The sequence below is a fragment of the Cryptomeria japonica genome, chromosome 6 (assembly GCF_030272615.1).
Source record: "Cryptomeria japonica chromosome 6, Sugi_1.0, whole genome shotgun sequence".
Classification (NCBI taxonomy): Eukaryota; Viridiplantae; Streptophyta; class Pinopsida; order Cupressales; family Cupressaceae; genus Cryptomeria; species Cryptomeria japonica.
This window is the reverse complement of record NC_081410.1, coordinates 672,372,528-672,444,616: the sequence shown is the minus strand read 5'-3', so window position 1 is coordinate 672,444,616 and position 72,089 is coordinate 672,372,528. Positions and strand designations below refer to the sequence as shown.

The 72,089-nt window shown below is 35.0% G+C and overlaps 1 protein-coding gene across 1 annotated transcript; it reads left to right on the top strand.

Annotated features, from left to right (window-relative positions):
• Positions 1-19,901: 19,901 nt before the first annotated feature.
• Positions 19,902-41,119, top strand: LOC131080081 (G-type lectin S-receptor-like serine/threonine-protein kinase At2g19130). The gene is made up of 2 exons (XM_058018176.2): positions 19,902-20,024; positions 38,789-41,119. Exons 1-2 carry the CDS (start codon positions 19,902-19,904, stop codon positions 41,117-41,119), a joined length of 2,454 nt encoding a protein of 817 aa, XP_057874159.2.
• Positions 41,120-72,089: the final 30,970 nt, after the last annotated feature.

Here is a 72,089-nt window from a genome sequence, read left to right as displayed (position 1 = left end):
ATTTCTGATGAGGTCTACCTCTGCATGCTACCTTCCTCCTGAACACACCGTTGAAGAAGTCCTCTAGATCAGCACACCTAGACACTGCAGTAGATAAATGGTAAGGTTTGAGGAAATCCTAAAAACAATTCCAACCTCCCTTTGTTATTATGAATTGGTGGGCTATGGTAACTGTAGGGAAAATAGTCCCTTTACCTCTGCCTGTCAACTCTGCCTCTTGTAGGCCACCAATTTGCCTAAGGATCTCTGCTATTCCCACTTTGAGAGGGACCTGGTAGGGTAACAAAAATGGAGTACCCCTGAAACCAAAAACTCTGAAAAACTATGGAGACTGGATATAAATAAATGTCACCCCAATTATGAACAATCTTGATGTTCTCTGCGAATTCTTTTGGCCTTATGAATTCTAGAAGAACCTTGGGGACTCTTGGGTTATCAGAGCATAAGATAGTTCTTATTTTGGATGCAAAATATTTGTCAAACTTCAAAAAACTAGCATGCTCTCTGTCCCATGACAACACAGTACTCCATAATGGTACTGGCATTTTTTCTCCTTCCTTTTCCTTAACCAGGTCTAGTCCACTGGCAAAATAATCACCACCTTTGAAGAGAAAAAGGTGCATTAAGAGTGAATACCATCTGAAAGATCTGTCCACCTTTCCATTCTTTATTCCTATCAACCCTCCATGGATAGCATTGGCAATGAAAGAGGCATAATCAAAAGTGATAGAAAGAGAAGGATTCAAAATCTGGGCAATCATTAGCAAGTAATGATTTGGCATATTTGCTTCAACATCCTCTCCTAGAACTTGACAAAGTGCCCAATACATTCCTTTAGCCCTCAAGGTAAACATACTTAATGAAAAAGGCTCTTGTGTGTTGGGTCCTACAACTGCTAACCCTCCTATTTTCACAAAAAGTTCTTTAAGAGGCCCGTCCCTGAGATGACTTCTCTGTGCACTGTAAACTTGGGCTAATGATGTGAAATTTATGGGTTCTAGGAAGTTTGTGAACTCATTAAGCCCAAATGTTGTCCTTAATTCTTCAGCATTAATTTCCACAAGGGTTTTCCCATTTACATCCTGGATGCATCTTGTGACTGGATCATAATTCAATGCCATTTGGGTTAGCAGGTCTGTATCCATGAATACCCCTAGGACTACTAATTTCCCAACATCTAGTTCCCAACTACTGTTTTGAGGAGCAGGAGAATTTCTCATTCCAAATTCGACTTTAAACAACCCCAACCCAGACAGTCCAACCTATGGGTCTCTCAGCCAATTACCTTTGTCATACAATCCTTCTCCTATCTTCAGACGGGGAGCCCTGGGCACTAACTCTTTGGCCTTTGATGCCTGGTTAGTTGACAACGTCAACTGTTCTAAAAAATCATCACATACACTTCTTTCTAAATAATCAACCTTGCCGAAAAATTCCCTTTTAGGAGCCATTTGAAAATGCAAGAAAATGAATATCACCCTTAAACAATCCTACAACAAGAGAATTATCTTACTTAGAACACCACACAAGAATTGCTACAAAATATGAGAGAACCTGATGCTTTCTTGAAGGAATTTGCTCTGCGACTGAATCAACTTGCTCTGTATCTGAAAAAGATAACTCTGCGTCTCCTCTTCCGCAAAATCTTTTAAAAGATATCTTCACTTGGTAGTTAGGAAATCAAATATTTGTACTCAGGGCCTTAACTATAACATTGATTCTACATGCTTCGGCCATCCCTTCAAAATCAAATTCATACGAGAATTCGTATTTTTTTGCTCCAACGGGTCACAACATTCCTGCAAGTGTTTCACTTTTACCGTTTCGTTACTGACGGCTTTGGCTTTACTCTGTGTCCCGCTTTTCTATTGGCTACATAATACCACGTGGCACCCAACCATTGGCCTTGAAAATCCCTTCGCATTCCACTTGATACTAGCTGCGTGTCTTTCTTTATACTGCGGTGGGCCCACACCTTCTTCTTAGACCATGTCATCATCATGACACGTGGACGGCTCTCGTTAACTCTCGCTATTTTGTAGGCCTAAAGAGTGAGCATTTTACCCTTGCGAAATAGCATCGACCATCGGATCATCTCTGAAGTTGATCGGCATCTAATCCTTTGGAAAAGCTCTCAGGATGGGTGGGCCCGCTGACTCGTCATGAACACATGGCATCCTTGTCACTTTCGGAGCTGATTTGTCACTCTGTCATTTGCCAGAAGGAAACCATGGGGGCCCCACTTTTGTCTCAACAGGTCTATCTCCCACGTCATCATCATGACACGTGGACGGCTCTCATTAACTCTCGCTATTTCGCGGGCCTAAAGAGTGAGCATTTTACCCTTGCGAAATAGCGTCGACTATCGGATCATCTCTAAATTTGATTGGCATTTAATCCTTTGAAAAGGCTCTCAAGAATGGTGGGCCCATTGACTCATCATGAACACATGGCATCCTTGTCACTTTCGGAGTTGATTTGTCACTCTGTCATTTGCCAGAAGGAAACCACAGGGCTTCAATAAATTGTTAACAGATGTACCTGCCAGGTCATCTCCACCTGCGACCTGACTCATCTTTGGGGCCCACTTTGAACCTTTAATCCTGACCCACTGACTGTGGTGACTTGTGCCACGTGCTACCTTTTAATATGCCAGAAGAAAGCCATGGGGCTCCAACCACTCTTGACAGCTACACCCTTTACTTCCTCCATCATGACACATGGATGGTTCTCGTTCACTCTCGCTATTTCGCGGGCATAAAGATTGAGCATTTTACCCTTGCGAAATAGCACAAGCCATTGGATCATTCGCGAGATTTGCACTAGTTACTGGGTCTGACAACTTTAGAAGAAAAGCATACAAGGCATAAAATTTTCAAATAATCAACATAACTACCTAGGCAAATAACAAGGGGGGACACTTCCTATGACCCCATGACCCATAACTTAAGTGAATAAAGTAACAGAAGATTAGAAACCAGAGGGTTTAACACAAAAAAGATAGGATCTAAAAATCAAAAACCCTTAAACCCCTAGGTCTAGAACAAAGCTGAAGCACTTGGGAATACACCCTATTCGAAAAAATTCAATACACCATAGCCAATCATGGGAAAAGAAAAACCCAATTTTAAACAGTGATAACACACTCCTCTACACCTCCTTCAAAGGGTGCACCCTCCTCTGACCAACTTTTCTCTTCACGACCTCTGCAACTTGACCCTTCCTAGCTGGGCACTGTCCAGTCTCACCTAGGAGTGGGTCTTTGTATGGCCTCCTTGCATTATCAAGGGCCCTGCTTGCATTGAACTATAGTATAGGGTCTTTACTCTCATTTCCCATGGTTTCATCATGATTCCACAATGGGGAATGGAGTTATGATTCCATTTGCACAAACCAATCCAAAACTAGATAGTGAGAAGGCAATTTACAAACTATTTACAAACACACACAACCTGCAAATAAAAACCTAATATAATTGCTCACAATGAAAGTATTTACACCATAGAAGACACTCCACATAGTTTTACATGCAAATCAATCGATTAACTTGCTCAGTTGCTTCATGCAAACTGACTGGTAACCAACAAACAGTCACAATCAAGCTTTTCTTACTTGGGTCATACAATGTTTGACATCCAACCCATTAACTTAGGATTTGCAAATACTTATACTACCCTCTCCTCGATCTATGTGCCCATATTAGGGTTGTCCATGCCAAACCAATAATTTTGACCTCATGGTGGAAAAGTTGCTTGACAACTTTTAAAAGTTGTCATGCAACTTTTGAGTAACTTTCCCAATGTTGCTTTTCTAGACTCCTAGACCCATATTAGGCCAACCTAAGGACACCACCATGCTATGAAGGACCCCTAAACACCACCAACGCACACATACCCTCTATTTTCAAGAAAATCTCAATTTTGACTCATGACCCTAAGATCTCAACTAGGACCCTAACTAGGACCTATGAGCACATGGCTCTTTATTTTATATACAATGGCTTCAAAAGAAGCATAACACCAACAAAACAAAGGAGGAAGAGCTTGGAAGGGTTCTCTTGCACCAAAATACATTGCAGCAAAGATTAATTTCTTATAGATATATCTATTTATAGAGGTATTGTCACTTCCCTTATATTGATGACTTTGCTATTTCCAGACTTAGTTGTATCTTGGTTAAAAAGGCAACTAACCAAGGCCACAAACATTAGTTTGCGGGGACATGCATTCTCTGCCTCCTTAGGTTTGGGCATTTATTCCTCCGGTGAGATCTTATCGGTACTTATCTAATATCTATAATCAATAAAGAACCACTATATGAAAGATCATGGATAATCTGACAATCTCCGTTAGTGGCCTTGGGAAGGGTTTTCAAATCCATATTGGCAAAGTTTGGATTTTACAATTTATATGTCCCTTAGGCATATTATATGACGTCACCTTGCACCGGCTTTTTCCTTTCGAATGCTTGGGTGTTTAAGGCACTCTATTTTATGATGTCAGATCATTATGAATATGACAACCTTTCTCTTGAAGGTTTCTATAAGTGACCTATGAGGCGTTCACCTCATTCAGTTCTTGTCATTATCACAGCTATTCTCAGAATTAGCAAGAGCTTGAATTCAAATGGACACTTTAATAAAATTGTCTTGTAGTAAGAGGTAGATGGTAATTTCAAATTTGATCACACAGGACAGTCTAGTAGGGATTGTTAAATTCCCTCATGATCTGGTAATTGGTGTCATTTTAAAAAAATATTTAGTGATGATTATGTCAGGAATGAGGATAGAACTAGGGCTAACTCTGATATAGCATCCATGTTTTTAGCATTAGCCATATACTAGGAGAAAGATAGGGAGGTGGTTCAAGGTATCTACAAGAGCATTTTCAAATATTGCATTCTAGGTAATCTTGATAGAGTTTTGATTAATATATATGAAGACCTCACTATCCCCAAACCCAAGCATTATGATAGGCTAGTCTAGTGAGGTAAACCAGTTCCAAAATATTCTATACTAGATATTGAGGACTGGGATGGGTTTGAATTGAGGATGCCTATAATTAACAGGAATCTAAATTTCCTACTATGGTTGTTTCGCATCAAGAGACCAAATTGCCACTATTGGTTTGCTTAATACCTCACGGCGGAAGCAATTTATAAGTATGATGAAGTTCGTAACATAACCAATGCTTCCTTCTTAAATGATGAGGAGGATAATGCAAAGGCAGCTGGAAAAGGTAGGAGCACTTCCATGCGTGAGTGCAGGGCCGGCCGTAAAAGAAGGGCAGTAATTGTTCAACCTAGATTAAGAACATACATGTACATGGTCTAGAGATAAACATACATGTACATGGTATATATGTATGTACTCATTTAATAAACCCTTAGGACCACATATGACCCCTTATAAACCTAGAATTATGTTAAGATCCATGTATGGAGATTTGTAGACAGCCACTAACCCTATTCATCATGAGACACATGTATAACTCAAAAATTATTTTTTTTAATTTATTTAAGTTCAATTTAAAGGAAAAGATATTGATTTTAATTAATTAAATTTTTTTTTAAATTTCCAAGTTCAAGTTATTTATCTAAAAAAAATTGTACATTGTAGGTTGAGACACGATCACGACTGAGCTCTTCATCTCATAGATGTTCTAGAGTACATGTATATGGTGGAGATGTTAGAGATCAGGTACATGTTTATATCTAGACCATGTAAATGTATGTTCTTAATCTAGGTTTAATTATTAAATGCCTAAGGGGTATGTTGTATAAACCTAGATTAAGAACATACATGTACATGGTATATATGTATGTGGTCATTGATTAAAAGAAGGGTAGTAATTGGGTCCTAAGGGGTATGTTGTACACACTAGTATGTTATAAGGGGTCATATGTGGTCTTAAGAGGTCACCCATGTGTAACAACACATACGTGACCCCTTACGACCCCATATGAACCCTTAGGACACTATGTGATTCCATGTGGTCATATTGGGACCTAAGGGGTATGTTGTACATATTAGGATGTTATAAGGGGTCATAACTAATACATTTGGCCTCAAATTCTGATGAAGGTTTCTTTCCATCAGAATTCCAACGAACTCGAGCATTTTTCTAAAAAAAAATCAAATTTGATCACAATATGCCTTGTCCGTCAAAAACCTTCGTCAGAACCTTTTGAAGCTATTCGTATGCATAGAATTCTGTGATCGAGGTAGCACATGCCAATGAAATCCATCAGTAGAACTTACACTAGTGGTGAAGGGAACATTTGGTCTTGCCGATAGCCTCATCAGCTATTAGTAAGACATACACCAATACAGACCTGTTTTTCATCAGAATTCTGATGAACTTGGGTATTTTTGTTTAAAAAAAATCAAATTTGATCACAATATTCCTTGTCCATCAGAAACCTTTATCAAAACCATTTGAAGCTATTCATATGCATAGAAGCCTATGATCAGGGTAGCACATGCTGATGAAATCTATCAACGGGAATTACACTAGCGGCAAAGGGAACATTTGGTCTTGTCAATAGCTTGCCGATAGTTGATGAGGCTATCGGTAAGACATACATTGATATAGACTTAATGTATTAGAGGGAGTTACACCAATGAGAAAGTCATCGAGGAAGATCATTCACCTCGCCAAAACAACTTTCTAGTTATCTCGAGCTGAGTTTGTCTTGCCCGATCTTTTTTTGTCTGACAAACTCGGGCATTATTATTAAAAGAAAAAAAAAAAGGTGGGTTCACTTTAAAAGAAACCAAGCACAGATTGGGAGCATCGTCTGCCAAAGTTGAAGCTACTCTTGCCTCCCTCCCCCCCGGAGCGATCTCCATAACTGCACGCTCCTCAAGTAAGTTTTTTTTTGCAATCAAGGGCATGCACTTCTTTTCTTAAAGAATATTTATTTCATGCATAGTAGATTACATTTTCCAATTTATTTTTTATTTGTGTAAATGTGTCTTAGTTGTTTTTCATAATTTTGGTCCGTGTCCTAGAGATTGTCTTTGGATTCTTACAATATCCAATAGTCATTCATCCCCAACTGAAGACACTGGTGGAACTTGCAAAAATATTACAAAACCATGTAATTTATTGCTTGAAAACCCTAAACTCTAAGTCAATGTTAGTTGTAATTCACTTTGTCATAGATTTTGGTCATAGTCGCAAGCTGAATTTTTTGTGTTTTTAATAACAACCAGGTCCTGAAATTATCACATTAATAATCTCCTATTTATTTTATGTGTGTTCTCTTGTCAAAACATTACAAGGTTGTTGTCCACTACTCTCAAATGATTGAGTTTGGTGTTTTTCTCTTTATTCATTTTATTTATTGCATTCAAAATGATATGAAACTTGCTCTCTATCATGGTGATTATCAACTCATACTATTTATTTCACTAATGATGATAAAGCTTCTTTGACCTTTATGACGGTGAGGTCCTATCTATTTATTTTCAACTATTATTCACTATAAACTATCTTCTTTCTTGTATAATGACCTTTTATCACTATAGTCTTCTCATTGAATGAAAGGTGAATGGCTTTAAATATGTCATCTTTGATTATCTTCTATTATCATCCCTTTGAAAAATAGACTATCATTGTGAACCTTGCACCAATATTGAATGTCCTGTATTTGAGTGTCCATGGCTTCTCCTATGATTATATAATTGTTGTTGTTGATCTTCAATGAACATCATGTCATCTCTCAAGATCATGGGTTTATCAAACTGAACTTTGTTGATTACATGATCATGATGTTTGTCATGTATGTCAACTATCTATCTTCTTGTCTTTTTTTCATTTTTTATTGCCTCTAACTCTCTATTCTTTGTAACTCTTATTCTTATAGATATTGGTAAGATATCAGTATGTGTGATCTCTCTCAATACCCTCTTTTCCTTCATGATTGAACATCATTTTGGATTTCTTAAGTTCTTACTCTCTGCTATAACTATCATTTTTGCACGTGTATTCAATATTTGTTCACCATGTTCTCATACAATGATTATCCTTTCTTGAGAGCAAACTGTCCTTATCTTGAAAACACAAATGATGACTATCCTCTTTCATCAATGGTCATTCTTGAATATCTTGTTATAGCCCTTCAAGGTTGTGATTGCTAACTATTTTTTGCGATGGTAAAAATCATATCAACAAGCAAAGAGGGCATAAAATAGTTAGATCTAAGAATTTCCATCCCACCATACATTGTCCAAGTGGTTGTACAATGTAGTTGACCAAGACCATATAGTTTACACAAGGATAGAATCTAAAACCTAAAATTTCTAAGGCAAGACCTTTGAGCACAAAGAAAGGGGACATGCATATGCCATCCATTGACTCCTACAACACCAAAATGTAGCAAACTATTTTCTTGTTTATTTTTTTTGCCCTTTTACTATATAGGCTTCTTGTTTTCTTTAAACTTACAGGCTATGAATAGTCTCTAAAAATCCAAAAGCCAATCAATTTCTCAAACAACTCAATAATGTTAAAGCGTTTGATAAAAAAATTACATTTCAAGGAGTACATTGTATGTAATGAAGGAAAAATGCATAAGAACATACCATGTTGCAGGCACAATTGAAGGCATGATTCACCATGAATAGGCATGTACATATAAAAAAACATTTAAGCTCCTTTAGATATTAGTGTGTAGAGTTATTTGACGTTCCACAACTTATGTGTGTTATAGGACTTGAATCAACTATTATGTGTCAGAGGACACTTGTTTCAAATTTTCTACAACCATTTCAATGGGACCATTTCTTTCATCAGTTGAGGAGAAATAGTTAATGGGCTTGTCCATGTTTTTGTTGCAATTTGCATAGTAACTGGTAGAAAGAAAAGTATCACAAAAGAGTAGAGCAACAACAAATAGAGAAAAGATATACACAATCACCATAGATTTGATCTACTTCTTGGTTATTCTAAAACTATTTTAGACCTTTATTTTTCCTTCGCACAAATAAAATATAATGTCATCTGCTTTAAAGAAAAATTTTCTAAGGCAATAAAGTCATCTTCTTTCTATTCATCCATGCAATTCCTTTGTTTAGAATCAATTATAATATAAAAGAAAATTGCATGTGGATTGATGTTAATGTTGCTTCAAGATACATTTTCCTTAGTTTGCAAATATGAAATTAGTAACTAAAGTATGAATGATTGGAACTAAAACCTTTTGAAAAAATTTGCTCATTAAATGTTTGTGGATGTGAAAATTTTGTGAGAGAGATTCACCCTCTAGTTCATTAGTATTTGTCTTCCATTACCTAATTTCTACTTGTTTTCATTACTTTGATTATGAAAAGATTGATAACATAGAAGGATAACTTGCAGACTAAAACTTAATGCATCCCTGCATAAAAATTAAACCTTATGATTACCAATCGAGGGTAGGCACTAGTATAGGTATTGTACATACAGTACACGAGTAGAAGAGATCTACGCAACCAATCCTCTTAAAATGTCAGCCATTCATAAGCTCTTGTAAATCAGCATACACAATAACTATATGCTTTCTTTATAGCCATTAATATAAGGGTAGTTTGAATGATGTGCATAATTACACCCACAATACTAGGGCACTAGGAAGGCCCTTTTCTACATCGTGGTATTCTAACTACTTGTTACTTATTGAATTAAATGTAAAATGTTCCTTTTGCAAGCTAGGATGTTGTACAAAAAAGAAAATTCTAATTTATTAAATATAAAATCCAATTGATATCTATCCCATGCATTCATTGCATTAGAATTTGATATCATTGGGACAACATGGGATTTTCCATGGCCACTTGAAATCTCCAAAATAATTGTTTGGCTCAATAGTTTACTTGAGAAGAAAAAGAGCAAGTTGCTACCCAAACTAAGCACAACAAACTCTTCCAATGTCTCTTAATACTACTAATCCGAGATAACAAAGGTGAGCAAATTCTTAAAGATCAAAAGTGCAAAGGTCATTTCCATAGTAAAAGATCGGAACAACATATCAAGATCAAAATTACAAGTATGAGGATCACTTTCATAGCTATGAGATTTAATACAACTATTTGTAGGTCATCGATGCTATTACAATGTATACTTAACCCAGGAAGACAACAAAATAGTGAGCACAATCATGTCACTACTCATTAGTAATTGTTCTTGTGTTTATCTTCAACTATTAGAGAGGTATTTGGACATTCAAAATGTCATATCAATCACAAGATGGAAAATGAAAAGAGTTAAAGGTGCAAATACAGTAAGGTTGTAGTCACTTAGGAATCACATAAGATAGTCATATTAATATTGCATGGGCACTATCATGGAAAAGAATAGAAAGCTATAGCAAAGGACAAAGAAAAATGATTGTCCTAATAGTCAAGGAGTTCACAAGTCAATTGTAAAAGCATGCCACAGTCCAAAAGGGAATAAATGATTGTCCTAACAGTAAAAAAGATTCTTAGATGACCAAAAGACATGAGAGTGGACCAATGGTTGGATTATTTCATAGCATTCTCATAGTCAATTGGTGCAGGAGCACTTAGTTGGCCTTCAAGCCTCTATGAGGAAAAATATGAAAGTTTTATTTTTTAAAGTTTCAAATATGTAAATAAGGTCAAATATGACCATTTGTGTAGTAGGTGTAGCAAAGCATAACCTAGACTACTACATGGAAAGGGAAGCATATAGAAAACAATGCATCCAACGAACATGCAATTGCAGAAGAGAGTGACTAGAATGAACAATTAAAGAAGGTAGAGGGATGCCTACAACAATTTCCTTCTTCAACAAGAGTATGTGGTCCATTGTATAGTTCTTGATCCTCAACATATTCCTCAACTGCTCATTATGATCTACCCATGCAATTGAAGTGTATCATATCACTCCAACTATTTGCCTCCTTAAGTATTTTTTTAGATACCATGATGAGGGCAGTTTTGTTGATGCCATTTAGCATCTTCACTCAACATCTTTTGCTGGGAGGGAGGAAGAGTTGGTGGGAGAGGAAAAAAAATTTATGTTGAACATCTAATGATTGATAATCTATCTCAAAAGAACTTGTGAACACTATTACTCTACTTTAGACTTGCTTTGGGTGGGAATACTGGCTGCTACAAGGTTATTTTGCTTATCCTTCATCATACTATGACTTATTTTCTCATTGTGCTTCCTCATCATTAAAGCTTTCTCTATTTATTTTGCTTCTCTTGTTGATTTTCGTCATGGCCTTTGTCCTAACAAGATTTCAGACAAATCTTGAGCTACTATTATCATTCTACTATGACTTCTATAATAGTCCAAGAAAAGCCTGTAACTACTCCTTGGTCACTATGTATGAATGTAAATGCTCTGTCTTCATTAGGCACAAATATCATTGTTTTGTCCTCATGCAACCTTATTTCCAGATCACTTCTTTTTTTTAAATCTTTCATTGCACTTTTCTGAGATTTCAAATGACTGTATTTATTGGGTTTATGGTATCTTTTGCCTGACCTTTCACTTCCTATCATTGAACTACCCTATTAACAACCCCCATGTTCATTTGTTTCTCTAAGAATTCTCATTATACAGTGATTGTCTTTGCGATATGGATTAATGTTGTAGCATTTGATCTCTTTTGGTAATAGTATTGTTACTATTCTGACATAGTCTTTCATTTTTAGTGTTTTGTCTTCAGTAGAGACTATTCTTTTCTCCTATTTGATTGCTTGTATAGTATTTTGTGACTGATTCTCGATTGTGTTTGTGCCTTGAAACTGAAACCTTGAAGATGTTTGTTGAAGGTGTTGTACTTAAGTCTATCAACTCACTATAATAGAAGTCTCAAAATATGCAAGGTTGTTCCTTACTATTCCTTGGGTTCTTATAAATGCAACCTTTCCATTTCTTTGTGTGTGATCTTCAATAGGTGTTCTTGAGGTCTGAAATCATACTTCAAGATTCTCTTTTAATGGTGCATGCATAGTGTTTCTCTATCTTTATTGTTGTTTGATAGTGATTTTGTTCTTATCCTCTAACCAATCCTTCAATCTAGACATGTTATCTCTCTTGTTGCACTTTTGCCATCTGGATCATATACATGTAGCTTCTTTATTATTCAACAAATCATTTTGTAAAATCAAATCTTGTTGAAAGATGATCATATTTTATATTTATATTGAAGAGTTTTCCAAATAGTAAATTCATTATAACTTATAATCACCGATCTTCTTGGCAATGGTAGTCAAAAATATGAAATAAAACTTTAATTGTTTCACATGTAATTATGACCTAGACGTGCTTGTTTCTTCTGTTGCTTGTCAATATGAAATATATTCATTTTCAGCTAAATTAGTTACATTTTATTTCTTTTTACTTGTTTTCTACCATGTTTGTTTAAACTTAAAATATATATTTAGAACTTGCACCATTTATGAATAATTTTGCATCTCAGTAGATAATGACATGTACCATATATTTAATTGGATCATGAAAGTTTAATTGTTTTGTGCAAAATTATGACCTGGACCTACTCATTTCCCCTCTTTCTCAGCAATTACAAATTTTTCAGCTCAATTAGTTACGTCATTTTCCTTATTACTCACTATTTATTGAAAGTAAATACTTAGAATATGCTTCTTGTATCAACTAGCAGGTAATGACATATATGAAATATTATTATTCCATGTAGGATTTGTTTAAATTTAAGATCAAAAATTGGTTGATTGTTGTTAATCAAAAGTGTAATCAAAGGCTTGGGTTTACTTGTTTCCCTTTCCACTAGTTGAACAGGGAATCTACTTAAGCATCTTTCTTCAAAGCTAAAATAGGTGAAACAAAGAAGCTTATGTCACAGGATTAAACCATGACTACCCCCAGTACCAATGTTGCAAGCAATGGGACTAAGGATTCACACTCTCCTCATCCACCTTTGAATGAAACAATTCTTTCATCCATGTCTCGGAGGTCTGTTGTTGCACATCCTTGGCATGATCTTGAGATTGGTAAGGTTCGTCTACTTTTTGCTCATTTATATTTACATGAACATCTAATTAATACTCTAGCTAAGATATTTGTACATTAAGATGTTTGCATATACAGTCTTATTTTAGTAGCATTCAATTATAGGGTGAAGTTGGATGGTCTGGATAATGCCACAGTTGTGTATGCTAATGATAAATCAATGTTTGCCTGCTATAATTCGTATGTATGAATAAGTTGAAGGTTGGGAGTATTTACACTACATGTGTACCATTATTTTCTAATGGTAAACACTTTGGTTGCCAATAAACAAATTTATTGCAAATCTATATGGGATTCCTAGAATCTAACTCCCTTTTGTTATCCCTTGATTTCCAATAATTGTCTGGTTTAAAAAATATATGGGTGTTCTTTATCTTGTGGTATCTTCATGTATTCTTTTCAGACCAGGAAGGAAGTGCATTTTAATGTTGTTTCTCATGTACCTGTAAGACAGGAATTATTGGTAATTCATAGTTTTGCTTTGTTTTTATATTTGGATACATCATTTTAACCCCTTTATGTTGAACATCTAGATGTAGGACCTGGAGCTCTTGCAATTTTTAATTGTGTAAGTACATATTGCATTGTGTAACTTCATTCTTTCTTTCTTTACTCTTTGGAGTTGTATGTCTTTCCTATTAAAATTCTTTGGTAGATGTTATTCTTGAATAAATGATTGTCTAACTAAATCTACTTGAAAATATGCTCCACAAACATGTTGTTTTTGGTTGGAGAACCTTCCCACCATTCAATGTTTAAGTTGTTACTTGATCTTGGTGGTAGCCACAGTTATTTGCATACTTCTTGACCTATGAAATGATTCTTAGGATTAAATTAAACAACTAAACTTTAGCACCATACTTTCATTACAAATATTTATTAAGAAATTGATATTGATATTGATATTCAAAGGTTGATGTTTGGTCACTAGCTAAATGTTTTATGTTCTTTGATATTTAGGAGACTAAAATGTTTTCTTTGATATTCTAGGTTGTGAAAATTAGTAAGGGAAGTAAAGTGAAGTATGAACTCAACAAAAAGAATGGTCTGATCAAGGTAAGCTTGTGTGCTTTGTGAGTTGAAAAGTTAGGTTCTTCTAGTTGCTCCTTTCATTACATTATTGTTCCTCTATTTGATCAAATTGCTTGTGGTAAGAGCATTTTCAAATTGGTTTGAATCGACTGAAGATAAAAATGGGAAAGATATTTACATCGAAAAAATTCCAGAATTTAATTCTTTGGCAGCTTTTACCAAGCTCCGTAAAAATGAAATCGATGGAGAGGATTTGCAGACTGTGGTTGTTAGTTATCACAAGAAATTACCATGGTCGATTCTTTAGCCCGGATTCTAGGTTAAAGAATTATCAATCTTGTGTTTAAAAGAAAATTAGTTTGATTTTCATATTTGAAAATATAATTCCTCATTTTAGCTCATAGTGAAAATATAATTTATTTTTTATTTTTATATATCTAAAAAATTTATAATTAAAATTTTCTAGCAGCCCTAATATGGTTTTCATTTATCTGTAGGTTGATTTGGTAGCCGCTATTCACATTGTTGATAAAGAGTAATTCTTGAACTTGATTTTATATCTAGTCATTTTTTTATGAAACGGAATAGTTATTTTATTTTTGTGTTTATTCCCAATTTTAATTTAATTGTTTGGGAGGATTTTAAGTCCATGTGGGGTACGCACAATGAATGAAATGTTTTTAATGATGTCTACCAGATATTTAAGGGAGAAAGAGACACAAAATTAATAAATTTTTAAATTCTTTTTGGATGTCAGCTTTTTCATTATGAATTTTGATCAAGAAATAAATTATTTTGTGAAGTATTATCTTATCAAATAGCTAGTTCAAACTGTCCACCTTCAAATTGTTTTTGAATTGAATAAGAATATCCTCTTAAGTAGCACACTCAATGATGAAGTGCCATTTGATTTCAACCAACCCTTTGTTACAAAAGGTGCAAGTTCTTTTTCCCAATCTTCCATGGGGACTGTCCATCTACCTATTTCACATCTAAGATGATGAGAACTGGTACTCAACTACATGATTAAAATTTTAACCTTTTCTTTAGTTGCTGCCATCAAATAGGCTTTTTCCTTATGCTTCCACCTAGGGTTGAATTCTTGACATAGTGTACCTTTTTGTCCAATATGCTTTGTCCACATGACATCACTGAATTTTTTAACACCAACTTTTTTGTCTCATCATTAGTATTAGGACATTCTTGAAAATTAATGTTGCATTTGTCCATCCATTTGTTTTTTTACTTCTTCCAACTCTTCTTCCTATAGTTTGATTCCTCCTCCACAACCATTTTGGGCCAGCGACGCTTAGCCATATTTTCTACCTTTCTTAAGTAGCTTAACAAATGAATTATTACTTATGGTGATGGTCTATATGCTCTATTGAAACCATGTTGCTTGTTACATAAGTATTTATCCTGTTAGATTTGGTGGTAGCTTGTGGGTTCAATTTGGCTTTTGACTACTTCAAATCCATAGGGAACGATGTTGTCACGAGGTTTGATGGGTGGACTTCAAGGTAATAGTAGTATTTGTATGAAGTCGATCCTACTTTTGTAGAGGCACGGAAGGAATGTAAGCAATCAATAAGCATTGATAGAAGTAAATAGTTAGATTACTTGATTCAAAATAAGATGTTTAATTCAAATGTGCATACCAAGAAGTTCAATGAGATAAAGTCTAATTAAGGAAAAGCATGGCAGTTTAGCAAGGCACTTTGGAGTAGAAAAGGTAATTGCATTGGTGAGAAAAAATTGTTTTTTGCTGCAAATATATGAGGATGTCAAGAAATTTGATCAAATTTGTAGGACTTGAAAGTTCAAAAAAGGAAGTATTTGAAATGTTGGTTTATAATATGTATTAGCCATTACCAATACTGAAGAAACTTTGGGAAGAGTTAATATGGACTTTGCATTAGAATAATTAAGAATATAGTGAGGGTACAATCCAAACATAGGAATTTCAATGTCCATCTAACAAACATCCAACGAGGATGTTGTATGCTCGACAACATTCTCTCATCGGATGAGCGGTCATGGCCACTATCAGAAGGTACCTGGGTGACGTTGGAATTCCGACTCCAATCAACGAAACATCCTATATGATCCTATATGGTCAAATTGGGTCCTAAGGGGTATATTGTACATACTAGGATGTTATAAGGGGTCATATGAGGTCCTAAGGGGTCATGCATGTGTTAGAACACATGTGTGACCCCTTAGGACCCCATATGACCCCTTAGGACACTATGTGATCCCATATGGTCATATTGGGTCCTAAGGGGTATGTTGTACACACTAGGATGTTATAAGGGGTCATATGTGGTCCTAAGGGGCCACCCATGTGTTACAACACATGTGTGACCCCATATGACGCCTTAGGAAACTATGTGATCCTATATTGTCATATTGGGTCCTAAGGGGTATGTTGTACATACTAGGATGTTAAAAGGGTCATATGTGGTCCTAAGGGGTCACACATGTGTTAAAATGCATGTGTGACCCCTTAGGACAATATGTGATCCTATATGGTCAAATTGTGTCCTAAGGGGTATGTTGTACACACTAGGATGTTATAAGGGGTCATATGTGGTCCTAAGGACCCCATATGGCCCTTAAGACACTATGTGATCCCATGTGGTCATATTGGGTACTAAGGGGTATGTTGTACACACTATGATGTTATGAGGCGTGATATGTGGTCCTAAGTGGTCACCTATGTGTTACAACACATGTGTGACCCCTTAGGACCCTATATGACCCCTTAGGACACTATGTGATCCCATGTGGTCATATTGGGTCCTAAGGGACATGTTCTACATACTAGGATGATATAAGGGGTCATATGGGTTCCTAAGGGATCACACATGTGTTAGAACACATGTGTGACCCCTTAGGACCCAATATGACCCCTTAGGACACTATGTGATCCCTTATGGTCATATTGGGTCCTAAGGGGTATGTTGTACATACTCTAATGTTTAAGGGGTCATATGGGTTCCTAAGAGGTCACACATGTGTTAGAACACATGCATGGCCCCTTAGGATACCATATGACCCCTTAGGACACTATGTGATCCTATGGGGTCATATGGGGTCCTAAGGGGCCACACATGTCTTAGAATGTATGGGTGACCCCTTAGGACCTCATATGACCCCTAACGACTCCATATGACCCCTTGTGATAGTATATGATCTGATGGGGTTATATGGGGTCAGTAGGGGTCATTATGGGTCATAATATATTATTATCTTAAGGTATTATGATGGATCATTACAGTCATAAGGGGTCACTAAAGTCAGAAGGGGTCTTAAGGGGTGTTATTGTGTCGTATGGGGTCTTATGTGTTATACATGTGAGGATGATAAAATGGGTCAAAATATGTCTTCAGATTTATTAAGGGGTCGTTCATTTCTTAATAGTATCTTAAGATGTCCCAGTATGTGTTCAGGTTTCCTACTATGTATTCAGGTGTCCTAGTAAAGATGTATATATGTATATGTCACATTTATAAATAATTAACCATTAAAATGTTTAACACTGATATATTATTAAACATTAAAAAAATTTAAAGGTAAAATAATTATTAGAATTAAAAAACTAAAAAATAATACAAAATTATTATGAAAAAAACTAAAAAATTAATATATTACTACTATTGCATTTTGAAAAACACTAAAAAAAAATTAAAAAAAAAACTACCTCTAAAACGCTTTCGATCGAAATTGTTTCCCCTTTCTCCTCCTCACCCGTTGAACTCTAAGTCGGTCAATGCAAAATGAGGGGAAAAGGATTTTGCACAGTTTATATAGGGGAAGGCATTCCAGATAGAACCCTTCTGGCTGGAACCTCTTTGCCATGTCAGCGCCACATGATTGCCACATTGGTCTGGTTGGAACCCTTTCTGCTGAATCGCACATATTATCTCTAGGTGCGACATAGATCCATACTTTTACCTTATTGTAGTCATAGTGATCTAGTGATTCCTTACTAGACTTGTTGTAGGTAGTTGTGAACAGTGATACAATGATCCCTTATCAAATCTGTTGTAAGTTTTGTGAGTAGTTATTTGAGCTTAATCTGGAACTGACCTCATGCATTACAAGATGCAATTTTCCTTAGTTCATTTACTTTCTATTGTAATGAGCATTCCAGCAATGAGTCACTTTGTATTCTGGTAGTGAGACACCCATTTTGTAAACACCATAAACTAGTTATATTAGCTTGAGAGTTAACAATCTCCATGGTTTTTCCCATTTGCTTTTTCCATGTATAAAATCCGGTGTTCTATTTGTGGTTGTGTTATTTGTTTATTCTGCATTTGCTATTTCATGTTGATGAGATTAATTACTAAGGTTAATGTATTAGTAAAAGTTTTATAAGTGTGGGAATATTGATTCACCCCCCTTCTTAGTATTCTGATCCATTCAACCAATTCAACAATTGGTATCAGAGCTTAGTCCCTTATTTGATAGCTTAACCACTTCAGGGAGGTCCTTTTTTGTTGTATAATGACACAGATGAGTATGATTGAATAATATCATTTGGATGAAGAATTTCAAACAGATCTTGAAGATCTGGAAAGTGTGAAATCAGAGAATGAAGAATTGAAAGAAAATATCAAAGAAGCAAATGAGTGTGTAATGAAGCTGGGAGGATAAATCTAGAAGTTCAATATGAGACATAAGGAAGTTAATAATCAGTTGAAGCAAACGAATGAAATTGTTAAAGATTTGATGTTGAAGATTGAGGAGAAAGACAAGAGAGAAGAAGCCTTGAAAGAATCAATCAAGCTAAAGACAAAAGAGTATGAGAAGTTGGAACAAGAAGTGAAGAAATTGAAGGCAGAAAGTAAGGCTCTTGAAAGAACCAAACTTTTGGAGGATTTCATTAATATGCAAAAAGCTCATTTAGACAAGGATGTACTAGGGTTTCAAACTGATGAATTTTCAAATCAGAATGATAAAGAAAAAAGAAAAGGTAAGGTAGTAACAGAGAAGAAACCTGAAGATGTAAGCAAAACCTAGAATGAGAGATCTACTGCAAGGAGACTACCAGTTCAACAACCAAATGCACAAAGGTACCCATCATTTAGTGGTTATTGTTTTCAATGCAATAAATTTGGTCATAAGGCTATAGACTGTAGAAGCATTCAATGTTACAGTTGCAAGAGGTTTGGTCATAAATCAAATTACTGTAGAAAGTGTGCTATGAGTCAGAATCTTAATTCAGTTGGAGTGAATAAGGTGAATAATAAATTTCATGAATATTTTCATATATGCAATGGCTATGGTCACAAAGCTAATTAGTGTAGATATAGAACACATTCAGTAAATTTAACACAAATAAACCTGAATTGTTACAAGTGCAAGCAATTTGGACATTATGCTAATCAGTATAGAAATGAAGGTGCTATGGAGAAGTCTACTAAGAAGAATATGATGAAGGCTAATGAATCAAATAAAAAGGAATTCATGGTTTGGAGAAAGGAGGTGAATAATGAGAGTAAACCTGGTGTACCAGAATCTGATGCAAGCACCTCTTCCTCTGATAACTGAGCTTATTTCTTTTGCTCAAGGGGAGTTTTTAAAAAAAAAAAATTTCGTCCCCTCTTTCTAAGTTAGTTCATGTTGTTGGTCTGCAATGACTGTGTTTGAGATGTAATCCAATAATTCAATGTTTGTGCTTACATCATCGACAAAACATCTTTTGGCAGAAAAACCCTAGAATGAATTGGTACTTAGATAAATTTGGGAATTTGAGATCATTTTCATCATTATGTGAAAAATAATTGTTTGAAGTGAAGAAGTAGCAGCTAAAATAGTGTAGAGAAAAGAAGCAAAGAAAGCAAGGAATCGAAGATGATTGTTGGAGAATCAAGCAGCGGAAGTTTTCAATCTCTGGGAAGGGTACAGCTAGATGAGTTTGACACAGACAAGATCAGAAAAATGGAAAGAAGTCTAAGTGAAGAAAATTTGCGGAAGGTTAAAGAGATAAGTCACAAAGGAATGGATTTACGGATTGAGTTTTTGTGGTTCAACAATGAGGATGTGATCAAGTTAATTTTGAGTCATTTGCAGAATGAATGTATCATGTTGGATAAACCCTATCCGAACATAAAGGATATTATTTTGGTTGTTACTATCTTGTGAGACAGTCAGAGTGTACTGGTTAATCTAATATAGTAAAGAACAAGGAAGTTGAAACCCTAACTAGTGTGATAGGTGATCAGAGAGTGTTGTTGATCGACAAAATTATTGATCTCATTGTGAGGTATGTTGCATATGGTATATCCTATAAGATTTATTTTAGAAATAGGGAAGGTTCTACATCGACCATTGTTGTATATGTTGTGAATAAGATTTCTATGGAAGATGTTGTGTTCGATTTGTGTGAATTGTTAAAGAATCATCTTTTAGAAAATATCAGAATGACAAAATATCAAAAATAGCAACTTTCTGAAAATAGAAAGTTTCCAAAAATAGTAAGTTTCCAAAATAGAAACTTTCATAAAATAAAAAGTTTTCAAAAATAGAAGTTTTTTGGAAATAGAAAATTTTTTAAAACAAAAATTGTCAAAAACGAAAAAGTTTCCAAAATTGGAAACTTTCTGAAATTTTTTGCAAAGAATTCTTCGATCTCTGATTTTGACGATATGACAAGTGATATTAAGATTTTAGGGCCTTCTGAACACAATGGTGACGTCTATTTCACTCTAGGGTGCCTAGATTTTTTAGCTACCCCCAGATTTTGCCTTTATTTTTTTGCCCTCAACCAATTTGAGTCAATTTTTTAACTGCCTCAATCTTGATGAGAATTCACCTTAGATTGGATCCTTCAAGCATGTGGAAATGAACTTGGTAGAAAAGCTCTGATACCATGTATAAATTGATGATCAGCCACAGGAGCCAAGAATCATCTACAAGCAAAACACCTATCACACAAAAGAGATAAAGAAAAGATTGTATTCTCTAGATCAACTAGAGAATTTTGTATTATACTCAAAGAATGATTGAAAATACAACAATATTGGAGGTATAATTACAATGAGGGAATGAATCCTTATAAAGGATGACTAAACCCTAGGTCCAAACCCTAATACTAAAATTAGGAGAACTAAAGAAACGTATAGTAGGAGTTAAATTAAGGACAACTACATCTAGAAGTAAAACTAAAAAAAAAAACCCTAGAAAATAAAAAGCACATAAGTTTAACTTAAGTAAAAAAGTAATTAAAGGACCTAATTAATAAATAATTTGATAATTATCCTAAAATTATTCTACTTCCATCAAAAGTAAAGTACCTCATAATGACCTTTGTAGTTTTGGCCTAGAAGGGTTTGATGGAACTTCTATCATAGCCTCCATACTTAGTCCTCACAAGCTTGTATTTCTCCCTCTCTTTGAAGAATTTATTCATGGTTGCTTCAGATGGATTTCAAGATGTTAAGCAAGCCTTCTAATATGTTTTATGCAGATTTACTGCTCCACTTAAAACCCATATTGAAATGTGTAGATTTTAGTTGGTCCTTTAATGTGGTAAAATGAGGGAGATCATGTGTATTTAAATGTGTTCAAATGAATACATTTAATAGTTTTAAATACATCACGTAAAGAATTTACTTGTGGAAAACATATATTTAGGATATATATAGCTATTCTACGTATAAGGATAAGGTAGGTATTTGATGGCAAGCCTCACTAGTCACTTAACCAATCAAACACAAATCAATCAACTTTTCTTATCATAGAAAATGGTTTGAACAAGAAACAAAAAGAGATTTATTTTCCTAAAATTAGGAACAAACAAATAATTGCAATTTCTTTCACTGTTGGAGGGATGGGAACAATTTCAAATCAAAACTCCAATATAGATTTGTATCATGAAACTAAATAATTATTTGTTGTTATTCCTCGACAATTACAAAGGTTCCTCGGTCAATACATTGGTAGCACTTAACAATTGGCTTCAACTATCATCTGACACTTCAAGACATTCATCTCTTCGACCAATGTCTCCTTTGCAAATAGTTTATGTGTTTTTCATTCTCTATCCAATTGTTCCTCTAACTATTGTCCTCCTTCATATAGTTTACCAGTCACTTCCATTTTCCAACGGTAAACCAACTCATGCCCTTTTGAATCCTCCCTAGAACGTTTGATTCCCATCCAATCAATGATCTAACTATCAATGCAAACCAACAAGTATGATTGCTAGGTTTGAAGAGCATAACGCCCAAGTCGTTAAATCCCCCTTTTAAAATAAATTCTTGTCACTGAGGCGATAGGAGGCAAAAAGTTCCCTTGCTTTCTATTTGCCAATGCAACAAGAGTAACTGGAGAATTGATGAATGTTGCAACTGAAAAAAAAATAACACCCAAAACCAAACAACCCAACAAAACCAAACAAAAACCAAAATATCAACAATAGGAAATAAAACCAAAAATTGCAAGAGCAAGATGCCCCTACATCAGACTCCCTGGGAGGAATGAATTCATGAGATCCTACTCATAAGATTAGCCACTGAATGGCCTATTTTATTGATCTCATCCTCTGTGAGCCAAGAAGCATCTTTAATAGGATGATTTCTCCATTTGACAAGATAGTGAAAATACTCATGCTTATGGGTCTTCTTCAACAACTTATTATCTAGAATGCATTCTATTTGTGGTGGAGCAGAGATTGTTGCAGGTTGATTTCCTAAAGATGAAATTATTGTCTCAAACCCATCCTCTTCTACATCCCCCTTATAAGGATATAAATCTGTTACATTGAAAATGGGAGATATATTTAGATCTGTAGGCAAGGAAATCTCATAAGCATTGGCAAAAAATTTCCTAAGGATGTGGCAAGGACCAATTTTCTTCATTTTTAGTTTATCGTACATCCCTGTAGGAAACCTCTCCTTAAGATGAGACAACACAAGATCTCCAACCTCAAATTGTAACTTCCTCCTCTTTTGATTAGCATATTGTATGTATCATCGATTGTTGTCTTCTATGTTCTGTTTCACCTTCTCTTAAGTATCATGAATGGCTTGGGCAAAGTCCTCCCCATCTGCACTCCTCTTCTCCATACCATCAAGATCATGAAGCTCAAAGATACCCCTTGGGTGCATACCATACACCACATAGAAAGGATTGAAACCTATACTTTTATTTGGTGAATCTTTATATGCGAATTTTTCTTGTACCAACATGAGATCCCAACTTCTAGGTGAAGTACCAACAAGACATCTTAACAAATTTACAAGGCTTCTATTGAAAACCTCGATCTGACCATCCATTTGTGGATCATATGTAGAACTAAAATTTAGATTAGTGCCCAATTTCTTCCATAGGGTCCTCCAAAAATGACCTACAAACTTTGTATCCCTATCAAAAATTATACTCCTTAGAGTTCCATGTATCCTTACAACTTCTTTAAAGAATAAATTAGAAATATTAGTGGCATCGCTAGTCTTCTTACATGGTATGAAATGAACCATTTTCAACAATCTATCTACCACCACAAATATTGAATCATTTCCTCTTTGTGTATGAGGCAAACCCAACATGAAATCCACACTTATTGAATCCCAAGGTCTGGTTGGAACCGATAATTATTGGTAAAGCCCAACATTTTGGCTTCTTCCCTTAGCAAGTTGACAAATCCTAAACTCCTCTACATATTTTCTCACGTCTGCATGCATCCTAGGTCAAAAATAATGAGTACTTATTTGCAAATAAGTCTCATCCTGTCCAAAGTGATTTTCTTCATCAATCTCTCCTCAAAAGTTTCCTACTCATCTTGCCCTTCTCTATTTCCCTCCTGTTCTTGTTCTTCCTTTTCTATCTCATCATCACTCACATCTACATCAAGGCTCCCTCTTCTATGTTCCCTTTCCAAGGCATCCATCCTCTCTATCAATTTCTACAACAATCCTTCATCATTACCTCTTCTGCCTCTTCCACGGGCTCCACCTCTGCCCATTCTCCTTGGAGGCATATTGTTCACACTCTCGAATTCCCAAACTCTATAGTCTTTAATACCAAAATGATGGAAAGCCTCACTAGTCACCTAACCAATCAAACACAAATCAACCAACTTAAATCGCAGCAAATGGTTTGAACAAGAAACAAAAAGAGATTTATTTTCTCAAAATTAAGAACAACCAAATACTTGTAATTTCTTTCACAAACAGAGAGATGGGAAGAATTTCAAATCAAAACTCCAATACTAATTTGTGATAGAAAACTAAATAATTGTTTGCTATTATTTCTCAACAATTACAAAGGTTCCTCAGTCAATACATTGGCACCACTTAACAATCGGCTTCAACTGTCATCTGACACTTCAAGACATTCATCTCTTTGGCCAATGTCTCCTCTATAGATAGTTTCTATGCTTTTCATTCTCTATCCAACTGTTCCTTTCACTATCAACCTCCTTCATATAGTTTACTAGTCACTTTCATTTTCCAATGGTCAACCAGCTCGTGCTCTTTCGAATCCTCCCTGGAACCTTTGACTCCCATCCAATCAACCGTCTAACTATCGATGAAAACCAACAAGTAGGATTGTTGGGTTTGAAGAGCATAATGCCCAAGGAGTTAAAGCCCCCTTCAAAATAAATTCTTGTCACTCAGGTGACAGGAGGCACAAAGTTCCCTTGCTTTCTGTTTGCCAAGGCGACAACAGGAAAGAAGAACATCCAACACCGAACAACCCAACAAAACCAAACAAAAACCAAAATATCAACAACAAAAAATTACAAGAGCGAGATTGTCCCTGCATCAGTATTGAGTTTATAGAAATATATACATATATATGGATTACAAGTATAGAATGATGAACCTACCTTTAAATAAAACTGTGTTTTTTATCATTATATAGATCATTTTCTCAAACTAGACCCGAAAAAAATGTAAATAGAAATTTAATACGAATAATATATTTCTCATGAAATTATAAATTTTACGTAATCTAAAACTGAAGATTTAGAGAATAAATAAATGAAAAGATCTCATTAAAGAATTCTAATATTTTTGCATTCAGTAAAGCACAACTGATTTAAACATCACAAATTTGTTTCTTAAGAAGAATTCAAGGCTGTCAAACTTATTATTACTAGGCAAAAGTGTGTTCTGGAAGTAGAAGCATAAACCAAAAGATCAAATATTACAGCACAAATTAATTGCAAAGAAATAAGTAAGAGAATAAAATGGAATAACAAAACAACACATAAGAAGCCAATTTACGTGGTAAAACCTTCACAACATCAATGAAATATCAACGAGGTAAGGGTATCGATATGTTGGGAACACGGTTGTCGTTGCACCAAAAGATCAACCTATCAATGCTTGCTACAACCACTAGACACATAGAATACACAGGAGGCGGTTAAGCCATGTTGCAAACCCATAGTTTGTGTTGCACATAGACCAAGGGTGCACACCTTTGCAACAATCTCTCCCTCAACACAAGCGGGGTTCGAACCTGTGACTCAGGTTTTGATAGCAATTGTTGGAAACACGGTTGCCGTTGCACCAAAACATCGAACTGTCAATGCTCGCTACAACCACCAGACACATAGAATACATGGGAGGTGGTTAAGCCATGTCACAAACCCATCACTTGTGTTGCACAGAGACCAAGGGCACACACCTTGCAACATGATATTCTTATTACTTGGAGATAACAATTACAAACTCCATAGGTAACTACCACTATCGGGTGGTGCTATAACTTTTACAAATTGAATTTACGATCTTATCAATTTTTCTTGCAACCTGCAATCCACACCAATTTCTCTTGCGATCTACAGTTCATATTTTTCTCAACATTGCCTTCATGACAACAAAGATATATAGAACATCTCTAAATTAGAATCAACATCCAACATAGAAATAACCTACTTAATTCTTAATTGCATTAATGAAATCAGATAACTTTGTCATAAGAAAAAATAGATATTTTAAAGATAAGACTAAATTAGAAACTTCTAATGTCTTCTTTTGTTGTCATTAACCTATAATTGTTAGGAACTCGAAAAACGGTGACCTGATATTTATCATCTTGGTAAAGCATGACAGAAAGCCCTGAAAGTTAAGTTTTGCTAAAGTCGTGTTGACACAGCCGTGAAAGTCACGTATACCAAAATTATGTGGACACAAAGCCTTCAAAGGAACGCACTTTTAGCCAAAATTGTGTTGAGACAAAGCCGTCGAAGTCATGTAAGGACTTGAAAGCCAGATTGCACATGCACAAAATCTATAGCGTAAATGCCGGCTTACGATCTTCTCAGACATGCAATTGAGATGATTTTCAAACGCAATACTTATCAACTCACGACTATTCCCTTTCGACCCTTCAAGTCGACAAACTTCATTCAAACCAAGATTAGTCGACTTGAAAGATTTTTTCTATGGAGGATAAATATTTTTCATTATAGATTTTTCTTTTTTTGGGTTTGGTTAAAAAAATATTATTTGATTAGTTATAAATGATAGGGAATCGAAAAAAATAACATTTGTTTCTTATAAATTCATTTTGATTCAGTTTGTTGACATGGTTAATCCAAAACAATATTAGTTAACTTCAAAAACAAATTATGAAAGATTTTATATCATCCACAAAAAACATTATTTAACTAGTTATAAATGATAGTTAATGTAATATCTATCATTTCACGACTATTTTTCTATTTTGATTTTTCTTTCTTAGAAGAACATTTTTTGAATAGTCATAAATGATAGAGAAACTAAAAAAATTTAACATTTGTTTCTCTCAAATACACTTTGGTGAATAGTTTGTTGTTCTTTAGCAATGTCTCAAGGTGATTCCTTTATAGATTTTCCAATTCCTAATGCATTTTTATGAATAAATTTTCACCAAAGATGAATTTTGGGAAGCTAATTTTGTTAGAGAATATAATTCATAACTAAATTATATTTGTGCTCTATACATGTCATAGATATTATAGATGTATTCATCTAGTTGTCTGTTAGATTGAGTTCATTTTTTAGTCTTTTGTAAATGTTGTCAAACAACTCAAATTAGTTGTCAATCGATTACAGTTGTTGTCGATATAGATATTAGTTTTATAGGAAGTTATTGAGTTATCTTCATACATAGAAATTTGTAATTCGCTGATGAATAAATCAATCAAATAATTTATTGTTATCGGTTCTCTAATTTAATTTGGTGTTATAGCAAGGTGATACTAAAGAGCCATCATCTAGTGTTAGTGCATAATGTTCCATTTTGTCACTTGTTGTTGCTACTATTAATCTTTTTTGATAGAGGATTAATTGATGGATCGAGTGATTGAGGAGACCCTCTAAATTTGTTGGTGTGTGGACCGACAATGGCAGATGATAACTAACTTATGCTTTGAGATTTCAACTATTATTATTAAGGGGGGGCATTAGAGAATATAATTAATAACAGAATTATAGTTGTGCTTTTACATGTCATAGATAATGTGGATGTATTCATCTATTTGTCTACCATTCTGAGTTATTATTATTAGTATTTTGTTTGTTTCAAACAACTAATGTTAGTTGATGATCAACTATAATTTCTTTCAATATAGTTAGTAATTTTATAGTAATTTGTTGAGTTATCTTGTACATATAAATTTGTAAATTGTTAATGAACAAATCAATCAAATATTTATTTTTTATTAGTTCTCTATTTAATTATTTTCACCATGGTCAATCAGAAGGAATCTTATATTGATAGTTCTCCTACGAAATTTATATTTTAGAATGTTGTGTATTTTGAAACCTTTCAATCCATGTCTTTAGTAAATCTAATAAACAAGGGAAACATAAATGTTCATATCCAACATGAATACTTATAAGACATCTACAATTGGAGGATCATCAACATTTTAAATTAATCCTACAAAATTATTTCCAAAGTATTGGCTCTCAAGCTTTATCATATGTGTTTGTGATTGATCCAACCTAAGAAAAATGGGTTCATAGAGTCTATGTTTATCTTGAATAATAATATTGTTATTTGAGAAGTTATAAAATTAGCTCTATGTTTATAGTATTTTTATCAATATTGACATTCGTAAAGCTTATGATCATGATGCATACCCATTTATCCTTACCATTCTCTAAGATCTTGGATTTGGGCCTAGATGCATTCAATGTATGCAATTGTTACCTATAAATGTATTGGATTATACTAGCATGAATCTCAATACTTTCAACCTTTTGGTATCTTCCTCTCTATTAATCTTATATGTCCCCTTACTTCATCTATATATGTGCTTACTAGTTAAAGGGTTTGTATGTCTTCTTACCTTGCATGTGATTTCTCCCTCCCTAGTCAAACCTTGGATTTCTCTTCCCACTTCTCAAATCCTTTGGTTAATGGTTAATTTTCCAACAAATTTTTTCTTACTCTCACTCAAGATGAGAATAATATCAAGCAAGTGCTTCATTGTTTGGATTTTTTTCTCTATTTCAAGCATTTAATGACAAAAGGTGTTAGAACCAATATTTTCTTCTCAATCTTAGTTAGCTTGACATCTTTGGTTGCAAATGGATTGAACATGAGGAATTTTTTCACTTTCTAGGCATACCCTTTTATTTTAAAGCTTCCCCTTCTACTCTTTGGTAGGTTGTTATTGCTACAACTAAAAATATATATAAACAATGGGTTTATGAAGCCTCTTTCATTGGCTAGTATACTCCAAATTTTCTCCAAAATTTTGGCCACCATTCATGTATATTGTTCTTCCTACTAGGTGCCTTCAAAATATTCTTATTTAAATTTTGGGGAGCTACACTATTATTTTCTCTAGGCCTCTAGAAATGATCACGATAATTTCAATCAAGTTGCATGGGATTACTATTTATGTTTTTTTTTTTATTTAGAGGAAAGCATAGAGTAAACACTTAATGGAGTCTCTAGTAATTTTTTTAAGAAACCTTGTATGATCTATTTTTTGTATAAAATTAAAATGTGTGATCTCTTTTATAGGCACTATTTTAAAAATAGAATGAGAAAGGAAAGCTATTTCTTGTGTTCTACATGTATTCCCTATGACCCATTTTTTTGAAATTGGTTCATTTAGTTGTGTAGGATTGTGATAGGGAGATTCTCACAAAAAAATGCAATTTGACTTATACATTAGAAGTAGGTCTCATTGAGGGCTTCCTTGTTTCTCCTATGCCCTTCTCTCCTTGTTTGAACCAATATCAACCTCCCAAAATGCTTTGGAGAAATCTCTATTAGTGTGTTTGCTCTAGTTACTCAATCAAGGTTAGGACTCACAAGAGTAAATCCAACCATCAACATGTCAAATTCTTTATCCCTCACTTGCAAGGGACTAGGAGGAGTCTAAGATGGTTCAACAACTCCTACCATGTGGTTTTGAATTTTGTTTCCCTTCATTTCTCTATCACTTTCATAGGTTCCTATTTTCAAGGCCTGGTATCCTTATGAGCCCCTTTTAGCCCTACCTTCATTGTTTTTCCTCTTTTGTGCTAAAATCTTCCAAATGACCCTCTAAAAACTTTGATGATTTGAACACCCATTTGGACACCTGATATATCCATACAACTATGACCCACAAATTGGCTCTTTATAAGTGTTTTAGGCTTAATAGCATTCTCCAATTGGGTTTACTATTCTCCACACCTTGTCAGAGCTCCCTACTCATGATGGAGCACTGTATAAAACTCAACTTCAATGCCAAACACTTGGCACTATCAGATTAAGTCAACCCTGCAAGAAAATTTGACAATAGCAGTCATACTCCTAGTCGGGCTATGGCACAACTCACCTAGAGCATGATGGACAAATGATCCCAAGCAACTTCCAGGACAAAAAAATGAAATATTTACACTATTTACATACTCCATCACATTAATCCCTAAGGGCATATAGGAACCACAAAGTAAATTCAAGTTGGAGCCATTCTTTTGGGCTTAAACCCCTTGCTCAGGCTGAGAGTAGTAAAATAAGAAAGAATTTCAAAACACTAGTTAAATCTACACAAATAAATGTCACAATTACTTTCTAAGCACTACACTAGTACTGACTAAGCACCCATGAAGGTATAGTAGGGAATCTAATCCATCCAGTATGGACTACAATAAGTAATTTGCCAAATTTTGTGAAAACAAGAAAATGCTTGAAGTTGCTTATTATTTGATTATTTTGACCTTCCAACCCACTTACAATGATTTGAAAGGCCTTATATGTTCCTAATCACTCACAACCAACCACCCATCAGACTTCTAACCACCGATTTGAGCATTTTTCAAAAATTGCTCACATTGTTACAAAATATTGTCAAGCAAACATGACAACTTTTGCTCCACAATGCATTTTTGTAACTTGTGCATATCTACACACTGTTAACCCCCTACAATGGTTTCCTAACATCAAACCAACATTTACAAAATCCTTATGAGGCCTTACAAGGATTTTTACACAATTTTTCTATATGATGTCATTTTAGGCTTACAAAGACACATTGGCCAAAACTAAGAAAATAAGTTAACACTAGAGACAATCAAACTACAAATAAAATTAAAACACACTTTTGGAACTTTCTATAGTCCTTTATTCACTCATTGACCCAATGAAGACCATTCACTCCAAAATTGCGAAAATTCATCAAGAAATCTAGGTGCTCCTGCACCATACTCCCCCAATGAGAAAGAAGTCAAGTGACCCCTTTTTGGAAAAAGAGAGATCAATTCCAAACTTGGGAAAGTCTTCTTCAGGTACCCAAGTGGCCTCAGATTCTAGAAAATGTTGTCATTTAACGAAATGCTCCATGTAGTTGGTGTGCCTAGTCTTCTTGAGGATTCTTGAATCCAACACCTTCTCGGCTTGTAGCATGGTTGGAGGTGGTAAAGGCAGATCTAAAAGTGACTGAGAGACATCTGAAACTCTAGTGCCCTCCTCTAGAATCATGCCTTTGTTCTACACCAAGTTTGTAACATTAAAAATAGGAGACAAAGCTATGTCCCCAGGTAGATCAATTTTGTAAGCATTTTGCCCATACTTAGCCAAAATCTTACAAGGCCCAATCCTCCTCATTTCAAGATTGATAGGGACACCTTTTTTAAGCCTTTCTTTTTTCAAGTGGACCATTACCAAGTCACCAATAGAAAATTGTACATTCTTCCTCTTTTCATCCACTTTGTCCTTGATTCTTTAATCTAGTTTTCTTGTAAATTTTTCCTAATTTGCTCATGAATCTCCTTCATGGACTAATCCATGTCAATATAATGTCCACTCATCTATTCCATACTTATAAAGTCTCTAAGTTCCAACACACCTCTTGGATGAATCCCATAAACTACCTCAAAGGGACTCTTATCGGTTGATCTATTCATACTGTCATTATAAGAAAATTCAGCTTGATGGATAATTTGATCCCAAGCTTGACCATACTCCTTTGTCAAACATCCAAGAAGGTTCCCAAGTGTCCTATTTACCACCTCTATTTGGCCATCTGTTTGGGGATGGTATGCTGAGCTAAAAGACAAGTTAGTACCCAATCTTTGCAATAAAGTTTTCCAAAAAAGACCAATGAATTTGGTATCTCTATCTGACACTATACTGATTGGAAAACCATGAATCCTAATGACTTCTTTGAAAAAAAAATGATAAATATGGCTATCATCATGAGTCACCTTACATGGAATTAAATGGGCCATTTTACTAAATCTAACTACCACAACATAGATACTATCAAATCCAATTTTGGTCTTGAAACACAAATTTGTCCTCCTTTAAATAAAAGACCATCTCTCAAAGTAAAATCTGCATATTCACTATGAAAATGATTCTTAAACTCTTGGCAAACCTTGTAGATGTTTGTAAAATCTTTATCATCTTGCTATAGCCCTTCAAAACTATCAAATCCAATGCTCTTGAGCTGTACTTCTTGAACTGTTAGCAACCTTCTACTTAAACCTTCCTTATGCTTAATGGTAAAAGTATAAGATTGCAATTACTCTACCCATTTGATATGCCTATGATTCAACTTTTCTTGGGAGTTGAGGAAACTAAGAGCTTGGTTATCAGTATAAAGCACAAATTATTTAGGCAATAGGTAATGCCTTCATTTTCTAAGTGATTGAACAAGTGCATATAACTCCAAATCATAGGAAGAATACCTATTCTTGGCTTCATTGAGCTTTTCACTAAAAAATGCAACCGGTCTATTGTCTTGACTTAGGAGTGCTCCAACTGTTATGTTGCTTGCATCACATTCTATGGTGAAGAGTTTATCAAATATTGGGAGAGAAAGGACAAGTTGAGTAGCCACCTTTGTCTTCAAGAGTTCAAATCCCTTTTGTGCCTCTTTTGTCCATTGAAACTTAGTCTTTACACCTCCTTTGAGTGTATCAAGCATAGGTGCACATATCTCATTGAACCCTCCGATGAAATTCCTATAAAACTATGCCAAACCATGAAAACTCCTCACTTCAATTGTTGTTCTAGGTGTAGGCCAATTGATTATTGCTTCCACCTTTGAGGTATCCATCTTCAAATCACCACCTGAGATTACAAACCCAAGATATACCAACTCCTATTTCATGAACTCACATTTCTCCAAATTGATAGTTAGTTGCGCATCACATAATTTCTTCAATACAATCTCTATATGCATAAGATGTTCTTCTTTAAACTTACAAAAAATCAAGATGTCATCTAGATAAACAACAACAAATTTACTAATTTAATCCTTGAGCACTTCATTCATGAGTCTCATGAATGTGCTATGGGCATTTGTGAGTCCAAATGGCATAACAAGCCATTCATAAAGACCTTCTATGGTTTTGAATGTTGTCTTCCACCACTCATCTCCCTCTTTGATTCTGATTTGGTGGTAGCCACTCTTGAGGTATATCTTGGTGAAATACTTAGCACCCCCTAAACAATGCATCAAATCAAATCTTCAATTCTTGGAATAGGAAACCTATACCTGATTGTAATCCAATTGATGGCTCTTGAGTCAATACAAAGCCTCCAAGTACCTCCCTTCTTTGGTGCCAAAATGGTGGGAACTACACATGGGATGATGCTCTTTCTTATCAGAACATTATCCAAAAGTTCTTGGATTTGCTTAGCCACTTCTTTGATCTGCTCTGGTGTCATTTTGTTGGTTGCTTTATTAGGCAATGAGGCTCTGGGTATGAAGTCAATTTGATGACTTATGGCTTGTTGAGGGGGAAAAGTAGCAGGTGTTCCATCACTTATGATCTCCTTGAACTTATTGAGTATTTTTTGTACTTCATCAGGGATACAAGCTTTTTTATCCTTCTTTTCTTCTTTTGGTTTCACAACAAGTGCAAACCCCCACTTTGATAGGGAGTCTCTCACAAAGTAGTACAATTTGACTTATACATTCTAGAAGTAGGTCTCATTATGGGCTTCCTTGTTTTTCCTATGCCCTTCTCTCCTTGTTTGAACCAATATCAACCTCCCAAACTCCTTTGGAGAACTCTTTATCAGTGTGTTTTCTCTAGTTACTCAATCAAGGTTAGGACTCACAGGAGTAAATCCAACCATCAACATGTCAAATTCTTTATCCTTCACTTACAGGGGACTAGGAGGAGTCTAAGATGGTTTAACAACTCCTACCATGTGGTTTTGAATATTTTTTCCCTTCATTTCTCTATCGCTTTCATAGGTTCCTATTTTCAAGGCCTAGTAGCCCTTTGAGCCCCTTTTAGCCCTACCTTCACAGTTTTTCTTCTTTTATGATAAAATCTTCCAAATGACCCTCTAAAAGCTTTGATGATTCAGATACCCATTTGAACACTTTGCAATATTTAAGGGATGAGGTGGCCTGATATATCCATACAGTACGACCCCCAAATTGGCTCTTTAGAAGGGTTTTAGGCTTAATAGCTTTCTCCAATGGGGTTTACTATTCTTCACACCTTGTCAGATCTCCCTACTCATTCTGGAGCACTTTATAACACTCAAATTCAATGCCAAACACTTGGCACTATCATATTAGATCACCCCTGCAAGAAAAATTGACAGTAGCAGTCATGCTCCTAGTCGAGCTATGGCAGAGGTCACCTAGAGCATGATGGACAAATGATTCCAAGAAACTTCCAGGACACAAAATAAAATATTTACACTATTTATAGACTCCATCACTCAAATCCCTAAGGGCATAGAGGAACCACATAGGAAATTCAATTTGGAGCCATTCTTTTGGGCTTAAACCCCTTGCTCAGGCTGAGAGTGGTAAAATAAGAAAGAATTTCAAAACACCAGTTAAATATTCACAAAGAAATGTCACAAGTAGTTTATAAGAACAACACCAGTATTGACTAAGCACCCATGAAGGTACAATATAGAATCTTCCATCCAGTATGGACTGCAATAAGTAATTTGCCAAATTTTGTGAAAACAAGAAAATGCTTGAACTTGCTTATTGAGGAATTTGATTATTTTGATCTTCCAACCCACTTACAATTATTTGAAAGGAATTATATATTAATACTCACTCACAAACAACCACCCCTTGGGCTTCTAACCATCAATTTGAGCATTTTTCAAAAATTGCTCACATTGTTGCAAAATTTTGTCAAGCAAACATAATAACTTTTGCTCCATGATGCATTTTTGTAACTCGTGCATATATACACACTCTTAACCCCCTATGATGGTTTCCTAACATCAAACCAACATTTCCAAAAGCCTTATGAGTCCTTACAAGGAGTTTTACACAATTTTTCTATATGATGCCATTTTAGGCTTACAAAGGCACATTGGCCAAAACTGGGAAAATAAGTTAACACTAGAGACAATCAAACTACAAATAACCTTAAAAAACACTTTTGGACCTTTCAATAGTCCTTTATTCACTCATTGACCCAATAAGGATCGTTCACTCCGAAATTGTGAAAATTCATCAAGAAATCTAGGTGCTCCTGCACCAGATTGATAGGTCAAGATAGGTGATAATTGAATGATTTATCTTACATCTTTCACACATTTCAACTTGGTTCTTACAAATTTCCATATAGTGTTGAGGAAACTATGATTAAATGATAGTTTAAATAAGGCATATTACGTAACTAGTTTCACCTTAGGAACTATTGACACCTTATTACTTAAGATTACTTAGGTCATTTACTATTTGCATCTCATATCATAGGATTAATACACTTTTCATGATCTTAGTTTGTCTTAGGATTTTATTTATGTTTCGATCATTTTCTATATAGGAAGGTCATCTTACTATTTCTTTAATCGCTCTAATATTTTGTATTCATTACTTTCTAGTAATATAACAATTATTTCTATTTTATCTCTTATGTGAAAGGTAGTTGTTCTTACTAATTAGATTATTTCTATTATGAGTTCTTCTAATTATCCAAAATTAAATATATTTATTTTCTATGATCCCAACTTGTGTGTTTTATGAGAGTAATAGAAATTCATGAGTTCATCTCAATAGTCAAATGGAATTCCACAAGATTTAGCATTATTGTCATTAGATTTTTACCATCTACAAGACTAAATGGTGTGTTATTTTTATTTTTTTTTAAGATTTTAAGCATAAACATTTTGGATCACACTCTATGATTCATTTTCAAGATTCTAGAGGGATTAGGGAGATTAAAAAATAGGCTAGTTGTAAACCCTAAGTAACTAAAAAGAAAACAAAAAGGGGTGAGAGAGGAGGTTGCATAAGGTACAATGAATTAAAAAATGATTTCCTATTTTTTTTAATTGACATTGTCTAGCTTCTTGTATCTCATGCAACATCCACTCTCTCACCCTTGGGTAAAATTACAGAGCTATGTCACACTTAAAGATAAATTATCAACATAACTGAATTTAAGTACTTCTATCTAAAATTTTATTTTGGTCAAACATATGGTCTAGCTAGATTCATTCTAGCTAACTTGGATATGGGCCACGAATTTTCCAATTGAAAATGTCTACTAAATCCATATTTTATACCACTTCAGAGTTAATCACCAAAAAAATAAAATTATTTTAAAAATTCATTGTTTCAACAACTCCTACTCATATAAATAATATTTTTTAAAATACCCTTTAATAGATCTATATGTGAATTTTTCTAAACTATATATCTTTTAATATTTTAATTGTATATTCTATTTTTTTGAAATTAGGTCATGAGCACTAAAATATAAGGTTGTTTACATTTTCAAGGAAAAATACTAAAAGTTATTTTAAAATTTGAAAACAATATGATGCGGTAGAGAAAAGAATCTATGTCAAGATGATATAACTATTTATTTATTTTAGATAAACAATTAAGATAAATTGTAATTCCAAATGGAAAGAGTTATATTTTAGTAAATGAAAACTTTTTAATTTATTTAAAAACATACATTTACAAAAATGGTGAAAAATATATCCATGCACTAAAGTTTCAAGTTGTCAATACACACAAAAGAATTGAAGAAAAAAAGATAAAATTTATTATATAAAGAGTGATGCTCCATGTAACTTCAATGTTAACAGTATATCAACAACTAAATTTTAGTTTTTACTTAATAAAAAAATGTATTCAAATAATTTTTAACTAAAAAAAAAAATTATAAACTTAAAATTTAATAAAAATAATTATCTCCAAATACATGAAGATAATCATCGATCATCAAATGATAAATTGACATCACTGCAAAAAATCCCGTTGAAAAGTGTAACCAAGCTCTCTAGGAATCATGATAACCATCTCCTATCAATAAAACCCAATATGTCAATGAACTCTCATTGTAGATTGAACAAAATCTAAGAGCTCATCCATAGAAGTGATAAACATTACAAAAGACCATCCCTCTTCTAATCAAATATTATCCATGACTCGCTAGACACTGCAACAAGAAAAAATTGGAACCAAATTATTAAAACAAAGAAGATAGAATGTGTATTATGTAACTGCATAAAGATCTCATTGAAAGTGATACTAACTTGTCCTAAAAAATATAGCTTTTTACCCCTAACTCAATGTTTTTTGTTCTGACTTAATTAATATTGGTGGTGACCTCTCATCTATAATTAATTGATGATATACACATCACTTTGGAAGCCCCCATTTTAATCAAATGTGTAAATATTGAATTGATAATAAATGATGGCCTTCTATTGATAATCTAACTATTTAACACCTTCCAAATTGTTGAGAACCTTCTACTAAGTATCAAGAATGATAATGTCTTCTCCTACCTATACTTATCAAATGTAATTTTCCCTAATTAGACCATGTACAAATTTATGATGTAAAATTTATCTATAGGATAGATGAAGGTGAATGACCATAATTTCTACGATGCCTTACCATTATCCTCAAGATGGTATCAGCAATGAAGTAATGTATTAGATTATGGGTAAATAAGCCACATTTTAAGATGCATGCCTATTTATTATTAAATTATTACATATATTACTCAATATGTTTTCTTTGGTTTGATATGTAAGAAAGTACTAGTGGTGTATCCTTGATGTGGTAACCTATTACTTATACTAATACCACATACTATTATTAGTACCTTATTTTGGCATATGCTAATGGCTCTTGATATTATGTTTCAATGGGATAGATTTTTGGTGTGGAGAAGCAACCTAATGTGTTATTCCATTTAAGATAAACCATAATAACCTTGTTTACCCTCATCAAATGTATGTTAGTAGTAGCATTTGTGACATGGACCCTTAGTTGTGATTCTTGTGACACTCTTTCTACCTCACTGAGATATTATTGATCTACTATTGTATTTGGATAGATGTGGGAATTTTCATATTATAGATATCCTAAATAATACAACTTTAGTTATATTATTCCTAGAGGAGAATTTAACTAAAATTTTTGGTAATCACATATTTTGGCTAGTGAGTATTTCCTATCCTTTTTCAAAGAAGTTTCCTAGAGGAGAATTGTTCCTATAAGTCTACTTTGTGTTTCTAGCATCTTAGTTCAAGTGGTCCTTTAGAGATTTTGAAAGAATTTCACCTTCTCATATGCAACCCTTTAGTGTAGGTACCTATGTCTTTCTTGTTGTGCCTTTGGTCCTATGGGCATGTGCTTTTGTCCAGTTGTCTTAGTGGCATTGCCACATGATTAGTGAAATCATCTACTTGTGTCTTCTATGTTAATATTTATTGACTTTGTATGATCATAGCTTGCTTTCACATCACATTCTAGAATGTTGTTATGAGACGCTCAATGTGTATAGTGCGTGGATGAATATTTTGAGCATGTGTAAACATGATTACTCAACATATTAACTACTAATATTTTGATATGAATCTTGAACATTAGACACTTTCAAAAGTGAAAGAAAACATTTTCTACGATTCTATCTCACCAAGCATTCATTATTCTAAGTTGATTTGTACTTTGTTTAATTAAACCCCTAGGGAAAACCTATTTTCCTTCGGGATTTTGAGAATACATGAATAAAAAATTATTGGGGAGAATGTTTTCCCTTAAACAAGTGTGCATTCTTGAAGGTAGTGTCACATTCGGATACGATGTTTCGAGAATAATCTGTTGAAAATGGGCTATTTTTCAAGTCAATAGAAGTTGGGTGTGCTGTTTGAAGTCTACTGATCTTTCCAGTACCTAGGAAAAATTAAACCACCAAGGATTACAAATATCGGCAACAGATTTCTTCAAATTCTCGGAATTGTAAGACAAACAAGTGCTGAAAGAAAATGGTCTGGTTCCTCAAAGATCACTGTTTGAAACGTTTCATTTAGCTCTTGCTGTGCTTATTCTCCAGGGCAGTTGCAATTTATTTGTTGATGGTGGAGACTCCCTGTCTTTGGGGGCTTCTCTGAGGGGAAAGCAGACCATAACTTCAAAGAATGGTACGTTTGCATTGGGATTTTTTAATCCAAATGGAACCAACAACTGGTATATTGGCATCTGGTATACTCAGATCCCAGACAAGACCATCGTTTGGGTGGCTAACAGAGAAACTCCCATCACAGACATGCCCGGCGTTTTTACGCTCTCTTCAACTGGTTATCTCACTGTCTCTGATTTGCAAGGAAAAGTCATGTGGTCGAGTAATAAAACTCAGCAAACAAAGGCGTCCAGGGCTTCCATACTGGACAATGGTAATTTTGTTCTTTTAGGTGCCCAAAACATTTCTGAGATTGTGTGGGAGAGCTTTGCGAATCCCACGGATACAGTTTTGCCTACCGTGAAGTTTTGGAAGGGCTTGAAAGTAAACTCTTGGAAGAGTTCCATGGATCCAGCACCCGGGCCCTTCTTTGCCCAAATAAATCCATCCCCAGGAAAAACTGACGTTTTATTGCAGTATAAAAATGGTGTTTCATATTACAGCACGGGAGAATGGAATGGTAGCTACTTCGCCACTTTGCCAGGGTCTCCAGCTTCTTCCATTGTGAAGGAGGAATTCAAAGTGTTCTCTTCCACAAGAATGTATTACAGTTTTAAGGTTGCACCCCAGGCTGGTATGATGATGGTCAGAGTCAACTGGAAAGGCGAGCTATCAGTCTACCATTGGATTAATAATGGCTGGAACGTGAATTGGTATCAACCCCAATTAAGAGGTAGCGTGTATGGTATGTTCGGCACTTATGGAGTGTGTTCCACCCAAGAAATCAGTCAGCCTTGCAGATGTGCGGAAGGCTTCCACCCAAGAGATGCTACTGCCTGGCGTTCTCAGGAGTGGTGGTCAAGCGGTTGTGTTCGGCGTACTCCATTACAATGCTTTGCCATCAATGGCAGTGGGAGTGATACAACGGATGGTTTCCTCCAAATCAGTAATTATACCTTGTCTGATCAAGAAGCTATTCAAAATACCCCCGAGTCGACTCTACTAGTATGCAAAACTGCTTGCCTCAACAATTGCTCCTGCACGGCCTTTGCTTTCGCTGATTCTAATTGTAAATTGTGGTTTGGCGATCTGTTAAGCATGCGGACTAAAGCCACTTCATCTGGTGGCCAGCCCTTGTTCATTCGATTGGCTGCTTCCGATGCGTCACAGTTGTCAGCTCATGCAGGAAGAAGCAGCAGCAGAGTACTTGTGCTCTCCATCTCAATTCCTTTGGGCGTTGCCATTTTGGGCATTCTGTTTATCGGTGCATGGTTGTTTATTCAGCGCAGGCGCAAGAGACTGCTTCAGAATGTCGAGAAGTACGACACTCCGACATCGCTCACAACATTCACCTACAAAGAGCTCAAAATTGCAAGCAACAATTTCGCTCATAAGTTGGGAAAGGGAGCATTTGGCTCTGTCTTTAAGGCAACTCTGCGAGACAACACACTTGTAGCCGTGAAAAGATTAGAGGGTTCCGCACAAGCAGAAAAGCAATTCCGTGCAGAAATAAGCACCATTGGAAACATACATCATGTGAATTTGGTGGGACTCCTGGGATTCTGCGTGGAGGGGTCTAAAAGAATGCTTGTTTACGAGTACATGCAAAATGGGTCTCTCAATTCTTTCTTGTGCCGCAGATCCAAAGAAGAAGGCAAGGTGCTGGACTGGAATACCAGATTCAGAATCGCTTTGGGCACTGCAAGAGGGTTACTTTATCTCCACGAAGAATGCAGAGATCGCATCATCCATTGTGATATCAAACCAGAAAATATTCTTCTAGACACGGATTTCTATCCAAAAGTGGCTGATTTTGGGCTGGCAAAGCTTGTTGGCAGAGATTTCAGCAGAGTGCTGACAACAACAAGAGGAACAAGGGGTTATTTGGCTCCCGAGTGGCTGACCGGCTTGCCAATAACAGTGAAGGTGGATGTATACAGCTTCGGCATGACCCTGCTCGAAATAATCTCAGGCCGACGAAATAGTGATTTGAGTGTGCAGGAATCTCAATGCTATTTTCCGACTTGGGCAGCAGCTCAAATTCTCAAAGGAAACACCATGGGTCTTGTGGATGAAAGGATTGCAGACATGGCAGATGTTGAAGAGGTGAGAAGAGCAGCTATGGTAAGCATTCTGTGCATTCAAAAGGATGAAAATGGGAGGCCAAGCATGGCTCAAGTTGTGCGGATATTGGAAGGCAAATCAGAAGGTGACGTGGAACAATATGAGAGGTCTCTGCAACGCTGGTCGATGATCATTCAGTAGAATAAATTCGAACCCGATGCGGTTGTTTATTGCTGCATTTTCCTCCCATCAAAATTGGCGTGGAACAATATGAGACGTGGTTAGTAGAAATTCCTAGTAGTTATTATCTAAATATATTATAAAGACGAAGTATAATAAGTAGTTAGTACTGTATTACTTATAAGAAGTTAAATATTACTATTAATTAGTTTAAATATTGGAAGGTTCTGAGTATATTAATTTGGGAGAGGCCCGAATTAAATAGTGAAAGATTATTTTATAGTGTAAATTATTATATTTTGATTGTTAATAATAAATGATATCATATTATAGTTGTAAATTGTTTGGGATTTTATTTTCAAATAAAGAGGTTTTTTTTTAAAATTTGTGATTTCATTTTTAATTCTTACAAAGATATGAAATGAGAATGGAAAAAGAATTGGTGAGAATTTATGTTTGTCTACTTTATGAGAATTGAAAAATAGAAATTTGTATTTAATACATTAATTATGATTTAAACAATGATGACAAGAAAGAAATAAAATAATGTAATATCATCATTTAATCACATTTGTTTACTATGTATGATGTCTTATGAAAGATTGAATTTTTCTCATCCATTGTTATTCTTGTTGTTATCGTAATCAACCACCCTTATAAGTATTCTACATCTTAACACTTAGCTTGTTGACATATCCAATGTTTTTCGTTATGGCATAGGTATTGATGTTTCTTATATCTATAAATAACCGTCCGAACTAAAGTCGTAGTAACAATGTTAGTGGGAGGCTTAGGCCTACTTTGTTAAGATTATTGTTGCATCCTCGTGTAACTTATTGAACAATTCAAAAATTCCCCTACTAATTTGTTTAAGAACACATGATCCTTTCCTCTACAATTATGAGTTCAATTCCCATCTTGTCATTTTGTAGATAAATAACATTTTTAAGAATATTTTCATAATAACCCAGCCTATTAGAGAAGAAAGAGGCTATAGCTTTAATTTATGTAATATACTTTCAGAGATTTATGTTGTTATCATGTGTTGGAGAAAAAAAAAATATTTATATTTTTTATTTTCTTAAATTATTTTACATTTAGCTTGGACCTTATCTAAAAATATGCTATCTTAGTACTTAAATTCAAATTATTTTGCACAAAAGTTTTGATTAATTAAATTTAAATTATTTTGCAGACAAGTTCTAATTAATTAAATTTAAATTATTTTGCACACAAGTTAACAAAATTTAGAATATTCATTAGTTTTTAGTCATATTAGTTCTATTTGTAATATAGAAAAAAGTCACAATTTTAAACTTGTAAATAAAATAAAATAAGTGAGAGAATTAGAAGGGATGTGTATGTTTATAAAAATTAGAATTGTCTAAATGACAAACTAGATGCAAAAATAGAAATAAAAAATATGAAGAACTTGTTACCAAAAGATGGAGCTCATTGCCTAGGATGGTATTGAAATCCATAAACTATCATATAATGTGTTGTAGTTCTTTGTACATGTTTTCATCTTAATTTCATGTTATTATCCAAAAAAATTATAAAATCCAAATTAAAGTAAGTAGATTTCCTATATATATATAGATATATGTATGTATGTATGTATGTATGTATATGTATATATATATTATTTTATTTTATTTATTTTAAAATTACATATTTGATTTATATATTTATATATATACATTTAATTATTTAATTAGTTTTTCAATTTGAGTGTTTAGTGTTAAGGTTTATTTGTTAATTCTTTTTTAGTTTAATGTCTTTTATTTTAATTATTTCTTTCACCTTTGGCCTTTTAATCCTATTTTGGTTGTTTTAATTTATTCCTATTGTGGTTGTTCTTTTTTATTTTTTGTTTTATTTTATTTATTTATTTTTAGTCTTGTATTTCCTATTTAGTGCTTTCTTTCTATGACTTCTTTTTGTTTGTTTGTGTCTTGTCATTCTTGTATTGCTCTCTCTCTCTCTCTCTCTCTCTCTCTCTCTCTAGTTGGTTTAATCTGCAACTTTTTCTATTTTCTCCTTATGCTCTCTTATCATCCCGATGATAGATCATGGAGTGTGATCCGAAACGTTTTGTTTTTTTTTATGCCAAAAAACTCACACAATCAAATCCAGAAGCACATTAAAAAAAAATCCAAATTCTTCATTAGATTTTAAACCCATACATGTGCACAATAGGAAATGTGAATAATGATTTAAGTAGAAAACCATATAATACTATGCAAATTTTGATGAGGATCTCTAAATAAAAAAAATTAGTTGAGAAGAGAGAAATGTTGGGGTTTCTCAAGAACTTTCCATAGATGTTCAAGTCTCTATTTTGGTATTTTGATCTCCACTCGAATGTTAAACTATCACTTTACTTGTGGTTTAATAATATTAGCTAGAACCTATTTTACAATTCACCCCAATCAAGTTGTGGCATGTATGGTGTAAGTCAGGCTAATTGAGTGTTCTTCACTAAAGTAAACATTTAGTTGAATGTAGCTATGTGCAAGGATTTTGGCCAAGAAATGCTACTACCTAGATTTCTTAGTAGTATTAGTAGTGATTGTGAAAAGGAATAAAGAGGCTATATAAAGAGGGAACTGTAGACGATAAGAGTGTGGAATAGTGTGGAAACATGTGCACAATAATATGGACTAAATATATATGAGAGAATAAGAAAGTGTGAAATATATATATGATATATGTATCTATGGATGAAGAATGATGGATGAATTATAAGACATGATCATGTTAGAAGTACAGTTGCCATTGCACCAAAAGATCGACCTGTTAATGCCTGATACAACCACTAGACTTATAGAATCCATAGGAGGTGGTTAAGCCATGTCACAAACTCAAGCGCTATGCTACACAACACAAGGAGACCAAGAATGAGCATCTTGCAACAACCCCCCTCCCCAACACAAATGAGGGGTTTTGAACCTATGACTGAGGCTCTAATACAACTTGTTAGAAGAATGATTGTCATTGCACCAAAAGATTGCCCTATTAAAGCCTGATATAACCAGTAAACTTATAGAGTCCATAGGAGGTGATTAAGCCATGTGAAAAACCCAAGCATTGTGCTACACAACACAAGAAAACCAATGGTGCACACCTTGAACTAGATCAAGAGGTTTTTTCTAATGTACTCCATTAAATTGCTCCTTCGTCATTAGTAGTCATAGTGTCACGATATGTTATTTCATTAAAGTTAGTGATAGATGATATCAATATAAGTGGTTTAGATGAATTTGCATTCTATCATGCATCCTCTAAGGTTGGCAATAAGGTAACATGTAAATACACCAAGTAGCATGTATCACTAATCAGCCCAAAACATATCTTCCAAATGATAAATCCCAATGCGAATCCTCACATGCAAGGGTAGGACCCAAGAAAATGTAATATATTCTTCAAGGCAAGTGGAGACACCCAAGGATTCATTGCAAGCTAAAGAGAAACTCTTATCAACCGGACCAAAGTAGTTACCTTGAAATACACATTCCAATCACAATGCATCATCAACTAGAACATCTAACATCATGTGGAGCATATTAGGATGCTCCTTGAACATCCAAAGACGTTCTCATATCCTTCAAGTTCATGTTTTCATGTCAAGGTCATACTGACACAACATAACTAACACTAAACACTTCATTCTAGAGAGCTAGTCAGAAACAAAACACCATTATCACTAGTTGTAAATAGCACCAACTTCTGAAAATCAGACTAAGGCATAATACAAACATTATAAACATTTCCTCCAAGCCATAGCAGTTGAAACATCAATTTGAAGAAATGTGGAACATTTTCTAGACCAATTATGATAGATAACCAAACCTTCAACCAACTATAATCACCAACCATATCGACTACAGCACCAAGGACCTTAAAAATAGGAGTGCAACATACATTGAGCATAAAAATTATATCCAATTCTACAAGACCATATCATCAAATGTGGATGAATGGGGAGCATTCTTTCAGACACACATCAATACATACTTTAGCACCAACTTGCTTTATCAAACTTTCAAGGACCAAACTATCCCAAAAATATTACCTTTTCATTTGTACAATTTCATTATTTTTTCATGTATCTAACCCTCATCTTAATATCTCAAATTATCTAAACCTTAACATGCTATCATTTTCATTAGCCATTTTGTCACCATCATCAACTGTATCAACATAGCATACATATTGTAGACATCAAACACCAAGAAGATGGACATCCATACACCGTCTACAACTAATAACCATCAATCTAGTCATGCAAACGACCGACAATCAACTACCAACAATCTCCTCACTAATCAATATACAACTTCTTCATCACTTCCTCAACAACTATAGTAATTCTCTATCCAACCAATTACCATATCATCAATGACAAGAACAATCATATATTTTCAAACATCAGGTTGACATCAATGACAACACATATTGCTAACAGTTTTATTTTTTGATCTACTTCATATATACTATAAATTTTATCCCAGACGGCTTTAACATACTTGTAGCTCATCACCTTCAAGATTTCTAAATCAACAAAACCACTTATGATTGCATTCATTTTCTTTCCATTGTTCTCATGCATTCTAATCTCATCTAGAGTAGTTGGAGGAGTAGAAGGAATAGTATAACCATCTACAATAGTGTTATAGATACCAAACCCCATAGTAATCCAATATGATTCTATCCTTAATCTCTGGAAGAATTAGTTTGTGTCATCAAACTTGGGTGTCTTGTAAGATTCTTCTTGTGCCATCCTGAACCTTTCTCAAGCAGATAAGCTTCTTCAAGAGGAACTTGGCTCTTATACCTATTGTTAAACATGCCCTAGCAAGATTGAGAGGGGGAGGGTGAATTAGTCTTTGATCAAACACTTGAAATTTATTCCACAATTCAATACCAACTTAATTTAAATCTTATTAGTAGAAATGAAAGATAAAACAATGAACACCATGCACAAGAGAACAATAGATTCACATGTGGAAAACCCAAATAGGGAACAACCATGGTGAGAGTCAACTCACAATATATGAGTGAGATTACAATATTGTTTTAGGCTTATTGCCAAGGAAGATCACTTTTTCTTGAAGGACTTGCAGGATGAGGTGCACTACCCTAGGGAAAGATATAGGGACTCATAAGATGAGATGCATTACCTTAGGAAAAGATAAAAAACTTGCTAGGGAGACTCACTATGTTTGAGAAAGGTACATGAACATATTAATCAATGTGAATAGGCCTTCAACAAAACTACCTATATAAATGAAGTATTCATCGATGAGGAGGGACCTCAAGAGATCAATTTGGACCAGTCAAGAAGAGTAAATACAACGGAAACACATAGATATGATGGAGGAAATGCGGAACATATAGTTTTATTGCATGAAATTTTATTACATCCAACCAATAAAGAACGGGTTACAACATACTGGTACATAGGCCTGGTAGAATAGGTCACAACCGGGACCTTGACTCAAAAGATCTATCTTCTAGGCACAATCTATCTATCTAATACTCTGATTGATTTTAATTGATTGCATTCTAAATCATGATTACAAATATCTATATCGATCCAAAGGATCTAGTCAGCCCAAAAGGGATCAAAACCCATAGAACAAGACCTACTGTACAAAATGAACAAGGTCAGCCTCCGCCAAGAGATTCCTCTAGAAAAATCCGAAGGATGAAACATAGATGGCGGGAAAAGGTCAGTCACATGCCAAGGAACATTGAAATCAATGCCCAAGGCTCCGCAAGCTTCGGAATGGGTTCTAGTAGATCACAAAAATAGGTCTCAGGAAACTAGTAACAAAGGAAAAACTGGTAACAAGAAACTGTCATGGAAACTGGTAGTGATATCTTGTCGGTAAGTTATCCAAATGAGATGTGGTCTAAAAGAAAGAGAGATGATCAAGTCTTCAAGTAGAATCCAGCTCCATAGGATCTGGTGAGCCAAAACTGGGACACGCAGAAAGGAAAGCTGAAACTACAAACAGAAAGAAAAACACAAAGGAAAATGTTTTTTTTGGTTGATGCAAGATTGTTGTGAACCGGGGATGCTCCTACATCAATAAATCTCCAAGTATGAAGTTGTCCTTGAATCTCTATCTCAAGTGACCAACTTTAGAATAATCACAACACACTACCACAACTTTGCATCACTAACTCTACAATTATATGATTGTGTAAGCACACTACATATATTAATCCACACACTCATTGACACCATTAACACTGATTTAATCTTCTATTTATATCATTTTCTCCATTCCAAATAATAATTAGGTTAGCTAGAATAAGGGACAAACATAGTTCCTATCAAGCCAACTAGCAAAACCTAAATATGGTTAAATCAATCTAATCTAGAAGATAGAGAGGATTTAAAGGTATCATATCACTTATTTTTAATTTGTCTCAACTCATTCACACACTATCACATATCCTCCAAAGTTAGCAATAGGGTAATGTGTAGATAAGCCATATATCACATTACTGATGGACTTGAAAAGCACTGAGAGGGGGGGTGAATTAGTGACACCAAAAATAAAACTACTTCAAACACTAACCGATAGATGAACTTAACAAAGCTTTTAAACAAAATGCATGTAATAAAAAATGATATAACAACATCCACAAAAATTAAAGCATCCACCATAACACAAGTTTTTGTACGTGGAAAACCCAAATAGGTAAAAACCATGGTGAGATGGAACTCACAAGTTAACTATCTACAATAATAGATAACTGACTAGTTAAGGTCTACAAAGTGCTCTGCTAGGAGAAAATCTTATTAGAGATCCCAAAGCTTGATTAGAATCTTATACCCTATTAAAGGTAGTACCCTATTAGGAGTAACCTCGATGGAGGATTTCTGAATCCAAACTAATGGATCACCCTATTAAAGGATTTATACATTAAAGCTTGTTAGAGCTTACCCAGTTAGGGGATTTGATTCTGTTGTAATGGCTAGAAAACAACAAGAATGGTTTGATCTGTTCTGAGTAGCACAATACTTGGTTAATCAGATCCTTCTAAACATATTCAACATTGCTCTTATGCATACTCTGCAACTTAACTCTTTTTCCTTTTGCACATAACATAACACTTTTCACTCTCTCAAATAATTCATTGCGATGTCAATATATAGACCTTATGATTTCATGTCGACCTTAAGAAATCATAACACAATTTCCTAGGTGCAGTGTATCCAGACAAGTGATCATAACTCATCACAAAAATTACCGCCAAGAAGTCGGTGCAAGTAACTCATCATGAAATGTGGTAAGTCATCACAAAATTACTGAATACTGGTTGGAACAATCAAATACCACTTTGAATAAAACATATGAACCGTTGTCCTTGAATCTCCACTTGATCTTCATCTTGATGTTGACTTAGTATAATTACAAACTATCTCTTATGCACATACCAGTTGACACAAAGTATCAGTTAGAGATAAACCTCTTAGTATAACCTTTAACATACCGGTTGACAGAGTAAACAATTGAAGTTACACCGGTAGTCAATATAAACATGTGTGTGAGAGAGTGTTTCATCAATGACAACAAATGATGAATACATTACAATCATCATCAGGCCAACAATCTCCCCCTTTGGCATTGATGGCAACACTTAGAAAATTTTACAGTAATACCGCTAAGTGTGCATACACAACAAATTTACACATTTACTCATGCTCCCCCTTAATGCATACATTATACAAAATTTTCAAAAACACACATATATATTTTTACTCCCCCTTTGACAACAATGTCAAATTGAAAAAGTAATATATCTATATAGAGAGATATACATATATATAATTTGTATCAAAGTGTTCAGCATATACAACAATAACTTAAAAGTTCATGCATTAGATAATCTCATAAAAAATATTATTGTAGCTCTTCTTCATCTGCGACAAAGCATTTTCCCATGATTCCAATATGTTCTTAGTATACTCAAATGTAGACATCAGCTACGAATGAAATTCTTCCATTGAGTCCAGTGTGCAGGTTTTAAGGGTTGCAAGAATAGCTTTTGCATTGGAGTGGGATCTCTGAAGTATGTCTACCTGTGATGTGAGTGGACTTTTCAGTTCTTTAAGAGATCGGAGTCTCTTTTCCTTCTCATTATCATAGATGTCCAGTGTGTTATGCAAATTATCTACAGATTTGCTAAAGACAAGTATAGAGTCCTGGAGTGGGACATATGCCTTGCATATCCTTTCTAGTTCTTGCTCTATTTCAATTTGACTTTTTAAAATGTCAAAATAAAATAAAGTAATATTGGAGGTATAAGAAAGATACTTTCCTTCTGTTTCAATAGCTTTACTCAACAGACTTTTATTGTGTGATAGAGCCATTTTAACACTATCAATATCCTTTGCCAATTTTTCTCCATATTTCCTCTTGTGACTCTTTTCAGCATACAGTTGAGCAAAATATTCTAGTGACTTGATTTGATCAGATGCATCTGCAACTAACTAACCAAGTTTGCTAATAGGTGTAGATAGATGTGTTGTAGATGTTTCTGGTAGCAGACTAGATAAAATATCTACTACGGTTTGAATTGTTTCAACTTCAACCCTTGGCTCTTTTAGTCTCTTCTTATACACTCTTAATTGCATGACACTTGTAATCTTAATCATTTCTGATGCGCTCAAATTGTTCATATCAATAGGTCCTGAAATACTTAGGGAGCCATCATCATCTTCATCAAGTTGTTTCTACTTTGCTGGTTCAGAGGATACAACCTTAATGATTGTTGTATTCTTCTCTGTTTCCTTTTCAAAGGACTATGTGACAAAAATTTCAGTAGGCTCCTTCTGAATAACTTGAATGACCGGTAGAGATTGGGGTTTCTCCAATTGTTATTTTTCCAGTGGATTGTCCACTTTTAGTTGAGTTGTCGGTTGCTCAACTAAGGTAACCTGTACATCAGTATTTGCAAGAGGCTCTATATCTGGTGCAGTGTTATCTCTAGATCAGTCGACTGTGTTCTAAACATCATCAAAAACATGAATAATGGAGTCATCCTTTTTCTTGAGAGGATAGACCTCATCAGGTTGAATAATCTCTTCTTCATCTATTTTTGGTCGCTTAACATCATCAGCAATATTAGCCTCATTCATATTGAATTGGATGAGTTCTTCCATGTTTCTAATTTCACAGGATATTTGATGGGTCTTAGTTTGAACAATTGTCTTCTTTCCATTAAGTAACTTCAGTCTTCTTGCTTTAATGTAAACTGAGATTTGTATCAAGCAACTAAGGCACTAATATCATCTTTAGAAAATTCAAAGAAATATTGTACAAATGTCTCATCAATTATTATTTTTTTCTAATTTAATAGCTTCCTCCCATTTATTCAAAAGAATAGTGTACAAATAATTTGAGATATCCTTTTCTAGTTTATGTGGATATCTACTATAATGACACATATGAGTGATTACCTATTGAATCACTTGCTCTTTCTCATTTTCAGTGAAGGAATCAAAGTGCTCTTTTATATTGATAAACCTATTCCTCCTTAGTGTCTTCATTGTTCTTTCAAAATGGGTTTCTAGCTTGAAAGATGCTATATCAATAGGCACAGTTGCCTTTGGCACTTCCTTAACCTTCTTGGATATCCTGTCGGCATTTTTTGCCTTCTTTGGTTCTTCATCAAAATCCATTCCCTCGAACTCTAGTTGCAAAATTAATTTTTTGCCTCTCTTCTTTGTCTCCTTCTTAATATATACTTTAGGTTCTAGTTCCTTTTTGGTTAGGACACTCCGGGTAACCCTAGTACTCTTTATTGCTGGAGATGCTTCATTAGATTTTTTATTCTTTCCTCTTGTACTTTTAACAGGTACAGTACTGGTTTGTGCAGGTGCATTTTGGACTTCCATAATGTCCAATTTTGCCTTCTTTTTTTCTTTAGGTGATGCTAATAGGGTATTAGCATAACCAACCAGTAGATCATAGTTTACCTCATAACTCATGTCTTCCATTTCGTCCTCTCTTGGCTCAATTGCTTGCATCAGGCAAAAATCAGTGGTAACTGTAGACACCTAAAATTTTCATGTCTAATTAAATAAATATTTTATTTATTTAATTACTTTAGCCTAATTCTTCTATTAATTAAATAAATCTTTATTTATTTAATTAATTCATTTATCCTCTTCTAGCCTTAATTCTCATTTAAATAAATACATTTATTTATTTAAATTGTCATTTTTCCTACCCACTTCTTCTATTAATTAAATAAATCTTTATTTATTTAATTAATTCATTAGCCTTTTCTACCTATGACACATGTCATTCATCTCTTAATTTATACACTACCTACCCTCTTATTATTTTCTTATTTCCTCTACCTACCCTCTAATCATAGTCGACCTCTTTTACACCTCTCAATCTTATCCGTCCATTTCTTATAGTGTCTTCTATATAAGGAGATGCTTCCTTCATTATCAACCCTAACTACTTGATTAATTGACTACACTACGCCTTTGAACTTTCATATGTGATCCTACTTGCAACCATATTTCCATTCTTTGTTGAGCTCTTGTGCACATTCAAAATCTGAGAGCAAATATATCAAGCAAGATCAATGGAGATAGGAAGAATGGAGATCCAAACCCTATTGGACATGTGATGGTATAATCTTTGTGATTTTATTTGATTTGCATTGTCCTAGGTAATCTTCATATGTTATGGTGGATCTTTGTTGTTGTTAGGCTAGAGTTTGGTGGTTGAATTCATTTAGTCTTTCAATATTGTCATTGTAGTTATCCATTTTCACCGTATACATTTTGGCATGCTCGGTGGGACCCTTGTCCCTTTTTGCATTTTACATCCATGTTGCAAATTTTGTGTTTTGAAGTTGCAGATCTGACATTTCCAACAACATTTTGATATTTTCGCGTCTGCGTACTTTCGGATCGCATTTTTGGTTTTCTGTCATGTCTATGACATCTGGAATCATGTTTTCATCCTCGACAGTTTTTATTTTTTTGCAAATTCTGGGAATGACGTCTGTGGGGTTTTCAGGCACGTCTGCATCTAGAGGTCGCGTCTGTGTCCTAGAGCCACGTAGGTGTCTCATTTAAATGCATCTGTGACTAGAAGCCATGTTTGTGTTTCTGATAACCGCGTTTGTGTGCAGGTGTTTCATTTTGGGTTTCATTGATTCAGTTTTTTGTCATTCGGATTTCAAATCTGGTTTATTTTGAGCTAACATTTGCAGATCTAGCTAACAAAATTGGTGCAGCTTGTTTTGAAAGAAAAATCATTTTGTTGAAGACCCCTATTTTCACAAAGTCTTTTGGATTTAAAATTTACCTAACTTGTGTGCTTGCAGGAAGGGATGATCATTTGAAACAATCCAAACTACTAACAGATCTTTGTTGTAGGACCTTGGCAAGGGTTTTTGATATCTATTGTGTGCTTTGTTTTCATAGACTAGTAAATACTTCCATTGGTGCACTAAAATTGAACCATTATCTTTTGTGTCTTGAGCAATAGGCTCTTTTTGTTTCATCTTTAGAGGTTCTGTCTCCCCGTGTGGTCATTAAGACTACTAGTGAGGAGAGAACAACCCAAGTGGTAGCAAAAGAAAAGCCATCTTCTTCCAAACCACTCTAAATAACTATATTCATGGTGAAAACTATGAATAACGTGTGTTGATTAGTTCATACCGACACTATGTCTCCCCATAAACCCGTTTGATCAAATTTATTTGATCATTTGTAGGGCGTAACCCCTACCAGCTAGGAGCCTTTTGCATTTACAGAGCTAAAAGTGCCACATGTATGGCCACATGAGCGGATGCCCTTACTAGCACCTCTTTGTTTTAGAATCCAAAATCCTTCTAGTTGTTGGGGTAGGAGGAGGGACCTCTGGTAGCAGCCCACACACATACGGTTCTTAGTAGAATACAAAGTTTGCCACGAGGAGTTTTCATGGGGACTAATGCTTGGCTGCCCCAAGAAGTGAGTACCGAGGGTGGAGTCAGTGGGGTCAAGCATCTAAGTATCTACTCTGAATAGCGTAGCCTCAAGGGAAATGCCATGTGGGATCAACAACTATTGTCATGGCCAGCCATAAGAATTGTGCTTAACTTATTTTAAACATTCAAACATTGAAGACCAAACATCAAAACATTGTGTCTCTTGTGTCTTCAAGTGTATGCAAAACAATTTTACATCAAACAACACACTTTTCTTTGGAGTCATTTTGAGTCTAAACACTTGTAAACATTTTAACATTGAGTCTTCATCAACACTGTGTCCTCTTGTCACAAAAAATAGTCAAACGTTCAGATTTGGTCACAACAAGCAACTTTACAGATTGGAAAAATTGCACTCAGTTTGCAGAAACGTGACTGTCTGATAGAATAGCGTATGTGTTGTCAGAACGCATCTGTGAAGGGTAGAAACGCTTCTGTGTCTTTTTAGCAACTTTGCATTTACAACATCTCAGAATCATGTTTGTGTCTGACAGAATAGCATCTGTGTCATTTAAGTGCATCTGTGAAGTATATAGGCACGTCTGTGTTCAGGATTGAAAATTTTCAAAAATCCAGCAAACAAAAACAGTCAGTTTCAGAATTATTGAGATTCCTAGGTTATCTCTCTGGGTTTTTCATCTAGCATTCAACTTGTCTTTGGGTCTCACAAAGTCCATCATTGCTTTACATCTTACATTATATTCACATTTGTCTAAACTTGAGTCAAAAGGTCACTTGCTTGTCCTCATCATACTTTGTCAACACACTACATACAACAACATTTTGCTAAGTGGTCCCTCATCAAGGTCTATCACCTTTGGGTCTCATTTGTTCTTACTTAGAGTCAAGGTCAACTTACCTCATCAAGAGAAACTATCATCTCTTTGGAAGCCACACGTACTCTACTACATACATACTTAGTCTTACACTTTGGACATTGCAAGTACACCTCAAATTCATTTACATTCCATCCAAACTCTTGGTCTTCCATACTCTTTCTATATTCATCTAGTCTCACACATCTTGGTCAATACCTAGTTCATGGTTGAAACCCATTCCCAAAAATCTAGGAGAGAAGCTAAAGAGGCTCAAGATTCCGCAAACATGAGTGTCTATGAGTATGACAATGATATCTTTTTCAATTCTGATCATAACACATTACTTGACATGGATGCTTATAGAAACATTCCAAATGTTGAGAACATGGACACTACAAACAACAATGATACACACAATGACAATATAGACAACATTTCAGTACATTCAGTAGAAGTGGAAGACTCCATTATGAATCCCCGTTTCAATCGATTGGTTGAGGAAATAATGAGGAGAGATGGACAATATTTCCTACAAGTGATGGCACAAAGTTGAGCCAAGATCCCTCATGATTTTGACATGTCTCAAATAATGGAAAATCAACCTTTGCAACAACCTCACCTCAACATGGATCAAAGGAGGCCTACTAGTGGAGGCAATAGAGGACCACATCTTGTGCCTAAATCACCATCATCTTTGTTTCAAAAACTAGAGGTCCCATACACACATGGTCAAGCATATGATACTCACCTTCACAGACCATTATGGAAGTCTTATGCAAAAAAATATACTCAATCACATACCAATGCTAAGGATCAACCACCAAAGCAATTGGATATTCAAAGGCATGCTAAAAATTTGGACACAAGGAAACCCCGTATCAAATTTGGGGGCAACACATTAGAACAAACTCATGACATGCCTATAGAGTATGGTATACATGGACAAAGCAGATATTCCATTCCTCACCATGACTCTATACCAAGTGGTCCATATACACAACATCATTATAGACCTCCTCTATATGAACATGTGTATGATCAATATCATCCATATATGCAACATGCTCCTCCTCCACACATTGGTTCAAGCATGGGGTATGGTACAAGAAGTCGGTCTCCACCTAAGAACAATTTGGAACAGCAAATCAAGGACTTACAAAAGAAAATGGAGGACATAAATACACCAAATCCAACTTACACAATGAGAGACATATGTCCTTATCCATTTGACAAGAGCATTCCAATGCCTCTATTTCCTACACACTTTGTGACACCTAAGTTTGATAAGTACAGAAGAAAAGGAGACCCTAAGGCACACATAAGATAGTTTTCACAGCTTGCATTGAGGTAGCAGCAGAAGAGACATATTTGATGAGATTCTTCCCACAAAGCTTAGGTGATCAAGCTATGGAATGGTTCTCCAAACTTCCACCTGGAATTAAGTCATGGGGTGACTTAGCAGAGGCATTTATCCAACATTTCTCCTACAACATAGAGACAGACATATTAGTCACTACTTTGTGCAACACCAAACAAAAGGATGGAGAATCTTTTTCATCATTTTTACAAAGATGGAGGAATCTAGCCAGCAGATGCTCTTGTGAAATTCCACAAAAACAAATGGTAGAGATGTTCACCCAGAATGTTAACAAGGACATTGGTTATGACTTGAGAAAAGCTTGTTTGTCCACCTTCAAGGACGTCATTGAAAAAGGCTTAGCAAAAGAGAAGGTTCTAATTGAACAAGGAGTCATTAAGATATTCAAGGAAAACAAAGATGACTTTAAAGGAAAAGAGAAGCCAAGATTTTGGAAGAAAAACAAGAACACAATCAATGATGGTGTTGTGGATGTCGATACAGTATGACCCAAAATCATTTTTCTAGATCAAGCTCTATAAACAATCAAGTCAATACTCAAACAACTTCAAAGTCATGAAGGAAGTACACTCCATTGGGAGAACCACTTGAGTCAGTTTTCAAGAAGCTAGTGGCAAATAAGGTAATCACAATTCTAGATTTTCCTCCATATGAACCAAAGGTCAAACCAAATTGGTGGAATGATGATGAGTATTGTGAATTTCATAAGAGCAAAGGTCATAAGATGGGAAATTGTCATCGACTGAAGAACATCATACAAGATCTCATTGATAGAGGTGACATTGAGATTGAAGGACACTCATCCAATCAAGAACATGAAATGTTTAAAGAACCATTCCCAAAACATGACAAGGGAAAAGCCAAAGCCACAGATGACTAGACCAACTATACCAGAGCATCTTATAACTATGATTCAACTATCAATCACATCTCGATGGACAATTATGTCTCTACCATTATCATTAAGGACAAAACGCTTGAGACTTCTACCCAAAGACCCAAGATTGTCCTAAAAGGCATTGGATCTTCTTCCGAACCTACCTCTAAATGTAACATCACAACTCATCGAGGTAAATTTATGTTGCAAGGTGCTCCAGCTAAAAACATAGCTTCCTCATCAACCAAGCCTGAGTACAATCTTGTAGAACAGTTAGGGAAGACACCTGCACTTATCTCCATCCTTGAGCTTTTATGCATATCTCCCGCACATAAAGCCATTCTTGACAAAATCTTGAGAGACACTTCAGTCCCTACTAACCAGTTTCAAGCTATGGTGGGATACCTTTCCATTCCACACTCCCTTACATTCACAGAAGCTGATGACGCATCTGTAAGTTAGCCACATAATGCATCATTACACATTGAAGCCTTCATACACAAACATCGAATAAAATGAGTCCTGATAGATGGAGGAGTAGGTCTAAACATTTGTACATTGAGCACTATTAAACAATTGGGATATTCTGATAAAGCTGTGAATTCTACAAACAAAATTACCATCAAAGCATATGATGATGAAGAGCGTTCATCCAAAGGCACAATCACCTTACCTCTCAGAGTTGGGCTAGTTACAAAAGATGTGATTTTTCAAGTCCTAGACCTGGATCTCACATACAATATATTGTTAGGACATCCATGGATTCATGAGATGAGCACAGTACCATCTACATATCATCGATGTATCAAGTTTCCACACAATGGAGTTGAAGTGACCATCAAAGCTGATCCAAATCCATTCATATATTGCAACAATCTACGACCTAGATTAGAAATAACAATCCCAGTCAATCGACAAGCTATTCCTTCTTCAGCATATGTGGATCCAAAATCCTTGAAAGCTTCTATATAAACACAAATAGAGCTCAAAGAAAAATTCAAGGTTAAAGACCTGGGATGTGGTGAGTATATCTTTCATGTTGATCAACTCCCACTATCTCCTAAGGTATTCAGTCAACATGAACAATCTATAAATAATTTGCAAGGAATTGGGTGTGAACCACCTAGTGTTGTGGCTACTAAGTCTGAATGCAAATCTCCTCTAGTGGTGAAAGCATCTCTTGATATCAATAGTCCTAAGAGTGGTTCCAACAAGGAATCTATTGAGAGTATCACCAACCCTCTTGATAAATCACATAGCCTTACCATTTCATCCACTCATTCCATTTCCAGACCTCTCCTAGACTTGGATCAACAACAATCACAAAAGCCCTCACTTATTGGGGATCAAAAATCAAGATTTGAAAAGAAAAATATAAAAGTCAATAATAAAGAAAAGTCCTTTAGTCCAAATCAAAATCAAAAGCTATTGGACTCTACAAAAATCAAAGTCAAGGATAAAAATCCTATGAAGAAAAAAGAGCAAGAGATGATCTCCCCTAATATCAAAATAACTGGGGGCAAAAGTTCTGAAATTTCAAGTCAAAAAGCATACTTTTTGATCCTAAGTCTCCATCATGTTATCCTACTTTCACTTCTTTTCACAATCATAAGCCTTCATCACTCATCTACTTGTTCCACACATCCATTTCCTTCTGGCGATACATCATGGACCTTTAATGGAGCTTCCTCAAGGGACTTTGTTGTCAAGGATGCCCAAACTTCTTTAGGTGACACACATACGGGCCTGTGTAGTCCACACACTAGTAATTCTATCCCAGTTCCTTTATCAAGGAAGACAGTCACTCAAGCTACACATCATTCAGTCAAGGAACAATGCAGTTACAATCATAAAGTCAAGCCTCACACATTTGAGGTAGGTGACTTAGTTCTCAGAGAAAATCCTAAAAATCAACAAGACAGAGAGAAGAAGGGCAAATTTGAACCAAATTGGCTTGGTCCTTACATCATCATGATAGTCTATGGATCCAGTGCATATCAGCTCTCAACCACAGAGGGTGAATCTTTGGAGGATCCTATCAATAGCATGCACCTTCGCAGGTTTTACACATAGCTCTCAAAGTATCCTAATTTAAAAATTCAAAAAAAAATCATTACTTGGTGAAAACCTAGCAAACAGGCGCCTTGTGACACAAAAAAATCAAAAAATAAAAAAAAGTAAAGAGAAATAATTTTGTCCAATGGTGAAAACCACTTTGGTGGCGCCTTGGGCAAGTACCATGGTGAAAACTGGATCACTGGCACCATGCGTAGAGACATTTCTCCTCCCTCCTTCAAGATTCCATTTCATCCTTTCACTTTGCACACACTCACAACCTATCCATTCATAATAAACTTACCCATTCCCATCATGGCTTGTTATTAATCTACCTAAGATTGGTTAGCCATTCATAATAATCCTTTCCTTTTCACCTCTTTCCATTCATAATAAATCAGCTCCTATCTGTGGCTAAGGCAAATCCTACATCTAGTGATGGGTGTGGAACTAAGAGCATCACATGTTTTCAGGAGTACAATTTCTTCCACTTTTCTTCAGTCTATCTGCGCACAATCCACAATAAAGTTCCATCTTCTCTGCAATAAAGTATCAGTTGCATGGATTCAGTTAGTTTCAGATGAGGTACAACAGCAACAATGGACTTCAACAAATCAAATCTTTCAACAGAATCAGACAACATTATGGTTCAGTGTTATCTATCCTTTTTATGAAAGTAAACATTGCGACCACAATCAAATAAGACTTATACAAGTGACAAGAGACTCTAAACTTGAGGACTACAGTGAATGTTGGTGTCGAGTCTTGGTTTTCTTTTGATTTTTATCTTTTGGTGACATGTCTTTTAGCTTTTCTGGGATGTCTTTGACTAGAGATTCTATCTCCAAGATGTCTTTGACTAGAAAGGCGAGGATGGGGTATCATCACCTATTTTCTTTGTTGTCTGTCGATTGTCTCTTAGTAATGCTATGACTTGTCCAAGGATATGAGGACACTATGATTCTAGTGTGAACTGGGGCATTCCTTGTTTGTGATTGTCTTATCTCCATGCAAACAAGTACAATGACTTTCTAGGTCAAACATATGCCTCGATTGTCATAACCTACTTGCCATAATAAAGCTCAATGATGATAACACACAAGAAGCTCTTTCACTTTTATATCTTCTATCTTTCATCCCCCTTTCTTGATTGACTTCCATTGTCCTTCTTGAGTGAATGTAGCCTACTATCACATGACTGAGTATAATGACACACCAAAAATATCTGCATCTCATGTAGTTTGCACCTGCATTATCATATGTTAGCATTTCATACATACATATAGATATCACAATTGCATCACATCCTACATACCACACATGTTAGCACATCTTACATTTTCATCATGTAAATTGTTATTTGCATTATCATATTCATTTGCATTTGCATCATACATAACATTTAAAAACATAAAAGAACAAAAATATTGCATTTCATCATGTATATATTTGCATCCATATCAATCATCATCATAAATCACATCAAAGCAACATCACATAGGTACACATGCATATAGTTGCCACAACGATGAATCATCTCATATATATATAATCATAAGTGTCATGATACAATGATGTCAAAATCATATGGCTACAATCACCCGAAGGTGTCTACATCATCATACAAAATGGTACAAAAATGATACATAGGGAGCCCTCTAAGGCTATGATGAACTCCCTCCCTCGGAGCTGGTTGGCCTCGATGAAGTCTGAGCCCTAGAAGGACCCACCCCAAGATCATCTTTCCTAGCCCCTGTGTCCTTTGCAGCCACCCCTCGTGTTGCCCTATCCGGACAGAGGAACCCACTGATAACTCCTGCCAACACTATTGGTAGTGCTAATCCTGTCCGTGTCATGGTATCCCAAGCCACGTGTCCAGCCCTCATCTCCAATCTCGGATCCTGGAACACTCATCTCAGTGCATCCCTATCTCCATCTCGATCGTAGGGTACTAACTCCCCATTGATCAGCATGCTCAGTATCCTATACACATCCTCTAAGGTGACTATCATCTCACCCATAGCCAAATGAAAACTACAAGTCTCTAAGTGCCATCTCTCAGCTAGCAGAGTCAGCAATCCCATGTTCACCTGAAACTCGGGCACATACAAAATAAATCGCAGACCCATAACCTCAATCGCGGCTCTATCCTCAAATATCAGCTCTGGTCGTAACCTCTGAGTCGATGGGAATTTCTCCCATGACTCCAGCATAGGTAGGTACTCCTATAGTCAAGCAAATCAATCATGTTAGTCATAGTGGCATTACTTGTTCATCACAAAATGCTACTTATTATCTTAGTGCTTATATCTATCATATGGCGCTCTATCAAAGTGACACTCATTGTTCATCACAAAGTGTTGCTTCTATCCTAGTGACACTCACTATTCATCACAAAGTGTTGCTATTTATCCTAGTGACACTCACTATTCATCACAAAGTGTTTCTATTTATCCTAGTGACACTCACTATTCATCACAAAGTGTTGCTATTTATCCTAGTGGTACTCCCTATTCATCACAAAGTACTACGTGATTTTGCACTCCCTGTTCATCACAAAGTGTTGCTCATATTTGCACTCCCTATTCATCACAAAGTGTTGCTCACATTTGCACTCCCTATTCATCACAAAGTGCTACTCATATTAGTACTCCTTGTTCATCACAAAGTACTAATCCTTGGTACTCACTATTCATCACAAAGTGCCTTGATCTATCCTAGTCTTCCCTAGAGGACCTGCTTGAGTGTATCCTCTCAACAGCTTATCCAATCAATAGTGTATGTTCATCACAAAACTATCGATTTGACCTAGAAGACACAAACGTGCTTTCATTACATAAACACACTTGCATACTGCATAAACGCCCCTGCTCTACACAAACGCGCCTGTCCTGCACAGACGTGCCTCTGCTCTGCACAGACACACCTATTTTGCACAAACATGCCCACATAGCACAAGCATGCTTGTCTAGCATAGATGCACTCGCATCTGATGCAGATGCCTTTTTGAGCACAGACACGCCTGGCACCAACGCAGACGCGCCTAGCTAACCTAGATGCACCTAGCACCAATGCAGATGTGCCTACACATTTTTGACTTTTTTTGGACATTATCCTAAAACGCATTTATTGCACTACCTAACATGCATTAATGACAACAATTAATGCAACAAAGTACAAAGAGGTTTTGTGGTACTTACCTACTCTCCTGCATCTGTTGGCCTCTGAAATCGGCGAACACGATCGAATCTATGAACCAATGCCATTGTTACTGACTGTTGCTGCTCTATTTCGCTCTGCACTCTAATCTCTTGGATGTGCAGATGACAATGAGGATGTTTTCCACTCATGGTCTATCTTATAGACTGCCCTAGCCCTAGCCCTCATTTCCTGAGTCAGTCTTCTTTATCCCATGACTCTGTCACTCTATCCGATCAGTCATTTCTAGCCTTTCTTTCTTATCAAGAGATTGTCTGCGATCTTTCCAGACATTTTCATCCAATCTCTCGAGGGGGCATATCATTCCCATCTTGGGGCAACTTTGTATCAGTTCATATTATCTTCTTTGAAACAACGCGACAAGCTACATTGTCTCAAAGAGGGGCAAAATGTAGACACCTAAAATTGTCATGTCTAATTAAATAAATATTTTATTTATTTAATTAATTCATTTATCCTCTTCTAGCCTTATTTCTCATTTAAATAAATATATTTATTTATTTAAATTGTCCTTTTTCCTAAATTAAATAAATACTTATTTATTTAATTTGATCCAACTTCTTATATTAATTAAATAAATCTTTATTTATTTAATTAATTCATTAGCCTTTTCTACCTATGACACATGTCATTCATCTCTTAATTCATACACTACCTACCCTCTTATTATTTTCTTATTTCCTCTACCTACCCTCTAATCATAGCCAACCTCTTTTACACCTCTCAATCTTATCCCTCCATTTCTTATAGTGTCTTCTATATAAGGAGATGCTTCCTTTATTATCAACCCTAACTACTTGATCAATTGACTACACTACACCTTTGAACTTTCATATGTGATCCTACTTGCAACCACATTTCCATTCTTTGTTGAGCTCTTGTGCACATACAAAATCTGAGAGCAAATATATCAAGCAAGATCAATGGAGATAGGAAGAATGGAGATCCAAACCCTATTGGACATGTGATGGTATAATCTTTGTGATTTCATTTGATTTGCATTGTCTTAGGTAATCTTCATATGTTATGGTGGATCTTTGTTGTTGTTAGGCTAGGGTTTGGTGGTTGAATTCATTTAGTCTTTCAATATTGTCATTGTAGTTATCCATTTTCATCGTATATAGTAACAGTGAAGATTATATCCTTTTCAAAGTGCTTTACCACTTCTTTTGGTAGTCTCATTCTCATGCTCATTTTCTTTTGGAACTCATTAAAATACTTATTCATAGCAACGGGGAATGTATTCTTTACAACCTTGATGTTGTTCTTAATTTGTGTCGAGACCGGTGAGTCCTTTGACCACTCAATGTCTCCAATTCTTGGTAGAAAGTTCTGAAAATAAAATAATAGTCTAACTAATAGCTAACCAAAATTGAATTTCAAATTGCAATCCTTCTTGATAGATTGCAAATTCAAAAACAATTGACTCCTGGTAGCTTCACATAGATCATAATTTGCATTATCAACAATCATTTTGTGAGTTGTATGAACTATTGTTGAAGGGACATTGTTAAGTCTACTGGAGTAAAATACTCAGTAGCCTATTACCATTGCTGCTAGTTTTACCGCAGGGTCTTTAATGTTGTTAACGAAAAAAGAACACCCTTCAAATGTAGAATCGGTTAAGTTGAAGACATTATCCTTAGAAATTATCCTTAACTCGGGTACTTCACCAGTTGAGAAATAGCCAGTCACAGCCTGAATGGCTTCTTTTGTAATTGTGTGAGTTCTTTCTAAATACATGTTTTCTCCATGAACTCGACTCAAAATGATTCTGATATGCTCTTCCTCAAAATCTTCAAGAAAGTAAGTAGAATTATGAAAACCCTTTTCAAAAACCCTAGCATACTTTGTCTTAATCTTACTGTTCTCATCACAAAGTGATTTCAACTGTGTGTAAATGTATAGAGATCCTAAATCTTCTATCTTGTAGTCAATGTAACTAGACAAATCACCTTTGACCAAAACTCCACTCAGAACTTGTGATAATGCATTACATGACACAATCTGTTATGCCTTTACAACTTCCATAGGCTCAAAAGTAATCATTAACCTCGCTACATTTTTTGAAGTTTATGTCATTTCAGATGAACAAGATTCAAAGTAGTATGTTCAAAGAAATACCTTGTTTCATGCACGTTGCCCCATTTACCGGTTGAAATGCCCAAGTGCACACTATTTCAACCTTCTGTAATCTTCAATTCAACTTAATTTCATAAATCATGAAACAATTCGGCAATTAATAGCAAAACAATCTTTCTCAACTCAGCAAGCACTCTAAATTTCTTTCTCGAATGTGTTAGGGTAAAAAAAATGACAAAGTAAAAATTGCTTTTATCCTTTTTACCTATTGCATTAAATGCTCACCCATTAGGGTTACAAACCCTAATTTCACTGCTCAAGGAGAAAACTAGTTGATAACATATTGACAAAAAATTACCAAACTTTCATGTTTCAAAATTCTTTTCCCACTCATTTTTCTCAAGGGGTCCAGAGGTATTTTAACCATTAAGCTCCCCTTAGCCATATTAAAAAGGCTTAAGTCACCGGTGTAGGGTTCTCTTCACTGGGTGAAGGAATAGTTTCTTCTCCAGGTGAGTCATCACTTTTCTTCTTCCAAATCCGATTCATTTCCTCTCTGGTTTCTTCAACATTAACTTTCTGCTTTCCTTTCTTATCCTTAAAAGAATTGACCAGTTTGTTATTTTTAGATTTACAGAATTTTGCTAAGTGCCCTTGTTTGTTACAGTGATAACAGGCCATACCAGATGATCTCCAAGGTCCTGCATTTCCTCTTCTTGTTCTTCTTCTGTGGTTCATAGCCACATGACCAAAGTTATTACAGATGGTGCAAATAACATTTGTTACCTTTTCCATCTCAAATGGACTAAATCGGTTGTCGTAGGGTCTCTGCCAGTTCAAGTTTACCCAATTGTCAAAGTTCCTTATCCTGTCACCATTTGATCTTGGATGCATGTGTGGTACAGGATTCTTTGCTCCATATCTTCACTCAACATATCTATGTCCATACATTCCACATGTGAAGCAATGACCTTAAAATTTCTTGGACACATACCTGGCATTAGTATTATAACTTGCATTTTTGTTAGGTTTGTCTCTACAAACATTTGCAATGTGATCAAGTTTATGGCAAACAAAACAAACAGGTTTAAAGACCTTCTTAATAGTAGGCCGATTGATCTTAGGAGAAGATTTGTTCTTAGGAATGTTGCCCTTTATACCAGAGGATTCACCTTTTTCATTTGTGTGAAAACCAAGTCCAAAGATATCACCCTTCATTCTTTGTGATTGAATTTGTTCTTCCAACATGGTATAGCTTTTTCTGAACTTCTCCAATTTCTCATTGGCTTTAGTAAGCTATTTGGTGAGATATTCATTATGCTTTGACAAGTTTTCTCTCAGAGATGATGCCAGTTCAAGATCTAGTTGCAAGTTCTCCTTTTCTTCTCTTTCAGCAACCAAATGCTCATGCATAGTCACACTTTCACATTTGATCTTTGTAATCTCTTTATCTCTTTCCTTGATAAGATCTTCAGTAGCTCTTCTGGCTTCCAGTTCCTGACTCATGCAGATAGTGAGACCTTCTAGCTCTCTCCTTAGATTCAGTTTCTCACCATTTAACTTTTCAAATTCCTCTAGTAAAGCATCAATATCAGCTTCATCTAAATAACTATTATCAGATATCTCTAATAGTTGTTCAGTTAGCTCTCTCATTTTGACTTGTGAAGCTTTCAGTTTGACCCTAAGGGTTTCAAGTTCATTTCTAGTAGCTTCTAGCTCTCTAGCCATCTCGAAGTAGCTCATGTCCCTCATGGTGGTTTCAAGGCTCCCTTCTAGGTGATTAGGCTTCAAATAAGTTTGGCTCTGATACCAATTGATGGACTTGAAAATCACTGAGAGGGGGGGTGAATCAGTGACACCAAAAATAGAACTACTTCAAACGCTAACCAGTAGATGAACTTAACAAAGATTTTAAACACAATGCATGCAATCCAAAATGATATAACAGCATCCACAAAAAGTAAAGCATCCACCATAACATAAGTGTTTGTACATGGAAAACCCAAATAGGTAGAAACCATGGTGAGATGGAACTCACAAGTTAACTATCTGGAGTAATAGATAATTGACTGGTTAAGGTCTACAAAGTGCTCTGCTAGGAGCGAATCTTGTTAGAGATCCCAAAGCTTGATTAGAAGGTTATACCCTATAAAAGGTAGTACCCTGTTAGGGGTAACCTCAGTGAAGGATTTTTGAATCCAAACTAATGGATCACCCTGTTAAAATATTTATACATTGAAGCTTGTTAGAGCTTACCCGGTTAGGGGATTTGGTTTTGTTGTAATGGTTAGAAAACAACAAGAATGGTTTGATCTGTTCTGAGTATCATAATACTTGCTTAGTTAGATCCTTCTGAACATATTCAACACTACTCTTCCACATACTCTGCAACTTAACTCTTTTTCCTTTCACACATAACATAACACTTTTCACTCTCTCAAATAATTCATTGCGATGTCAATAAATAGACCTTATGATTTCATGTCAGCCTTAAGAAATCATAACACAATTTCCTAGGTGAAATGTATCTGAACAAGTGATCATAACTCATCACAAAAATTACTGCCAAGTAGTCAGTGCAAGTAACTCATCATGAAATGTGGTAACTCATCACAAAATTACCGAATACTGGTTGAAACAATCAAATACCAATTTGAATAAAACATATGAACCGTTGTCCTTGAATCTCCACTTTGATCTCCATCTTCATCTTCATCTTGATGTCGACTTAGTATAATCATAGACTGTCTCTTATGCACATACTGGTTGACACAAAGTACTAGTTAGAGATAAACCTCTAACATACTGGTTGACAAAGTAAACAATTGAAGTTACACCAGTAGTCAATATAATCATGTGTGTATGAGAGTGTTTCATCAATGACAACAAATGATGAATACATTACAATCATCATCAAGCCAACAATTACTAGTCAACCCAAAAACATATCTTCTAGATGAATAAACCCAATGTGGATCCTCACATGCCAAGGTTGGACCCAAACACAATGTAACTCAATCTTCAATGCAAGTGGAGACACCCAAGGATACACTACAAGAGAACAACTTCTATCAACCAAACCAAAGTATTTACCTTGAAACAAAAGTATCAAACATAATGCACCAACAAATAGGTCTTCTAGTATCACATAGAGAAATAAAGGATATTCCTTGAACATCCAAAACAAACCCCATATACTTATTTCTTACTATCATATCAAAAAACATAATAGCATAATACACCTCATACAAAACACTTTATTCTAGATGGCTAGGAAAACTAGTCATGAACAAATCATCATAATTAACTCTTGTAGACAACATCAGCACCTCAAATGTGAACTCAGACACAACATGAACATTATGAATATGTCCTCCAAGCTGCAACCTAAAATATCAATGCAAAGAAATGCAAAAAATTTCTTAGACCAATTTTGACAAACAACCAAACTGACAATAAACTACAATCACTAACCATATCAACCGCACCACCAAAAACCAGTAAATATATAAGTAAAATTCCCATAGAACATAAATATTATGTTAAATTCTGAAAGACCATATCATCAAATGAAGAGAAATGCAAAGAATTCTTGCAAATTATTTTTAGCATATATTCCTACAATGAATTTTTGCATCAATCTTCCAAGGACTATAATGTCCCAGAAACATCATTTTCTCACTCAAGAATAAATAAGAAATATAACCACCATTTTAGAGAATTCACAAGATCAACATAAAAATATTCATTTTATTTTCATTCTTCTAATCCTCATCTTAAAATGATATCATCGCCATAACATATTTTCCATCAAGCACATTATCAATATCATCATACAAAGTATAGACATCAGACACCAAGAAGGTGGACATCCACAACACAAAGCATTTGCAACCAATATCCATCTATTGTCTATATCAATGACAACATGACAAATAGTGGCAATAGCTACTAACAATCTTCTCATACATTGATAATCGTCATAATAGACATATCATCAATGACAACACAACAACTATCAATAATCAAGGACAACATATATTGTCAGATATCAGGTTGACATCAATGACAACAGATATTTATAACACATACTTATAATCCTCATCTTAATATGTTATCACGATACAAAATACCATCTTAATAAACAAGGCATGACATTGAACCATGAACTTTAGTATCATCAGTGTACATCATCAACATACAAGTGCAAGCATCAAAGACATCACACCACACTGAATGTTGACATCAATGACAAAAAATTATGCTAACATGATGTTTGCAACAATATTTTGCAACACATAAATAATGATAACTTGAGATGAATCTTCTATCTAATATGGGATAGACAAAAAAAATTAACCATTCAGACTTACAAATACATAAAACATTAAAAATAAATCTTTGCCTAGAGATATTGACTTATCAAGAGCACCAAGTCTTGAGTGTTGCAAATATGGAGCAGTGTGTTATCATTGATCTCAACCCATATGGAGTAGTGTGTTGTGTATTGTGATTGCTACAAATATGGATTAGTGTGTTGTCACTAATTTTGGTAGATATGGAGTAACATATTGTCATTGATATTAGCCTATTATAATAAGTGTTCTTGTTTGGATATATATCCAAAAGGGGAGATTGTTGTGATAAAGGATATTATTGCAGTTGAGTGAAGAGTTGTAATGTTGTATTGTGTCCTTGCTTTTGATGTTCATGGTTTTATGTCAAATGTGTGATTTTCTAAAGTATTCTTTGATTGATAGATTGTTGCAATGAATGTAATGCCAATTTTTGGTGTCTCTGACTCAAAAGATTGTTCTACATTTATCTACATCTAAATCTATATATTTTTGTAGTTTGGAAGTAAAATAGAGTAGGATGTATTGTCTATATATTTCTCATTTTAGTTCATAAAATTCAATGCATGAGTAAAGACAGTTTTTTTGCTTATTAGGATGGGTTAGACGAATGCTTCACACTTCTCTGCAATTCCATATTTTATCTTGTGGTTTTGGGGACTTGATCATAGTATTTTTACATTACTTCTCAAGTTTCGGGTGTTCATGTGCACTAAAAGTAAGAACCTAATTGTTATATCTCAAGACTGCATTTTTTAGTTTGATTGTGCTATTGTGTGCAATTTTAGTTTGTTTGCATTAGAACAGTTGAACATGATAGTGTGAAAGAAGTGTAAATAAATGATGTTAAAACTCATATGATATTGTCTTGTGCTCCACATTATGCTTCTTGATCTCTCTAGAATTATTTGTGGTCTTGAGTGAATGTATGAAAATTTAAATGGTTGTCTAGGTGACTTGGAATATTTGCATCTATGCTTTAAGGTTTGCACCAACATGGAGGTGCATGTAAAGGTCTTTTGGGTCCTATTTATCTTTTTGTTTTTTCCATAGTTACCTCCCCTCCATCGTAGAATTTATTGGGCCAAACTTTTGACTGTTATACATTTCATGTCTACACATTTCAACTTGGCCTACTGTGAGAAGGTTATTTGAGCTTGTGTCATGGTTTTGTGTGTTTGTGCCACTTTGGAAGATGTATTCTCAGATATTTTGGGCCTAATTGAAAATTGCATTTATCTACATGTGTTATCCTTCTTGGCTTATATGTTTAATGGTCAACCAATGATGCTACATGTTTTATGCATATATGTTATTTTTAAGCTGGCCTAATCAATATTTTGAAGGCTTATGGAGGATATAAATGAAAGATAAAATCATGAAAAAATATGTAGTTGTGGGTGATTAAGGAGTGTCCAAAGAAATTCTTAATTCATATTAGAAGCAAGGAGCTAAAGGTATCTATATTTGAATTTGCTTGGAAGTGTGCTAGAGGTAGTGAGTTAAAGGTAGCTATACAAGTGTAATTTGGAATTAGGGTTTTAACAAGTAGGATAAGACCACCATAACCCAATTATCCAATACATTGAAAGAGGGTTAAATCTAATAGGTCTAGACTCAATCCAACTAAGGGAAGGACTAAGATTTCTAATTAGATTCACTGGTTAGGGTTTGGCTCCCGCTTTCTAAGTTGAATTGTGAAAATGTTGAAATTAGGGTAAAATATATGATTCTTGAAGAGATCGGCCATAAACAATGAGCTATAGTCACCGTATGGAGACACCAACTTGGATCTGGGCAAAATAGGATGTTTTGGATCTATTCCTTGAAGTTCAGCTTGATTTTTTGGGACCATGTTGCTCCAATTTGGCCTAGTCCTCTAAATTTGTCATCGTCAAAGGGTGAACTTGTTCATATATATGAATTATGTCGATCCCTCTGAATGCAACTCTATACCTACATCTTGCACAAACAAAGAAGGTAAATTATTAGGAATAGGGGTTTTCCTTTAAATTATTAGGAATAGGGGTTTTCCTTTAAGTCAAACCTTAGTTTAAAAATTTTCCTTGAATGAAATAATGAAAATACTAAAATAAATGTTGAATAGATATACCTCATATCTACAATTGTTGATAATGATGTTTTGCTCTTTGAATGTAATCACAAATGTTGCATAAAATGGCATGAAAAAATCAAAACCATAATCACGCACACAAGCTTGCATAAGATTGAATCAATCTTGCTCCACAATGGTTGAATGATAAATATGCAGCCTTGAAGATCTTTAAAAATGCTTCACGAATGTACGAGTGTTAGATTTCTTGTAGATGGCTCGACTTAGATTGCTTAGCGAAATTTGGTTGATAAAATGTCTTTATATATGGGGTTCTAGGTAAATTACTGATTAGGCTAACCTCCAATGATCATATAGAGTGATGAAGATAAAAACTTACCATTGAGATATAGCCTTGACCCCATTTTAAATTAGGGCCTAATTGAGCATGACCATCTCATTTTAGGGCATCATGGTCTGAACCAAGGCACTCCATGCCATATTCCAACCTCAATCAAGAGAAAAACAATGTTAAAATGGAGTGGTCATCACATGGTAGGACCCACAAAAAGTTGTTCATAGCCTCAAAGTTAGAGAATAGGTACAAACGGACCTAGAAAGGTGATGAGGATAGGACACACTAAAGTAGGGGCACAAAAATGAGGTGTAAATTAGCCCGGTGATAATTTACAATTCTACATTTAGACCCCAATTTAATGGGAGTATGAGCCTATGCAAATACTCACAGTAAAGTAGATGAAAGATGAAAGAGAGGAGAAATTAAGAGCACAATCACAAGGAGTATAAGACATCACTAATTTTGATGAACCAAGCCCCCTATATTAAGATCTTAACACACTAAATCACATGCAAAGGCACACAAAACAAGACAAAAACAAAAAAGGCAAACAAAGACAAACAAAGGCAAAAGGAAAAAGACACACAACACACAAAATCTAAATACCAATTAAACAAGACCTCAAGTCAAGTAGTCAAAGAGAAATCAATAACAAATGTCATAATCACTAATATCGTTCTTTAAAATGCCATCAAAAGGACATAATTGATCACATAAAAAGAGCAGAAGCAAGCATCAACCATGAACTACAAATAGAAAAGCTATGATCTCATGAAGAGAAGAAAGAGGGAAGAATGGATACACATTCTAGTTTCATTTTTCTATGTGATCCATGAGAAGAAGAATGAGAGAAGACATGGATACACATTCTAGTTGTGTTTTTCTAGGTGTTCCATGTTGGAGAGGAAAGTAGGAATAGTCTAGCTATATTTTGCTAGTTTCACTCATCCTATTGTGTATGCAAATATCTTGTTTTAGGTGTTAAGCATCTCATAGAAGAGTTTTTTTCTCTGGTTTTGAGCATGCAACAACCCGTGTGAGATATGAAATGAAAATCCAATTGTGTGTCTGGTATCGGTAACATCTCATGTGAGAGTTTGTTTTCTCTAGTTTCGAGAATGTACAACCCATTTAAGACATATACAAATGTTACATCTAGTTTTGGGCATGAAGAATCTCTTGTCAAAGTTTGTTTTCTTTAGTTTCAAGAATGAGCACCCAATTTAAGACATGCAAAAATATAGTACAATGAAGTACAAAGAAGGAAATATGTGTGCCCCCCCTTAAGATGTCAACATAGCCCTATGTTGATGTCTTAAGGAAGCTGGAAACAAAGATACTCGCCTTCAACACCAAGGAGATATCTTTTTAGGCAACAATACATTCATAAATCCAAGCTAAAGAGGCAATACTCTTACAAGAAAGGATAAGCTAGTTTAAAAAGAGATATGTTGCAACAAGTGTAAAGAGAATCCTTGGAGGAGAAGAGATCTTTTCTCAAAGACATCTACCTCCAAGAGGAGTTTCTTTAACAAACATAACATCTTCTGCAAAAAACAAAGGAAGGGGACCAATCATTTATACCTTCCCCTTATTGTTAAGTGAAAGGGATTCTTGGTGAAGGATGACACACTTTTGACCCAAAGTGAAGGGTTTATTTATATAATAGATATACATTGCCAAGAGTAGAAGAGATTGTAGTCAAGGATACACACCTCTTGCATAAGAGATAATCCTTGAGCAAACAAAAACTTCACACAAGGAATGACATCAAA

Bases quoted from the DNA above. Each gene is read 5' to 3' on its own strand.
- LOC131080081 (XM_058018176.2), top strand. From the start codon at position 19,902: ATGATTGTTGGAGAATCAAGCAGCGGAAGTTTTCAATCTCTGGGAAGG. The intron at 20,025-38,788 runs GTTAAAGAGATA...CTTATTCTCCAG, and splicing joins GTGAAGAAAATTTGCGGAAG to GGCAGTTGCAATTTATTTGT.